Source organism: Diceros bicornis, chromosome 7, assembly GCF_020826845.1.
Source record: "Diceros bicornis minor isolate mBicDic1 chromosome 7, mDicBic1.mat.cur, whole genome shotgun sequence".
Taxonomy (NCBI): Eukaryota; Metazoa; Chordata; class Mammalia; order Perissodactyla; family Rhinocerotidae; genus Diceros; species Diceros bicornis.
In genome coordinates this window covers 62,411,266-62,472,269 of record NC_080746.1, presented here as the reverse complement: position 1 = coordinate 62,472,269, position 61,004 = coordinate 62,411,266, and the positions used below count along the sequence as shown (strand labels likewise).

The following is a 61,004-nucleotide window of genomic DNA, read 5'->3' as shown; positions in this document are numbered from 1 at the left end:
AGAAAAATGGACAATACCTGGTCTCGCACACATACCTTCTTACGACGTTAATCATATCGTGGGGAGAAGAGAAAAAACATGAGTCAAGGATAGAATTGCTAGATTTACAAAAAAAAAAAATGCTAGTTAAATTTTTAATTTTGGATAAATAACAAATATTTTTTTTAGTGTAAGCACGACCCCTGCAATATTTAACATACGCTTCTACTAAAAAATGGTGTGTGGTGTATCTAAAATTCAAATTTAAGTACACATCCCATATTTTTTCTGACAATCGTTGAAGGAGTGATAAGGTCTCCTACCTTACAAAGTTTTACCCACCTTCCTCCTCACATACCTAGTGCTCTTTGATATGGTGTGAATAAATAGATGGTCAGAATATTGAGGAAAAAATGTAGAGATGAGACCCTGACCAACCATCTTTGAGGACTCATTTGTGGAGGTTAGAAAGATACTTCACGTGTCTGGAGATGGTACACATTTTAAAGGACAAGAAGAGGCCTACTATTGTTTTAAGTACATTTATGAGAAGGCATAATTAATTCATTATGCTTTTATTTAGTCCAGAGACAAACAAAGGTGAAATCTACTATTTGCCAGACATTATTCCAGGCTCTGAGGAATCAAAGATGAATAATGCATAATAGTCCTCAAGAAGTGTACGTGCTTTTGCTGCAGGTACAAGCAAGCAAACACTTCGAGTAAATGTTTCTCTGGCTTCCCTCTACTTACTCTATACACCACCTACACACTACCTATAGGTGATCTCATCAATTTTTAAGTATGAAATAAGCAACAGGAACCAGCACCAAAGAAAGTCTAAAATGTAACACAACTATTTCCCAACTATTCACATGCTGTTGTCCAGAATGTTACTATTAGCCCCCCATCACTGCCTTAGAAATTATACTATCTTACCCTGAATTTCAGTATTGTATTAAGCAGTCCAGTCCATATCCTCAACTAATTTAGATCTTTTCCCCATTATGTCCATTATTTGCTTTATTTTTTTCAACAGAATTATACCAATATATTTATCTTATTTTATTTATTTATTTTTTTGTGAGGAAGATCAGCCCTGAGCTAACATCCATGCTAATCCTCCTGTTTTTTTTTGCCGAGGAAGACCAGCTCTGAGCTAACACTTATTGCCAATCCTCCTCCTTTTTTTTCCCCAAAGCCCCAGTAGATAGTTGTATGTCATAGTCGCACATCCTTCTATTCACTGTATGTGGGACGCGGCCTCAGCGTGGCCAGAGAAGCAGCGCGTCGGTGCACGCCCAGGATCCGAACCTGGGCTGCCAGTAGCGGAGCGCGCGCACTTAACCGCTAAGCCACGGGGTCGGCCCTGTACCAACGTATTTAGCTTCCCACTCTCCAGCCTAAGGTGTTTTATAGCAAAGACTTGACCACAAGTTGGTTCTACCTCTTCAGGAAAAGTCTTACTTTATATAATAGACTTTTTTGTTTTTATTGTGTATGACAAAAACCCAACTAAAACTGACTTAAATTTAAAAGAAAGAAGAAGAAATTAATGAGGCAGGTAGAACTTTGGTCACAACTATGTTTTTAAGTAAAAATCTTGTCATCAGCATCTGTTCTTTCTTCTCAAAATTTTATTTTCTACCTGCTATGTTGACTTTCTTTTCAGACTCTATATGGCGTCAACTTGAATGTCTTGGTTTAATTGAAAATCTCTGATATATTACCTCGTTGAAAAGAGAATTTCTCTTTCTAGTCATGACAGTAAAATTCTAAAGCATAGAAATCATTGACCTGAATTGAGTCAATGATTAAAATAATTACTGCATCATTGGTAAATATATAGGAACCAGATATGCTTATTTATCTAGAATTGAGAGACAAATACATCCTAGATGCTACTGATTTTATCAACCCTAACCAACTACATGAACTAAGAGTAGAGAGGGCTCCACAAAGGGTAATCCAAGAGGTTGTTACAAAAAAAAAAGGTATTTGATTTCAGGTTGGACAGACAAACAAGGGTCCCATGCAGTTCATCCCACAGGTGAATTCCACCTCCACACCATTTTCACCAAGTCATTTCCAAAATATGGCTAAATATATTACAATAGTTACAAGAATATTAAAAATGGGTGACATATCATATATAAATTATTATTTAAAATAAGTAAAAGATCTAAACTTAAGATCTAAACCTGTAAAAGTGTTAGAAGAGAATATAGTAAAAACTCTTCATGAAATTTGATTTGTTAATAATTTCTTGGATATGACGCAAAAAGCACAGGCAATAAAAAAATAGATAAATAGACTTCACAAATGTAAAAACTTGTGTGCATCAAAGGACACTCTGAAGAGAGTGAAGAGACAGTGCACAGAAAGGGAGAAAATATTTGCAAATCATATAACCGGGAAGGTATTAATGCACAGAATATACAAAGAACTCCTCCAACTCAACAACAAAAAAAACCCACTCAATTCAAAACATGGGGAAAATATTTAAATAGACATTTCTCAAAAAGATATACAAATGGCCAATAAACACATGAAAAGATGCTCAACATTATTGAGCATTAGGGAAACGCAAATCAAAATCACAATTAGATACTACTTGACACTCTTTAGGATGGCAAAAAATTCATAAAAATTAATAGATATTGGTGAGGATATGCAGAAACTGGAATTCTTGTACATAGCTAGTATGAATGTAAAATGATGCAGCCACTATGGAAAAAAGTTTGGTGGTTCCTCAGAAAGCTAAACGCTTACTATTATGATTCATCAATTCCATTTTGAAGTATATACACAAAGGAATTGAAAGCAAGGACTCAAACAGATATTTTTAGGCCAATGTTCACTGCAGCATTATTCACAAAAGCCAAAAGGCAGAAACAACACACGTCCATCAACAGATGAAGAGAGAAACAAAATGTGGTGTATACACACAATAACATATTATTCAGCCATAAAAAGGAATGAAGCTCTGCTGCGTGGTACAACATGGATGAAGCTTAAAAATATTGTGCTAAATGAAAAAGACCAGACACAAAAGGATCAATATTGTGTGATTCCACTTATAGAAGTACCTAGAATACAGAAATTCATATAGGCAGAAAGATTAGCGGTTATTAGGGACTAGGGTGAGGGGGAATGGAGAATGGGGAGTTACTACGTACTGGTTACAGAGTTTCTGTTTGGGTTGATGAAAAATTTTAGAAATAAGTAGTGGTGATTTTTGCACAACACTGTAAATGTAATTAATGTCCCTGAAGTATATACTTTAAAATAGTGAAAATGACAAATTTTAAGCAATATGTTTACCACAATTGTTTTAAAAATTTAGTAATGTAATATACCAAATACTATTGAATTTTATCCTTTAAATGAATTAATTCTATAATATGTGAATTATATCCCAATAGAGCTGCTAAAAGAAATGAATGACAGCTACTTTCTAGAGTAGAAGATCTAAACTCTCATCTACTATTCAAATTTACTTTCAAGGCCACAATTTCTGTCATTTTCACCCTTATCAGTCTAACAATAGCTTCTCATGGTCTAGCAACCAATGTATATATGATAAAATGATCCATTCCAGACATTGCCAAAAAATAATCCAGATAACATAGAAATTGTTATCTGAACTCCTGGTTGGCAAAGTTGTGGAGGGTAAGCACCACGAGGCTGTCATACATTACAACAATTTGAAGAACAGCCAAAACTCAAAAAGTTTCTTGATTGGCCCACCTGGCTGCCCCAGATCTATTCTTGTCAGTAGTGGTGCATGGCCTCATGCAAGAGGAATTCGTAGAAAATGTCCAATGTGTGACTGTAGTTTTCCAGTACGTACAGTCTTGCAGGTTGCATGTTAAAGTCTGTTATTGCCTTAGGAATGGAACAATCACGAGAATCATTTCCCAGGATTGTGATTTATCTTTCCCAACTACTTCCTAAAATGTTGTGTCATTTTGCTTTATTTTTATGGCCAATTACATGACCTAGTAACAAAAACTGGAGATCTCTTCCAGTCTAACAGATTCGTTTAGCTTATTTGTTGGCATGTGGACATTATCCTAGAGTGAATCCAAAAGAGGATATCAGCCCATTTCCCTAATCTGCATTCCAGTGAACAGACTTTAATAGTGATGTCCTTGTGCCCTATCTCAGGCAGGAAATTTACCACCTGACCTTTCTCTGACTGCTGTCTCAGTCTCTGGCTCTTCACTAGTCCCAGCCATAACTCATGCTGTGCTTTCATCCTCTCTGACTTTGCTGGCACTAACTTGACCTGAGAACAGAGAAGCTATACTTGGTTCCAAAATGAAAGAGCCTGTCTTAGCAACTTGAACTGAAATTTCTCAGCCCTATGATAGGTCATTTCTAAAGGCCAAACAAGATAGTCACATACAAAGTCAATAGTCGCACTATACAATAAGTGGTTGTGTAAGAGCTGCCTCACTTCCATCTTCCATTTGCAGCCCAACAAATACAGGGAATCATTTAAAAATTACTCAGCATTGTGTTTATTTCAATTGACAATATACAAAATCAAACAGGCTTGATTAGAAAAAGATAGAATTAGATTGTGCCAAAACAAATAAATGAAATATCCAGTAATCTATCTGGCTTCAGAAATAACTGATCTGATGAACTCAAATGATCACATTGGTGCTCTGTTTCTGGGCTTATACTTTTTCTGAGTTAGTGTCATTACCAAGTTTCACCTGGTTATCCCTGGACAACTGAGTATTACCTCTGGCTATCTTGTTTTGAATGGGAAAAACATCATATTCATAAACATGAAATAGAGAAAGATGAAAAGCATAAAATAAGAAGAATTTATTAGATCAGATAAGAAAAAAACTGAAAGAGAAAAGAAAAAAATGTGGCAAATAAAAGAAATTAAAATGTCCACATTGGAAAATAAGTAAAACTGGATTTATTTACAGATGACATGATTCAGTACGTAGAAAATCTCAAGGAATACACACACACACACACACACACACACACACACACACACACAAACTCCTAAAACCAGCAAAAGAGTTCAGGAATATTGTGAGATACAAGATCAACATAAAAATCTACTGTATTTTTGATTATGAGTAATGAAAAATCCAATAAGAAATTAAGACATTTATTTACAATAGAAACAAAATGAATCAACTCAAAAATTGAAGAAAATAAGTAAAAGACTTCTGTGCTGGAATCTACAAAATACTGCTGATGGAGTTTAAAGAAAATCTAAATAAATGGAGAGATTTTATATTGTTAAGATGGCAATACTCCTCAAATTGTTCTTTAAATTCCATACAATGCCTATCAAAATCCCAGCAAGCTTTTTAATAAAAAATAACAAGATATCTCAAAATTTTCATGGAAAATTCAGAGGACGCAGGGTGGAGTTTCCCAATTTTGGCACTTCTGGTATTCTGACCCGGATAATTCTTTGTCATGGAGTCAGCCCTGTGCATTGTAGGAGAATTGGCAGCATCTCTGGCTTCTACCCACTAGATGCTAGTAGCATCCTCCAAATGTTCCCTGGGGCAGGAGTGGTTAAAATTGTCCCCATAGAGAACAACTGACTTAGAATAGAATTGTTTTGAAATAGAATTGAATAGAATTGCTTCAAATTTTTTTCAAATAATTTTGCAAAAGAAGAACAAAATTGGAAGACTTAGGCCACCCAACTTCAAAGTTTTTTATGAAGCCACGGTAATCAAAAGCTCAGAGTATTAGTGCAAGAATAGATATATACATGCATGTAACAGATTGATAATCCAGAAATAATTCCTTACATTTAGAGCAAACTGATTTTTGACAAAGGTGCCAAAATAATTCAGTGGAGGAAGGGAGAGTCTTTTCAGCAAATGTGGAACTGAATTTGTTCATATTTTAACAGCTCAATATATTTACTAAAAATCCTTGATCCACTTAACATGGATTCATTTTATGATATGTAAATTATACCTCAAGAAATATGTTTTTTTTAAGGCAGAGGTAAATACCCAGCAGATGAAAATTATTACCCAGTATTGCAACAAAAGTTAAGTAAAAGAGATTCTTGTTCAGCTAGTAAAGGAGAATGGCAAGAAGTCAAGCAGAGAAAATTTGAAATTTCCTGAATTTCCCAACACACTTCACAGCTTAAGATCACAGTCACACTGCTAATACCACAGGAAAATAATTTAACATTCATACTAGGTACAATTCCTCCATCAAGTCTCTATAGATTTGTCCCCACATCCTTCCCCAGGTAACACAAACACACACACACACACACACACACACACACATACACACAGAAACACACACATGTAATCATACATGCAAACCCCTCACTCAGTTGTAGTGTTACATTTGTCACTCCTCAACAACAAAAAAATCAAACAAAAACATAGATTTGTGTTGTTTGCTTGTAACTAAGCTTAGTGAAGAGAGGCCTTACAAATGCTAGCTAATGGGAGACTATAAACAATCTTCTCTCCAAATTTTTCCATTGCCTTTTATAAATTAATAATAATGGGAATTTCCTTATCATTTGTACATTGAATTTTTCCTATGACTCTTGAAACGAATGACAGAGAGGGGCACTGAAGGGCGAAAGGAACTTTTTAATATCACCAAGAGGAAGAAAGTGCAGGGACACAGAAGGGAAAAAAAGTTAGTCTCCATGTTTTTCCCCAAATCTCATGTGTAGGAGTTCCATCCCAAGTCTTACCTCCTGTGTCTATTGATGATCCCCACATCTGATGTTCGAGATCTGAGATGATCTCTCTCACTTACTGACTCTGCTGGACCAGCTGGTCTTTAGCCACTACCAAGTCATCTAGCACATTCACCTTGTCTTCCTCCAGCTTTTGCAGCTCCTTAGAGTCCAGGGTTTAATCTGCCCCACAATAATGACCCTCTTCCCAAGCACTCTAGCTCCCTGCATTAGTTTCAAAGAAGTCATTTGGTAACAGAGGCCATCTTCGTAAAGCTACCCCTAGTCTCATCTCTTTTTCTCACAGTCAGTTTGTCTGAAAATCCTATAGCATTCTCCTCAAATTAGGTTCCATCCAATGGAGTCTTTCACCTAGATTCCAGGAATAGTTTCCCCAGTGGTCCCTGATACTTTCATTGGTCTCACACAGTCTGCTCTCATCACTGTTCACGCCAACAGCCAGAATGATTTTTAGAAGTATACATCAATCTTGTCACTATTCTGCTCAAATGCGTGTCATTCAGCCTGAGTCCATCTTTATCGTGGTCTAATCAGGATCACATTACACATCACCTCCTATGGCCTCATTCCTCTCAGCCCATCTCCTACTCTTCCCCAACCCACCCTGGTTGCTGTTATGTTCCTTAACCACTCTGGACAAAAATCCATCTTAAACACATCATTTCCTAGAAGACTCTGCTCAAAATCACCTTCCCACACTGACACCTAACCTGAAATCTATTTAAAATTGCGAAGCGCTTTCCCAGGGCACATAGATCTGGTGCCCCATTACAGCCCTTTTGGTTTATTGTTTCTGTTCTTTATTTGTTGTCCATTTCTACTGGAGTGAGTTTCATCTTTTTATGTACTACATTACTCTCTTATTCTTTGCTTACTTTCTCTCCTCTGACCCAGAATATAATCTTTTGTTGGTACTTAGTATTTATTGTATGTTCGGTTGATGTTAACACACTTTTTTTTGTACCACAACTGTTTGCTTTTGTTCTTGTGAATTTAATCCAAAATATTAAAAAATTTTAAAATTTGTTTCCTCCTGTTTATTGGGCCTTTTGTAGCCACTGAGAAGATAATTAATGTATACCATCTATGGATCTTGTCCAGGTGTAAGGCACAGACTCATGACCTCTGAAAAGTGGGAGGAAAAGAAAGTACACATCAAAATATTTGTAACATAGAGATCTAGGAACAAAGTATTCACAGGGGAGATTAAGAGGGAGTTCTTTCTGAGAAATGCTCAACACCTTGTGTTAGCTCTCTGCAAGGGAAATTTGAGTAAGGAGTTGAGGTAATAAGCAACGGAAAGGTGAGTCTAAGATAATGAAGAACAAGTTCTAAAGTAAGATCTCTCCCCAGAAGGTCATGGAACACTACTGAAGTACGAGTAAGCCCTGACACTCAGTAGAGAAAAAAGTTCCTGTGTCTGGAACTCCAGAGACAAGTGACCACACAGGAGCTGCAGACACTGGAAGCATCTGATCGTTTAGTCCCTCTCATCAGGCTGTCCAAAGCGCTGGTAATTTATCAGGAAGGTTGTGGACAGCTTCATAGAAGTTATCAGGACTAGAGGAAGAATATGCGCTTCAAGAGGATCATATGCTTGGCAGAGCCCCTAATATCCTTTTCCCTCCAACATGAGTCCAGATAAGGGCTTTCATCTCTGCTGGCTCTCACCAGGAGCTTGAGCTTTTATGAAGAAGGAAAACAGGGCTCCATCTCAGAGGCTTTTCTAGAGGAAAGGAGGAGGGAATTTTCTGCTTCTGAGATAAAGAGTATTCCGGTTCACCTTTGTGGGGTAGAAAGTCAAAACTACAGAATAGAAAGAAGATGAGGGTAACAGCCTGGAGAAATAATGGTCCCTCCAAGAAACAAACTTTGCTTTTATAAACCTCTCTTTTTTAAAGTTCGCTCATCTCCCAGACTCTATGTCCCCTCTTCTGCTACCTTAGCAGCAAACCTACAAGACGAATCCTGTTGTTGTTTCAGAGCAACTTCAGAACCACAATTAAACTCACTCAGACACATTCAATCTGATCCTCCCAAAGACTGCTGCCCTTTGCCCTCACAAAGTACCTTACACACCTTCAGGAGAAGTGCAGGAGTCTTGACTTGGTGGAGATCAGGTGCAGATGTGGTCAGATTCACACAACAAACCACAGGACTGCTCTCCACAGAGGAGTTCCCCCACAGGAGCTGGGTGAGAAATGAAAGTTAAATTCTTAGAAGCAGAAATGAAACAAAGGAAGCAGAATAGAAACTGAGAAACAATAACAATGGGAGGCCACCAGGTAGGATACCAGAGGAGGGTGATGCTTCAGTATGTTCTAGGGTTTGCCCCAGCTAGTCACCCAATCTCTATATTCTTATTCCTCTCCCAGTTTACTCCAGGAATAATATTTGAATAAGAAGAATGTGAATTACAATGATACATTCTACAGCTTGCCTGAATACTCAGAATTTCAATTCAATCATATAATTATTAATTAAGCTTATCCTATATTCAGATCCTAAGTAAGTCACTAGGGATAAAATAATGATCCAGAAAGTCTTGGCACCTGACCTCTTGTAACACAGTGTGTGTTGGGGAAGATAATCCGTTATTAAGCCCTGCAATTTTGAGCTGGCACAGTGAGTATTAGTGGCTGTCATTGTGAATAGTAAAAATAAAATGAATAAAAGATTCTTTAGTGTGAACCTGTTGAGAAAATATTTCCACAATGTTACTGAATCTTATAAGTCCATCAGTTAATTATGATTTTCTGCTCCTTATCCAGACAGGCCAGAATGGAAGGTTTCCAGAGACTAATTGTGGTAAGATTGTATCTGTGCCATGTTACCCAGCAACTAATAGGCAGATGAGAATATGGAGGTTAATAGATGGTGCTGTTCCAGTATAATCTTTCACTGAGTACTCACACCTCCAAAATTTGTCAACTTTTCCCCGCATCCTTTGGGAAACATTTGGTCCTTTCTACACCATCAATCAAAAGCAGAACTGAAACATTTTATATTTCCTACACATGCTTTCATGCCCTATTATCTCCTGTGTTCTTGTTCTGACTACGTGTTCCAAATATTGCAGCCACATAATGGTGGAAGCTCCATAACATGGGTCCCTGACAGACAGGACTGAAGAGCACACCAATCCTCACATATTAACTGAAGTGAGACATGTAGGGAACTAAGAAGTTGATGTTTTTCCAGTTAAAGCACAGATATTTTGATATTGTTTGTAACCCACAGAAGCGTAAGCTAATCTTGGCTTGTAAACTCTTTCTGACTCACTTACATCTATGATGCCGGAAGTGAAAATTATATAGACGTAATTCCTGATCCATATTTACAGTTTCAGTTTCTTGAGTAGGAATAAAATTTGTTTTAATGACCAATAAAGTCATGATGCTTTTCAAGTGCAATGAAATCCTCCACATTTTATAAAAATTGCATTTTTTTCCTTTATCATCTTTGTTATCACATAATACTGTCATTGAATATCGCTCCTTATCCGTACCTGCACCCAACAACAGTAAGTTGTCTGAAGGCAGAACAGGACCTTTTCTATGTTGTTGCTTCTTGTCTTAGATCTATTACAAAGTGTTGTATATAGGCAGTGATGTCTAAATAGAAAGACATGGAATTGTATAGCTATAGATATCATTTTAGTTACACTGAATATACTGATGATAATCATGATTATGTTCTATTGTTGTTACAGTCAACATATTTGCTGTGATACATAAGGAAATTCTTGTATTAATATTAACATTTATATGAACTCTCTTTACAAATTTTAACCAACAATTTTTCATATCTTCTCTGGTTTTTTCCTAAGATTGACTCAGATACTTACCTCAATGCTTGTTGTTTCATCTATCTCCACTACCACACTGTAAGCACATTACTTCCTGTGCCCTGTGGTTTTTATAGATTATAAACAGTTAAAAATCGTGTGTCCAAAGGGGAAGATCTTTCATGAGACTCCTCTCCAACAGGAGATGTAGGGACTGGAGGGAAACACAGGCCCTAAAGAGGATTTATTATTTCCTGAGCCCTAGAAACATAATAAGCTAGAATGTGGACCATAGCAATGTGGTTAGCTCTGGAGATGGACTTTGGGTGGTGGAAGAAGGAGCATATTTCCTTCCGGTTTTCTTTTGGCACACGTTTTCTTGTACCCTAACAAGCTCTTATTTCTTCCCTGGTTTGTCTCCACCTTAAATCTAATGTCTCAGAGGAGGTTCACGGGACATCAGTGGCACTCTCCCTGCCCTCTCATCCCCTCTTGGGCCTCTGATTCCCTCCTACATTTTCCAGATAAATTTTTTATACTCTCTTCCCAGAAAAGCGCAAAAACATCAAGTCCTCTATAGTTGCAATATTCAAATTATAGATTGATCCAAGGCTTTACAGCCCAATGTTGCCCTATCTCAACCTACTCAGAAGTGCACAGTGTGTACAGGGGTTTGGCTTTTGGAAGAAGGAGTTCTTGGGGGCTAAAGATAAGGAATCTAGATAAAAAGCCAGCTTTTACACCCCCTACTGCCAAATAGATCTCTTTCTTCACATTTCAGAAGCACTTGGACCTCATACAAACATCTCACCGAGTCTAGAGGAAACCCTTTAGTTCTCTTGGGCCCAGAACAGGAGGACAGATCAGAGAGTCAAAGGGAGAAAAAGGTACAGGCATAGCTTGCTTTATTGTGCTTCACAGTTATTTTATTTTTGACAAATTGAGGTTTCTGGGAACCTCACATCTAGCAAGTCTATTAGCACAATTTGTCCAATAGCATTTGCTCACTTTGTGTCGCTGTGTCACATTTTGTTAATTCTTGTAATATTTTAAACTTTTTCATTACTGTTATATGTTTTATGGTGATCTGCGATCAGTGATCTTTTATAATACTATTGTAATTGTTCTGGGGCACAATGAACTGTGCTCAAATAAGACAGTGAACTTAATCGATAAATGTTGTCTATGTTCTGGCTGCTCCACCGATTGGCCATTCCTCCAACTCTCTCCCTCTCCTTGGGCCTCCCTATTACCTGAGACACAACAATATTGCAATTAGGCCAATTAATATCCCTAACATGACCTCTAGGTGTTCAAGTGAAAGGAAGAGTTGCACATCTCTCACTTTAAATCAAAAGCTAGAAATGGTTAAACTTAGTAAGGAAGGCATGTCAAAAGCCAAGATATGCTGAAACCGGGGCCACTTGCAGCAAACAATTAGCCAGCTTGTAAATGCAAAGGAAAAGTTCTTGAACGAAATTAAATGTGCTATTCCATGAACATATGTATTATAAGAAAGTGAAACAGATTTATTGCTGATATGGAGAAAGTTTTAGTGGTCTCGGTAGAAGATCAAACCAGCCACAACATTTCCCTAAGCAAAGCCTAATCCAGAGCAAGGTCCTAACTCTCTTCAATTCTGTGAAGGCTAAGAGAGGTGAGGAAGCTACACAAGACAAGTCTGAAGCTAGCAGAGGTTGATTCATGAGTTTGAAAGAAAGAAGCCATCTCCATAACATAAAAGCGCAAAGTGAAGCAGGAAGTGCTGATGTAGAAGCTGCAGCAAGTTATCCAGAAGATCTAGTTAAAATAATTAATGAAAGTAGCTACCCTAACAACAGATTTTAAATGTAGACAAAACAGCCTTATAGTGAAAGAAGATGCCAACAAGGACTTTCATAGCTAGAGAGGAGAAGTCAATGCCTGGCTTCAAAGCTTCAAAGAACAGATTGACTCTCTTGTTAGGGCCTAATGCAGCTGGTGACTTTAAGTTGAAGCCAATGCCCATTTACCATTTTGAAAATCCTAGATCCCTTAAGAATAATGCTAAATATACTCTGCCTATGAAAAACAAAGCCTGGATGACAGCACATCTTTTTACATCATGGTTTACTAAATATTTTAAGCCCACCATTGAGAACTACTCCTCAGAAAAAATGATTCCTTTCAAAATATTACTTATCATTGACAATGCACCTGATTACCCGAAAGCTCTGAGAGATGCACAATGAGATTAATGTTTTTTTGCCTCCTAACATAATGTCCATTCTGCAGCCCACAGATCAAGAGGTAATTTCAACTATCTAGCCTTATTATTTAAGAAATACATTTTGTAAGATTCTAGCTGCCGTAGATAGAAACCCTCAGATGGATGTGGGCAACGTAAATTGAAAACCTTCTGGAAAAGATTCAACATTCTAGATGCCATTAAGAACATTTGTGATTCATGGGAAGACATCAAAAAATCAACATTAACAGGAGTTTGGGAAACGTTGATTCCAACACTCATGGATGACTTTGAGGGGTTCAAGACTTCAGTGGAAGAAGTAACTGCAGACATGGTGGAAATAGCAAGAGAACTCAAATGAGAAATGGAGACTGAAGATGCAACAGAATTCCTGCAATCTCCTGATGAAACTTTAATGGATGAGGAGCTGCTTCTTAGGGATGAGCAAAGAAAGTGGCTCTTGAAATGGAATTCTCTTTAGGTGTAGATGCTGTGAAGATTGTTGAAATGACAACAAAATATTTAAAATATTACATAAACTGAGTTGATAAAGCAGCAGTAGTGTTCGAGAGGATTAACACCAAATTTTGAAAGAAGTTCTACTGGTGGGTAAAATGTTATCAAACAGCATCAGGTGTTACAGAGAAATTGTTCATGAGAGGAAGAGTAACAGATTTGGCAAATTTCATTATTGTCTCGTTTTAAGAAATTGCCACAGCCACCCCAACCTTCAGCTACCACCATCCTGATTAGTCAGCAGCCATCAACATCGAGAAAAGACCCTCCATCAACAAAACTATTATGACATGCTGAAGGCTCAGATGCTGGTTAGAATTTTTTAGCAAAAAAAGTATTTTTTAATTAAGATATCTACATTATTTTTTTAGACATAGTGCTACTGCACACTTAATATACTAAAGCATAGTGTAAACATAACTTTTATATGCATCGGGAAACCAAAAAATTTGTGTCACTTGCTTTATTGTGATATTCATTTTATTGTAGTGGTCTGGAACCTATCCTGCAGTATCTCTGAAGTATGCCTATAAAAGGGTGGCTATGGGATTCATGGGAGGCATGGAAGGGACGAAGTATTAGAGAGAAGAGTGGGCCTTGCACAAGGGAGCTCATTTCCTTTGGTCTTCACAATCATTTCCCCTACCGCACCCTGAGATTGCCACATAAACACACTCATACACACGGCGCCCTCCACTCCCCTCCAGTTGTCAACAAGATTTATGGATAAAAAATAGACTGTACCAAATGTCGTGTCTACTGTATAGCTCTCCATTAACCACCATACTCCATACCATCTGCTTCTTCTTTCTGAAATGTAAGAATGAAAAATGGGACAATCACTTTGAAAGAAATCTGGAAGTTTATAATGACATAAAATACTCATTGACTCTAAAACCCAGTAAATCACCTTATAGTATTTACTCAAGAAAAATGATCTGTCTGTATTTCTAGAGGGCTGGATATGGGGATCCCACCAAGCCCTGCATGAACAAACACTGCAGAAACAATTCCCCTCCCTTCTCACTGGGGGAGGACAACAGGATTTCTTTCATTCCTGAGGACTGCCCTAGTCTGTCAGCTCAGTGGAAAGGGTGAGGCTGACCAAGACAAACAAAAGTTTGGCCTACAATATTGTTGAGAAATCCCACAAAATACTCTTGACTCTTCCTGTATTTCCATGAATAATAATTTTTTGAAGCTAGGCAAAGAAAAGGATTTGCAATGAAATAGAAATACTGCAAAAATAAAAAAGAATATTAAATCAACTTTTAATTAGTATATTCAGTGAAATAAGCTATTATAATAATAAGATAAGACAAGGCAGCTATGGAGACGATAAGAAAAAATGTTTTACAATGCTAAAATATTTATTTTAAAATTAGATAAAATTTTCTAAAATATCTTTGATTACTTAAATACTTTATTCTATCTCTTTTTTTTCTCTTTTTTTCCCTCTTTTTTTCCTCTTTTTTTTTTCTCTCTCTCTTTTTTTTTTTTGTGAGGAAGATCAGCCCTGAGCTAACATCTGCCAATCCTCCTCTTTTTTTGCTGAGGAAGACTGGCCCTGGGCTAACATCCATGCCCATCTTCCTCTACTATATGTGGGATGCCACCCAAGCATGGCTTGCCGAGCGGTGGGTCAGTGCACGCTTGGGATCTGAACCAGCGATCCCCGGGCTGCCGGAGCGGAGTGCGTGCACTTAACTGCTTGCGCGCCACAGTGCCGGCCCCATTGTTCTATTTCTTAAAACAAAGCAAAGGTAATAATTTTGAAAGTAAACTAATATGTATTTTTTAAATAATTTATTTCAAGTTGCAGGTGAAGGAAACCAGAAAAACAATTAATAGACACTATTCTGGATCACTGCTGATGTGTTAAAAAATAGCAGCAGTAATTAAAAATATCCTATTGTTTAATTTTCACAATAACTCATCAGGTAATTTTCATTATGTGTTTTTTGCAAATGAGGAAGTGTATCTCATAGAACTGAATTTACTTGATAAGGGCCAGTATGTGACACCACCAGAATTATAATAAAAAGCTCCTTATGATACAGAAAGAGAAATACTGCATGATCTCACTTATATGTAGAATCTAAAATAGTCAAACTATGGAAGTAGAGAGTAGGATGATTGTTGCCAGAGGCTGGGGGAGGAGGAAGTGAAGAGATGTTGGTCAAAAAGTACAAAATTTCAGTGATGCAAGGTGAATAAATTCTGGAGGTCTAACGTACAGCATAGTGCTAAGGTCTGAAGGCTTGTGTCCCTCCCCCTTCAAATTCATATCTTGAAAAGCTAATACCCAGTATGATGGTATTAGAAGGCGGAGACCTTTGGGAAGTGATATGTCATGATGGCAGAGTCCTCATGAATGGGATGCATGCCTTGATAAAAGAGACCCTAAGATATCCCTAGCTCCCTACACCATGTGAGGACACAGCGAGAAGTTGGGAGTCTACAATAGGGAAGATGGTCTTCAGCAGACTGGCACAATGATCTTAGACTTCCCAGCCTCCAGAATTGTGAGAAATACATTTCTGTTATTTATAAGCCACTTCTTCTGTGGTAGGTTGTTACAGTAGCCTGAACAGACAAAAATAGATGATGACTATAGTTAACAATTATGTATTCTATATCTGAAATTTGCTAAGAGGATACACCTAAGAATAAATCTTCTCACCACACACACACACACACACATATACACTCATGAACATGTACACACACATACACACAAAGGAACTATGTAGAGGTGATGGGTATGTTAATTAGCTTGATTGTGGTGATCATTTTACAATGTATACATATATTTAAATATCAAGTTGTACACCTTAAATATTTACAATTTCTATATTTTTATATGTGAATGGTATCTCAAAGCTGTTAAGAAAACTAAAAACAAAAATATGGCTGTGAGATATATATGAGTATATATGTCTGTGTTTATTTATGTGTGTGTGTATCAAAAGGAGAGCTGTAGTAGTCTTGACAGTGGTGTCAAGGACCTGAAAAATTGGAGAAATTGAGAAAATTGTACAAAGCATGTCTTTGTATTATTTCTTACAACTGTTTGTGAATCTACAGTTATCTCATTTTTTTTGTTAAAAAGTTGCCAATTTTATAAAGCTTTCTTTAGGGTACAAATGTTCCTTTGACTGTGCATCCTCCGTTAAGCTCTTATTCTAGGCGGCAGACACGACCCAGGAGAAGCATGAGGGAGTTTGGTATATTCAGATATCTGTTAGGGTTTCCGGAGGACTGGGCATGGAGCTCAAGGGAGATGAGTGAAGAGAGGAGAGATTGCAGAACTGGGCAGGAGTCCTATCCACTTTATATAGACAAAGAGGGCATAGAAATTTCTCTAGAGAATCACAAACACCACTATGTATTTACACGTACAAGAAGCAAATGTTATCAGCTTTCCCGGATCCCTCTAGCTTGAAGATCATCAAGTCTCCTCATTTCCTTCTCTCTCTTGAAGGAGAGCTGGTACTGATGTCCTCTGCTGTCCCTGATTACAGATGTGAGCCAGAGGCTGGCCTGTCAAAAGGAGTATTGGAAACATAATTTCATAATTTTGCACATCCTATTATTGTTTTGTTCCCATGAAGTTTTCTGCTTCTTCCTGAGAGCGAGTCATTTTTATAATATCCTAATTAGTAACATAGATTCTAAAAATTATTAGCTAGAATTCTATAGCAATTTTTAAGTTGTTTAGTTGTCAGTAATAGAACACTTATGATCCATTGGCCTTGTTTAGATTTGTGTAAAATAATCACGTTCTCCTTTTCCTGTCATTTATTTTAGTATTTTTATTTGTTCTTTCATTATTTCAAAGAATAAGTCTCCCCTGCCTGAAAGGAGACAGCAGTTTGGAGGCAGGGAGAGGCTGGGATTGTTCCCCAAATCTGATATCTTTGGCTGGGCTTTACCGAAGACCACACGCTGCTGCAGTTGCCTCTACCTGTGATACCAGCTAGTGGTCCTTTGAGAGTTAATGACTCAGAAGGGAAGGAGCAGGCTCAAGGCAGGGGTGAAACTGCAAATACACAACACTGCAGCTGCAACAAACACAACACAGCCGTGACATTTTCAGATTTCAAGCCCCATAGCTATAGTACCACCCCATCAAACAGTGACGGAGACTGAGATATCTCTGTTGTCATCAGAGCAAAGTGGCATGAGTCACTTAATGAACAGGAAGGTCTGAGGTCTTTGAGAACACCTGTGAAGGCAAAGATGCCACTTTTAACACATCAGTTTACTTTAGCTTTCCTACAATACATTAAACATCAAAAATAAACTCACGACCCACATTAAATATACACTAAAATTTATGATTTTTTTAAAGAGGACCACTTGGCATAATAGCATGTTTAGGAGAAATATAATTACCATTTATTCATCTATTAGGGAATCTTTACCCCATAACATGAAAATAATAAGAGCTATGTTATTAAGTCTCCAATATTCTCAGTATTAACTGAAAACACTTAGTATCTATGATGATTAATTTTATGCGTAAAATTGGCTAGGCTCCAGTACCTAGATATTTGGCCAAACACTAGTATAAATGTTGTTGTAAAGGTATTTTCTAGATGAGATTAAATATTTAAACCAGTAGTCTGAATAAAGCAGATTGTCCAGTCAATTGAAGGCCTTAAAAGAAACAAGACAGTAGACCTCCCCCCTAAAAAAGAAATTCTGTCTCCTGACGGCTTTAGAACTTGGGCTGCAACATCAACTGTTCTCTGGGTCTCCAGCCTGCTAAACTGCCCTGCAGATTTTGGACTTGTCACTCTCCACAACTTCGTGAGTGAATTCCTTAAGATCTATCTATCTATCACCCTATGTCTCTATCTACACATATATCCTATTCGTTCTGTTTATCTAGACAACTCTGACTATTACGTGGTCTAGGAATGTACCTGTACTGTCTTCGTGGCAAAGCAACATTGAGGTGAAAAACAATTGCCTCACTTCCCACGTGAAGGAGACAAATGAGAGTTAGTTGAGCTGGAAAAGTACTTAGCACAGCAGAAGGGAGTATGAGCCATGGGTGCAGCTGTTAAGAACAGACCCAGGTTTGGACAGTATGGAGAGATTACGAGTCAGGATGAAGAGCTTGCACAGCATCATCGTCATGTAAAATGGAAGGTCATTGGAATCCCATATTAATGATCACAGGTTATGTGTTTATTCCAACAAAGAACTCAGGTCCCCAAATGGGGAAACTTCTGATCACCACCTGGTGATGGATCTAGATACCTCTACCTGCACATTGTCCATTCATGATCCTGCAGGTTGAAGGTTCCTTATTCCCTGAGATTCTCCTGAGCCCACTCAAACTTTCCACTGTGGATGCACATCTGCCTCATTAATGACCCAGCACAGTCCTGAGGACCCAGAAATACAAGACAAAGTGATTGCTACTCAGAGGTTCAGAGGTTACAGGGAGTGAAAAGACCTGGAACTGATTTTCAGAAAGCAAATCCACGCTTAGCGCTCACCAGACTTTTTGAGTCCAGGATACCTTCTCTTGTTGTTTACTGAGAAGAGAGAGTGTAGTCTTCGCAAAGGGCTTCATTTTTGGGCCACAGCATCTGTTAAAATGTAGGTGCCCCTCAGTGTGCAGATGGTTTCTGTTTTATATAAAAATTCAGGACTTTATGCCTTGTAACTAGGTACCTCATCCTGAACTGGAGGACTGGGCATCCCAGTGAAGGTCCCTGGAGAGTCATTATTTTAATTATTCAAAACTACAAATTTTTCTCAAGCGAGTCAGATCCTAAGTCATCATAGCAATGGGGCGACAGGAAGGCAGAGGTCAAAGGAAAAATTTAGAAGATCAATTTCCTCTAGTTCCCACAGATGAACACTAAGATCTGGATGTGTACATACATACACACAGACACTGGAAATACCCACCATGGAATCCTTTGTCTCATCAAAGGTCATCTAAAGATGAGGAAGTTGGGAATTCCTGGGGACAAGCAGGGATAAAAGCAGATACTTCTTAACCAAACAGCCACCTTTTTTTTTTTTTATTTTAACTGCAAAGTTGGTTGAGGGAAGAGTTAGGAATAAAAATTCCAAAAGACTTAGGTTTCCCATCAAGTCCTGAATGAACATCCACTGCAGAAATAATTCCCCTTCTATCTCAGTGAAGGAGAATAGGCTTTCTTCTTCATTACTGAGAACTTTCACCTCCCTGGAAAAGTAACACTGAGCAGGGCAAACAAAACACTTCCCTATACCATTGCTAAGAAATCCCACAATTATACTTCTGACTCTTACTATATCACTGTGAATAATCACTTTTTAAAGCTGGGTAAACAGAGCCCAAGTTGAAACTTAATTTCAGTGACATAGAATTACTGCAGAAAATGAAAAAAACAAAACTGGGTGGCTATACAAGAACATTTATTTTAATTAGCTAAAACTTAAAGAAAATTGTAATTCTTTAATTAAGTTATTGTATTTCTTAAAACAAAGTAAGAGTAATAGTGTTGAAAGTAAACTAATATGTATTCTTAAAACCATTTATATCAGTCACAGTGAGAAGGAAACAAAAAATAAATAGACGGAATGCTGGATTACTGCTTATGTGCTAGAAATGACAGAATTTATTGAAAACATTCTTTTGTTTAATTTTCACAATACTACATCAGGTAAATTTCACAATTTTTTTTTACAAATGAGAAACTGAATCCCATAGTATTTAGCTTACTTGATAAAAGGCCAGTATGGAGCAACACCATTTATTATGAATTATAATAAAATCATAACTGTGACACACACACACACACACAGAATTATCTATCACAGGCAGAGCTGAAGTAGTCTTGACAGCAGTACAGTGGTATCTGGGATCTGAAAAATGAGACTTCAGTAAAAACAACCCTAGTGCCCCTGAAGACGCAAATCTGTTACACAAGACACTCACATAGCTTATATTTTTCAGTAATTAGTAGAGAAAATATTCATTATTAAGTTGAGACACCTAGATGCTTTAACTTAATGGCATTTGTCTAATCACAAGGATCCTAAGTGTGGTGTAGTTCTTATACCAAGATTATTCTAAGGAAATAAACACAGCACTTAAGTATGTCACTCAAGTTTACACTGCTAGAATATGGAGAGACAGGACTTGAACTCAGACACTGGACCCAAAACTTCCACTCTTAGTACATATGATTTATGATATTTTCTCCTTAACCCCTTGATGAATAAGGGACACCATGGGTGAACCAACACACCACTAAGGACTCATTCTTTCATGGATAACTTCTATACAAGGTCTTTGATAATATATAAAAGTTGTTGAAAAGCTTTCCTTCATCTTCTCCATCAGTGGCAGAGGAAATGGGGTTGTAAAAATTTGGCAGAGGTGTTACCTCAATACTGATCTTTCTTCATGAGGCATCAGTAATTTTTCCTTGAGAGTATGAAACATGATGAATAAAGATTCTCTCCTAATACAAACATGATATTGGGAAAAATATGACACAAGGCAAGTTGTACAACCTATTGGTGAATGAAGAATGTTCAACTGGAAAAAAGGGAGGCAGTGAGGAAAAGATGGTGAGAATGGTGCAAATAAACTGTGTCAGATGCACCCAAGGTAAAAGGCACTCAAAAGTGAATGAGGGTATAAGAATGTTCAAGAACTTGGAGAGCACAGAGTTATGGGGGCAGAACATTTCATAGGATTGAAATATGGAAAAATATCCCGAGAAAAGTGACATGAAGAGAATTTATAGATGAGAAACCCATGGTATGTGACATTGAAAAATGAGACAGTGCCAGCCTCATAGTCTAGGAAAATCCCAATACGAAGGGGACGAACAGTCAGGTAAAGGGTTAAGATCAAGGGATCTGAGGAGGAAGACTTCTCAAAAGCATTATATTCAAAGTGATTCTGTAACCCTATCACCCAGTAGCCATTTCTAGGTTGATATCTAGAGTAAACATGTTGATAATTTTCACCTTGTCTAAAAAAAGCCTTCATGTTGATTTCAGGGCACTTTCCACTATATACCCCCAGGATCCAGGTATGTTTCCCTGACACATCTACCTCCCAGTAATGTTTCCCTGATCTGATAACCGGGGACCCCAGGACACCATAATCATCATAATCCCCATTGCGATATATATTTGCATTGAATTTCCGAGAGAACTCATATCTCACTTGTCTCCGATCTGCAGAAATGAAAACATCTGATTTATCCTTGGGAGGATCCAGTGTCATGTGAACTGTAGAAAAATTATAGGGTTTGGTGAGGCATATGATGTAGCTTTATTTGGCACATTGTGAGAGGGATCTTGAGAATAACCTGAGTGGGTACTGGGAAGAAATTTGTTCTGTTCTTGGGGAGAGGTATAACACTGTACAAACATAATATGTATCTGTGTGTTTGAAAGGGACACATGGGTCTTAAAACATGAGACCTACTGGAAAATGCATAATTCTGGAAGATGATAAGGACAAAGTGGCTTGATAGTACTGTGATTTCTCCTTACCCCAGTATCGTTGCACATCTGTGAACTCTGAAATGACAAAAATCCGTGACGTTAATCCAATATTAAATATAAGGAAAGGAGTCAGCACTGAAATCTATTTCCTCTCCAGATTAGGGGAAGGATTGGGGACTACAGTGAGATAGTGAACTCGTGAATGAGAGGAAGAACTAGACACGTGGCCACTCCCCATTAAATACGACCATATAATCAGCAGATATAGCCCCCCTTTTTTGTCTCCTCTATCCACACCAGAAATTGTACCCTCTTCCCCATTCAGCCCCTTCTTTCACAAGAATCCCACAGCCACCCACTTGCTCTAGCATTCCTTACCAGTAAACATTCGCAATATCCCTCTCAGATCAGGAGCTCTGAACACTCTCCTTTGTTCCATGGGAATAGTTTTTGGCTTCTTCAGAGTCAAGGTCTCACTCCTAGGGATGACAAAATCAGACCTGCACACTTCTGACTTTTTGTCCCCCCAAAACCACTGACTTCCTATCTTTTCATCACATTGATGCACTTGAACCCTCTTCTCTGAAGACTCTAAGAAAGGAGCTAGTAGACTTTGCCCTTGGAGCCAGAAATGTGCTCATGTCCACCTTCCCAATTACCCTCTGTGTGACCTTTGGAAGATCTTGACCTCTCAGGAGCACATTTCTTCATTTGCTCAAATTTCCTCACATTTCTCCCTTCCAAAATGAAATCATTAACCTCTCCCTCTTGACCTCCTAGAAATCATATGAAATTATATGAAATAATGGATTTAACAAACAAAACAAAATATTGGTTCCTTAAAAATAATAATGTGTGGAAAAGTCACTGTATGAATGTGGGTTCCCAGGGAAATGATCAGAAGATGAGGTTGCAGAACCTGGCTCCTGGGTGTTTGAGTCATATCAAGTGTGGGAATACTGTCTGGAGAGACCAAGACCTTAAAGTCTGCTACCCAGTAGGGAGGCCCTCAGAATAACGTCTGAGATTTCAGGTTCTCTGACAACAATTACAAACCTTAGGAAAAGAAGATATTATGAACATCAAACTAATAGTGGTCTGAATTTCATGTGTTTGAAAGAGCTTGATTCTGCCAGGTAGATGTGTAAATTTAGACACAAAGATGTGGCCTTTCCATTCTGGCTTCTAAAGTATGTGAGCAAGATGGATCGATTGTTTGCATCTGGGCCAAAATATTCCTTGAGATTCAAGTCTGTTTTTGGGTATCGAAACAGAACCATATAGAAGGTGCTGGTCTCGTCAATTCCTGAGGCAGAAATTTAAATATAAAATAGTTGTCTCCAATTTTAAGTCCTTCGCAGGTAAAGAAGTCAGGACCTTCTCAGCAGATGTCAAGCGCTTTATGAAATACGGGAACCTTAGATACATAAAAGCATGCAGGGTGAATAAAATTTACGAAGTCACAAGGCTCTGATACTGCAATGCCTTATCCCTAACACTGCCATTGACCCAAACCTTTCAACTTCCCCTTACAAATTCCCTACCATAGAATCTGGTCCATTCTCAATTATCATAGAACACTCGAACTATGATTAGTGAACAGAAATTTAAGATAAAGCTACACCCAACATTTCCTGCCCTGAGTGATGTTTTATTCTAATTGACCACCAGATAACTTTAATGGCTTTAAACCTATCTTCACAGCACAGAAGGACCATAGTTGGTCTCCCTCATATACCTTTCCATGATGCCATTCACATCCTAGGGAAAAAAGAGAAAACGTGAGTCGAGAAATGATACATCCTCACCACTTAGAAAGCTTCATCACATCCCCCCGACCCCCTGATGTGGTGAGAATAAAGATGATCCCAATGTGAGAGCCAAGAAGTAAAGAAAAGATCCAGGCTATTCATTCTGGAAGACTCATGAAATGTTGTCACGTTTCCTAAAAGGTAGAAACAGCTTTGAGCCTAGTGGAAGTACAGAATGAGGTTTCTGACATCTGGAGATGAGAAATATTTATGAGGAAAACAGGAAGTTCATAATTTTTTCCACAAATGCAGAATGCTCCCCATGAGTTGATTTGAATAATTCAGGGTTCTTTCATTTATTCAACAGAAATGTAAAGTGATAGACTGTTATTTGTCAAGCAATATGCCAGGCTTTGGAGAATCAAAGATGAGTAAATAATCATAATATTCCTCAAGAAGTTTATGTCGTTTTTGCTGAGGGTATAAGCAAATATATGTATTAATGTAGGCATTTCTCAAATCTCTCTCTTCTCATTTTATACACTATCTATAAATAACCTCATCTATGCCCTTAAATATGACATACACATATGTGCAGCTAATTCCCAACTCTTTATTTTTACTCGATTTTTCATCTTAAATGCAGGTTAATATATATAGTAATAAGAAGCTACAGGAACCAGTAACTTATGATGTCTAATATGTAACCCACTGTTCACAAACCAAATTGTCTCCTCTCTTATACTCCACTGTCCATAATGTTATCAATATCCACTTGGTCAGGGTCCTGAAAAACACAATATTTACCCTCCTCTTCAGTGTCTACCAGGCCAGTTTAGTCCACATTCTTCACAGTTTTTAGCCATCTGATCTTATTTATCATCACAGATATTATTTTATTTGTTTGAACAGATATGTACAAATACATTTAGTCTCTTTTACCTTGGACTTACTTCCTCCATGTCATCAAAACCTAAGCCAACAGCTAGGTATACAAACACCAAAAAAAATGGTTTTGCTCTCTATTAGGCCTCGTTTTTTGTATAAAGCAAAAACTAAAAAAAATAACAAAAAAACTGTATTAAGTAGAAAAAATGATTTTCAGGGGCAGTTATTATTTTAGTCAAAGTTTAATTTTGAAGCTCAAACCTAGTCATAAATATCTGGTCTACGTCCTTCTTCAAATTATATTTATCTCTCTGTATTGACCCCTCCATATTGACCTTATTCTCAGTTCATGAAGAGAACATGAATCTCTGGATATAAACTCCAAAACAAAAGAGAATATTTCTTCCCAGTTATTGCAAAAAAATTCTGAGGCCTGCATGGAACTCGCCTGCACTGGATCAGATGCCTATATTGAAACCATCACTGTTGTTGCTGGAAGGAAATGAAGCACTGTTGGAGGCTAATTTCTATATTTTACTGGAATTAAGTTTGTTTTAATCTGAAGTAGATCGTGATGGATAGGATACACTACAGCAACCACTAGGAAAAAAACTTAAAAAAAATACAGTTAGAAAATAGGAAAACCTAAAATTGCATATTATAAATGTTTGTTTAACACAAAAGAAGCTTGTTAAAGAGAAAGAGGAGAATAAAAACTACAGGAGACAAATAAAAAGCAATTAGCAAACTGGAAAATTTAAATACAACATATCAATAATTGCATTAAATGTCATTGTCTTAATATCTCAACTAGAAGACAGAGATTTTTGAACTAGATAAAAAGCAAGAATCAATTATTGCTATTTATAAGAGATACATTTTAGATTCAAAGACAAATAAGGGAAAAGGTAAAAATGTAAAAAATATATACCATAAAAGCAGTAATCATAAAATTGCTCAAGTATCTGTAGTAATATTAGACAAAACAGACTTTAAGGCAATAAATATTATGACAGAATGAGTGGGAAATTTCACAATGATAAAAGGCTCAGTACGTCAAGAAGATATAACAATTATAAATGTGTATGCATTTAACAACAGAGCTTCAAAATATGCAAAATGAGATTAATAGGAAAAATAGACAATTCTATAATAATAGTTTGAGATTTCAATAACTCTTTGAATAATTGAGAGAATAGCTTGTGTGAAAACTGTAAAGGATATAGAAGACATGAACAATACTATCAACCAAGTTGACCTAACTGACATCTGTAGACCATTTCACCCAATGAATCCTGAGTAAACATTCAAATTCAAAGAAAAATTTTCTTGACATAAAGTATTTTAGGTTATAAACAAGTGTCAATACATTTAAAAGATTGAAATAATAAAATACATGTTCTCTGATTACAGAGGAATGAAATTTGAAATTCACAGCATAAGGAAAAGTAACAAATCACTGAATATTTTTTAATTCAACTTCACACTTTCAAGTATGCAAAGAGTCAATGAAAAATTACAAAGGAAATTTGAAAGTAAGTTGAACTGAGTGAAAATAAAAACTAAATAATCAAAATGTGTGGCATTCAGCTAAGGTAATGAATTTATCATTAAGCACAATATCAGAAAAATGGTCTCAAATTAGTGACCTAAGTTTCCACTTAAAAAAAAAATACCTAGAAAATGAAGAGCAAATAAACCCAACACACACGTGTGCACCTGCATATGCACACACACTCACACATAAAGAAAACATTAACTGTGAGAGCAGAAATAAATGATACAGAAAAGTTTAAAAAAATAGATAAAATTAATGAAACAATAAAGATTGTTCTTGAAAAAATCAATAAAATTGGCCAAACATATCTAAACTGACCAAGAAAAATACTGAGAAAGCAAATCAACAAAATCAGGAATGAAAGAAGGGACATTACTGTCAGTGCTATAGAAAGTAAAGGGTTTATAAAGGATTATTATGATTAACTTTACGACTACAACTTAGAGAAAAGGACAAATTGCTATAAAGACTAGAATACCAAAAACTGACTCAAGAACGGTAAAAAATTGAAATAGAGCTAATACAAGTCAAAAAAAATTATTTTAAACATTTCCCAAAAGAAAAGCCCAGAGTGAGATGGCTTCATGGGTGAATTCTATTGAATATTTAAAGAATAAATAATAACAGTCTTTTACAACTTTTATTCCAAAAATAGAGAAAGAAGGGGAAAATCTCAACTCAATCACAAGAGAAAAAAAAACAAACTTAGAATCCGAAGTGCATTTGTTTGTCTGTGACTAAGCTGGATCTTGAAGGGGCACCTGGTAAATGCTTAACATAGACCACAGATAACAGGGGCCTATAGAATATCACTGGACACAACAGATCTTCTCTCTAAGACCAAATTTTTGCAAGGCACTTCATAAATTAATAAAAATGAGATTTTCCCTTGCTATCCATACATTCAATTATTCCTATAACCTCTGAAATTGATGCAGGGAAGCGGTACTTCAGGCAAAAGGAACCTTAATGTCACCACCAGAAAGAGCACAACAATACAGAGGAGAAGGAAACTAGTCTTCATTTTTCTCAGATCTCAGAGGCTGAGACTTCTTCCCAAGTCTTACCTGCAGCATCTCCATTGTTGACACCTGCAACCGATGCTCCACATCTGAGAGGACAGCTCTCACCAACTGGCTCTGCTGGACCAACTCATTCTCTGACTCGGCCAGGTTGTGTAGAATATCTCCCTCCTCCTTCTTCAGCTTTAGCAGCTCCTCATGCTCCTCACAGTCCAGCATACTTCTCATTTGATTGAACTCCGCCTGGACACGTTTGGTCTCATTTTGTATTTGATTCTTCAGGAATGAGAAAGAGAGAAAGGCACTCAGGCTCTCTGGCAGAGATTGGGAGCAAGAAAAAGAACTAGTCTCTTTGGAAAGTTCTCACAGGGAAGTGAGATAGAAGCAAGGCAACAATTCTTGGAGATCCTGATTTTTCCTATTATTTTTACTTCATAATATTCCAAATTTATGGCCTTAAATCTGCACTGTTGAGACCAACTCTGAACCAAACTGGATTCCTGGGTGTGGCTCAGGTTTCACACAGCTGTCCAGGACAGTCAAGCCTCCCTGCATCACTTCAGACCTCCACACTCTGCCAAAGATTGAACACCGAGGACAGAACCATGAGCCATTGCCAAATGTCTTCCCCTAGAAGAGTCGAAGACTCAAAACCATGACAGGAAAGGAACACAGAATGCACTAGCCATTCTCACCAGAGAGTCTATCTATATGAACACCTCCCTCCAACTGTCTGTGTTCATTTGTGACATGTTCACTTTTCAGCCCCCACCCCTATCAGGGAAAGGATAAAGAAGAGGACTAATCAAATGACTTTTGGATGTATCAACTTTCAGGAAACAAAGAGGAAGGACACTTCTTGTGACTAACACCCAAGTTTTTCCCAGATTTCCGTCAAACTCCCTCAGGAAGTGTCTCCTTCCACCTTCCAGGAAGTTATCTCTTCTCTGATGTCAGCTTCCAACTCCTCAGCTTCCTGCTGGTCCTTCCTCAGCCTCTCTAGAGTTGCCTGGAGCTTTTCCTGTGAGAAAGGAAGGAAACCAGAGTCAAGCAGTGGGCTTTCTCAGCATCAGAATGGAGGATAAATGGGGAAGAAATCAGGCTGATCTCTGGAGAGACTAGAGTTTACAGAAACTATGAGAACAGCAATTAGAATCTTTCACTTGGAAGAAAATCGGAGATGGTAAATGACTCAGGTGGTTGAACTCAGCATCCCCTCACCAAGAGAAAACTGATTCTGTTTGGCCTAGAACAAGAAACCAGACCTTGCGGCAAAGAAAGAACTTACATCTCAGTATATCCAGGTCTTGAGTTAACCCTCCTGTTCAAAGGGGTAATGAGAGCTTTGCTTGGGCACCAAATCTCCACCTACTAGCACAAGGTACAAAATGTCTACTTCCGGCTAAGTGTCTGCATTGTAGGCTTATTCTTTTGTAACTGGATGGAATGCAGAGAAATGTCCTTCAGGGCTCAGAAGGTGAGCATAGTAAGAAATAAGATCACAGGCCTCAGGGCTTTGGTGACAATGTAATTAAAGTCAATTGAAAGTTGAGATTTCTCATCAAGTACCATTTTCTGCTGTGTCTCCATCTTAGTCTCTTACCTGATATTCCTGGGCAACCTCCTTCATGAGCAATGTGTGGTGACCACGGTGCTCCTGAGCCCGCTCACACAGCCAGCAAATGACCTTCCCATCCTCCTTACAGAAGAGCAGGAGTTTCTCTTCATGGCGCACACAGAGATCTCTCTTCTGATCCTCCTCTTGGCTCAACTTGACCTCCCTGAGCCTCTTCACTATGTTGGCCACGTGACGATTAGGTTGCAGGTTCCTAGGCTGGTAAGTGATTCGGCACACAGGACAGCTGCTCTCTCCTTCTTGGCTGATCATGGACTCCTTGTTGTTTGTCGTGATGCAGACCTGGCAGAAGCTGTGGCCACAGTCTAGACTCAGGGGTTCTGTCAGGAGCTCCAGGCAGATGGGGCATGTCACCTCCTCCTTTATGTCCACCAGGATTCCTGAAGCCATCGCAGCTGCTCCTGTATCCTACCTGTCTTGACTTCTGAAGCTCCTCTTGTTCACAGATCCCTGCATGATTGGGAAAGTAAAAGGGGACAGAGTAAGAAAGGTAGGAATCAAATGATATTACTTGTGTACAAATCAAGGCTGAGACAAAATATCGAGGGACAAAAAAGTAAAGGTGGTGAAACAAGGAAAGGAGCCTGGTGACCTGGTAAAAAAGACTTTTTATAATACTTTTAGACACTTTACTCCCAGTTCATGTCACACGACAAACCCCATCCTCATCTGTGCAATGATTGATATTTTCCTTTACTTTTACTGAACAAAAGGATGATCTGAAAACTGTCCTCCCAAGATCCTTGTGTGACCCATTGTCTATCCTGCTTTTTCTTTCCCACACCGAAAACTCATGCTCAATGTTACAAGCACCAAACCACTTATACCTCTGGGCTTTTATACCTGCTCTTCTCTCAGCTGCCCTGATATTTGTATGACTCACTCTTATGCTTCAGTGAACTCTAATCAGCAAGACCTGCTTTGACTAATTTATTTACAGTGTAACCATTGCCATCACTTGTTGCACATTTGTGATAATTTCTCTTATTATCATAACATAATATACGACATTGTGTGTGTGTACATCGTAAGAGCAAACCCTTTATCAGGTGGATAAATAGAGATCGTAAGAGACGAAGATCATTTATCTTCAATACACAGAGTTAGGAGGAACCTAATGTTTGGGGTCCTCCCTCAGAGGTCTGTTTCCTCCTACCCCACGGAGTTACTCAAAGACAAACAGAGGAAACTTGATGAACACAATTAATACTGAAAGTAATAGGACGTGTGGAATTGAAGAGATCCAGACCAGCTGTGAAGTTCTGGGGAGTCTTGTGTTTGTAAATGGTGAGATTTCACCTTGGCCTGGAAATATGTCAAGGACATTAATAGGAGCCTAAGGATGTGTATGTATGTGGGTAGTGGAGAGGGAGATGGTATGGATATACTCAGAGGATCACACATTTCAGATATCTGGAAATTGAAACACAGATGAAATGAATGTTAATATTGTGAAAGAAGTCTCAAAATATTAGGCAAGATTATTCAACAAATTATCATTAACTATGACATATGCTAGCAAGTAGACAAATATCCAAAAACACAAAGATGAGTCTAAACAGAAAATTTAAACCTCCAAGCACTTGACATTGACTTGGTAAGTAATAGTAAGTTAAATATTCAGCCGTATATGTACAGAAGAGCAGCTGTGAAAAACACGCTAGAGAGACCTACAAGTTGTTGGGAAATCAAATAATGGAGGCAAAAGGAGGGTTATCTAAGAATTCCAACTTGAAAACACAAGGGTTGAACTGAAAGCTGAAGAAACTGAAGGAAATACGGGATGAGAGAGAGGACAAAATATATCAGGTGGAAGAAATGACCTCTTCATGGGACACATGTCATCTTGTATGAATTTAAAATGCCAGTGTGGCTGGTGTACAGAAAACTATTAGGTCTTTGGTATCACACGAGCCTGCAGTGACCATAAGATGTGAAACTTCCCAAAGTATGTAACATTGATGCGCTCGTTTCCAAGAGCAAGGAAAAATTATCAATGTTTTCCCATTAGAGAAGAGTGGGGGCATATTTAGCTCTGCACTTCAGCTGTGACATGTTAGATGGATCCAAAGTGGAATTGAGAAGATAAGTTAGGATGTAGGTACAGTTGCTCAGGAGAGAGATGATGATAGCTTGAGGGACAAGGTGACGAAGGAAATGGAGAGTAGTAGATGATAATGAGAGACAAGACGAGGTGGAAGGATAGGACTGGAAGTTACATTGGCTATGTGGGAACAAAGGGTTAACATCAGGCCTGAGGTCTTTCTTCCTGTAAAGATGATATTGGCTTATTCTTCTCCTAGTAAGTTGTTCTTTTTTTTTTCCCTGAAACCCTACTGGGTTATAATAACATGCAAGTTCAGCTGCCTTGATAGTAAAAATGGCCTGATGTGTAAAGTGTACTCAGTCTAGGAAGACTTTATATAGACCTTAAATGCCAGTTGGTAATCATAGACCTAATTTTTCACAAGGTCATATGACTTTTATAAACAAATATGTCTCTTTTAGGCCCCTAGAAGCTCTGCTCACAGACTTTCACAAGGTAATCAGTTCTTTGTAGCACTAGGCTTATCTAACCTATGGCAGTTTCACACACATCCACCTGGCCTGGCATCTTACAAAGCTGAGATGACAGGGATAAAGCATTTCCTGCACCACTGTAAGGTCCATCACTGAGAACCCACCCGAGGCAGCCAGGCTGGCATGCTGTGTCTGCTGTCGTTTAGCCCCCAGCTAAACTAAGAGAACCTGGTAGTTTGTGTCTTATTAGGTTCACCTGGACAGAGATGGCCATCCAGACTGCAAACTGCTGCTGGTGGTCAGTCAGAGGGGGTATCACAGAGTGGTAATACAGTGATGCTTATTTCCCAACCTGGGCTCAATATGACCCTGTGGCCACCGTCTACATTCAGGAGTTCTATCAGCAGCTCCAGGCAAATGGAGCTATGCAGCAATAAACAAAGAAAGAGAGGGTCTCAGTAGTTATTAATGTCTTGACAGTTGCTAAAGTTTGATGATAAGAGAAGGGTCACTATGAGACAACCAGTAAGTTTTCCCTTTGTCCAGAAAAAGGGAGGGAAAAGCTATAAAGACTGCATGGAGAAAAATTTAGACCCACTAAAAGTGTCTACTTGTGTCATGCTCATCATACCTGAAGGAAACCTGATAAATAACAAGGCTGAAGGTGAACCGAAAGTATAATCCAGCTAATAGTACAGATACTAAAAAAAGCCCAGAGGTCATATGCAGTTGGCATCTGGCCGCAGAGACTATGGCCCAGATCAGGCCATTATGAATAGCAAGATCAAAGGTGGATATTATACCAAATGTAGACATTATATGATAACGTCTACCCATGTTTCTGACTCAAGCTATCCAAACATGGGCGTGGGGCCTCCAATTATTTCTCATCCCATTCAAGATCCAACCAAAGCTGAGATGCCTCAAGAACCCATAGAGGAGGGAGGAGCAGAGCATGGTTTATGCCAAGGTGTTATGGAATTTATTTTCACAGTGGGGCTACAAGGAGCTAATGTCAAAGCACCTGCTGCCACAATCGACACAGAATGGCAATATACAGAGGAGCTAGAATCCTCGCCCATGGAGGATGATCTCACCTCTACCTAAGCAGTGACCCAAGGGCTCCACAGCAATGAGGGAGATAGATATGGGAACATGAGCTGTGAGTCTGATAGAACTCCCAGGTCAGTTGGCTGCCATAGGTGTCAGGTGATTGCACCTTACACATTTGTCTTCTGACATCTGAGCTCATGAGAATAAAAATCCGAAACATCCCAGAGGTGACAGCTAAAGACAAGCAAAAAACACATTAAAAGACAATAGCTATGTAAACGGTCTAACGATAAGGATATAGCATAACTTTCTTCTTTTGTGATTGGAATAAAACTATTTCTCTAAACATGATGAAGCCCTAATTTACCAATGTTATATGGGAAAGAGTCACTTTTCCTAAATAGAATGGAAAAAAGAAATTCGGCTATGTTTTTATTGCAGGTAACCATCTAATACTATTTAATATAAACTCTTTATAATACTACCAAAATAAAAACTGAAGCATAAAAGTAACAAATCAATTCTAAATCCCTGCAATAACTGGCATGACAGAGGTGTACTGTATGAGTTCAGAAGACAGGTGCCTAACACTGACTTATGCCTGAGAGGAAGACAAGAATATGTAGCAGAGGTGACAGTCTCCAAAGCCAACTCTGATAAAGTACGAGTATTTCACGTGAGGGGAAGTCAGGGTGAGAAAAGAGATTTGACTGGTGTCTTCCACATGCCTGAGCAAGGTGAGTGCAGCTGTACGTTCTTTAGGAAGGGGCAGTAAGCACAGAGACTCACTTTTACTTCCTTCCTTCCTGTTTCTCAGGATCCTGTTATCATGCTACTTTTTGTGACATCTTTTTATATCATTAACAATAATCAAGTAACTCATTTTGTTTATCGAAGTGAGCAAAGATAGCACATTTGCAAATTCTTCCTACATGTTCCTCTTGCTCCTGATCTCTCAAGCTGAGCTCTGTTTCTGGGTGGCAGATACAGCCCAAGGTGATGGATGAGCAAGGTTAGTGATTTTAAGGAATTGTAGCAATTTCCTGTGTCTGGACAAGTGAAATACAGGCTGCAGAGCTTGGCAGCTGTCACCCCATCAAGTCTCCTGAGCACAGACAGGCCAAGGGATGAGAATTTATCTACAGAGTCATACAGAAATAGTAGATTGTTACACTTAAGGCATTAAACTATTACGATTTAAAGATCCCTTTGCCTTTGCTCCTGTTGTTGGGGAAAGGGACTTTCTACCTCTGAAAACTCTAGGAGTCTGCCTGTTCAACAAGGTACAATTCAAAATTATAGACTCTGTAGATGTGGGTAAATTCAGATTGGAGAAACAATTGTCCCTCCATGAAACAAATAAAGCCTTTTACTTCATCAACTCTCTCTTCTTTAGAGACCAGCCCTCCCCCAGACTGCACTTCAGTCAGCACTCTCAGTGGGAAGCCTGCAAATTGGGCCTTTTTCCGCCTTCAGAACAGCTTCCTGAAGACAAATTAAACTCACTCAAGCAAATTCAATTTTTTCCTCTGAAGTCTCCCAATCCCTACCATCTACAAACTACTCAACTGACCTTCAGACAGCAATGTAGTAGTTGTGCCACTTTTCAGAAGAGGAAGCCAGGCCAGGTACAGAGGTGGTCAGGATTTACTTACCAAACCAGGGGCCTGAGCTGCACGAAGAAGATGGAGAGGAGCCAAGTGAAAATGAAAGTTAAATTCTTGGGGGACGGCAGAAAAGAAGAAGAGAATCTATGGACCAATGGGAGGCTTCTACCTCAAGCCCCTGGGAAATGACAAGACTTTTGTGCCTGGGCCAGATGGGCCAGTGACTACATTTTTATCCGTACGTCAGTTCTGGTCCTGGAAGCTGTTTCATGGCTTTTAAGGTAATTCATCTTTTGGAGCACAAGGCTTACCTAGGCAATGGAATTATACACACATCCACCTTGTCTTGTTTACTTGCAAATGAGTTGTCACAAGGAGAGAATGAAGTAACCCCCTTACATCAGTGAGAACCCATCTGAAAGCTCACCTGAAACAGCCATACCTGCATACTCTCCTGTCCTGCATCCACCAGCTATTGGACCTATCAGGTCATGTGAGAGGGAATGGCTATCCAAATCTGAAATTATCTCAGGTGGTCACTCAGACAGGCTATCCCAGTGGAAACACAGTGATACTGACTTTTAGAATCTGGATTCAGTATGGCCAAAATGAGACTTTTCCTAAATAGACTGGGAAGATGAAACTGTATGAAGTGTCATTTGTTGGGTAATGTAATCTAATACTATTTAAAATATAATGTCTATATGTTAGCATAATAAAAATAATGCAGGAAAATAATTGTGATGACGAATTTTACATGACAACTTGAGTGTTCAGAAGGTGCCCAGATCAAACATTACCTCTGGATGTGTCTAAGAGGGTGTTATTTCCAGGTTAGCATTTAAATCTGTGTACTCAGTAAACTATATTGTTCTCCCCAATGTGGGTGGTCATCCTCCAACCCCTTGTGGGCCTGGATAAAAAAAAAGGGGGAGGAAGAGTGAATCTGCCCCTTTTGCTTCCTGCTTGCCTCTTTGAGCTGAGGCATAGGTCTTCTCCTGCTCTTGGACTAGGACTAGCATCATTGGATGCCCTGGTTCTCAAGCCTTCATATCAGTCCCTACTGATTACAGTCCCCACTGATTAAACCATTTGCTCTTCTGGGTCTCCAGCTTGCAGATGGCAGATCCTGGAAGTTCTCAGCCTCCATAGTCACTTGAGCCTATACATATATATATATCATATTGGTTCTGTTTCTCTCAAGAATCCTGATTAATATAGTAATGAAACAATTCTAAAACCCTGTGTTAAGTGGCACAGATGAACTCTGATAGTGGTAATGATAATGACACAGACGAACTGCACTATTTCAAAAGATGTATGCCTAAAAAAGACTTGGGGGAGTTAAGGGTACAAGGAGGATGTTATAGGAGTGGTAATGCTCAAAGTCAACCTTATGCCAGTAAGATCTGGTCATATAAGAGGAAGTCAGGGGGAAAAATGATAGAGCTTTGACTGGGATCTGCCATCTGAGTGAGTCAGTCTGGGGTGCAGTGTGATTTTCACAGGAAGACAGGAGGTCAAATAAAGAGACATTCCTACTTTAACCCCCTTTTCTCATCGGTCACAGGGTCTGGTTATCATGCCACTTCTTCTGATATATTTTCACATTATTAATACCAATCAAGCATCTCGTTTTGTTTTATTAAAAGTTGTCAAGATGCCCCTTTGTGGAAAATCCTCCTACATATTCCTCTTCCTCATAATCTTTCAGCAGAGCTCTGTTTCTGGGTGGCAGATATGGCCTAAGGAGAAGGAGGGGCAAGGTTACTGGTTTTTCAGGAACCGAATTGATCCCTGAGTTTGAACTTGGAAATCTGGTAGGACTAGTAAACAGAAAAGAGGCTGGGGAGCAGGGCAGCTGTCACACCATTAAGGCTGCCAAATCCACTGGCAGATGTTACATTATTCAGCTTCCAAGAACTCTCTGACTTTCCCCTATTTCTTCCTCAGAGGATCTTTTTCACCCCTGAGCAGGCCAGGCACAGCCCTCTTCTCTGCTGCTCTCTGTCCGGAAGTGGTCCGGAAGCCTGAGCTGGGGCCATGGAGACTCCATAGGCTCTTTCTCTAGGGCATCCTTTGCTAGGATTTCTCAGGAAGTTCTTTCTGGAACTAGGATTTATCCTAGAAGAGCGGTCACAGGGAGAGGAGTAAAAGCATGGATATTGATCTGTGGAAAGAATGGGAAGGGAATAAGTATTGGACAGGGAAGAGGTCTTTGGAGAAGGAAGCTCATTTCTTTTGAACATTGCAATCAATACTGCTAGTGCTGTGCTTGTCCCACAACGCAGTTACTCTCTGAGCTCTCCCATCCCCTCCAGTTTCAAGCATATACTATAACTAAAAAGACATCTATTCTTAATATCTCTGCATTAACCACTGTACTCCATACCATCATTGCTGAATATGCAAAGCAAGCAAACTGAGGTTCCATTTCCACTAATGGAGGTATTCGTTCTAACAAAATAGCACCCATAAATCAGGATTACAAACCTTGGACAAAGGTAAAAAAGTAAATAAATAAAAGGAAACTAAATGAGAGTGACAAAAGAGTTAGAATCTGCAGTACAATGGACACTTGGAAGAAGGGAACAGTATTGAGTGAGTTTCCTGGTTTTATGGCTTTTCATTTGAAAGCAGACCTCAATCAGTTGTGGGTGGGACAGTTAAAACTCAGTTAGCAACATAGAGACTTATTAGCTTGAAGAACAAGAAGCATATGGGGATAGCACAGAGCTGGAAAGTGGTAGAGAATGTCTATAAAAGAGACATCCAAAAGAAGAGATCCCAAATTGCAAATATGGACTCTGACCAAATCTCAGAACTGTACATGTGTGAGATAGATGACAAGCAGCCCCACTAGGGCTAACAGAACTGAACAGAGACTTCAGCTGCTGTAAAATGCAGGGGAGAAATTAAGTATTTGTGTTCAATGAAGTTACTGCCTGAAAAAAAAAAAGTATTCTTCAGAGAAATAAACAGAATCCAGACTCTGTACAGCTCATTCACAATTCCCCTGGGATATTTTTAGATACAATCTAAAATCATTCATCATAAAAAGAAACCAGAAAACATGGCTTATACTCAAGAGGCAATCAATGCAGACCTACTTCAAATAATCAAGATGATGTATTTAATAGAGAAGAACTTCACAGCAGCTATTATATCTACGGTGAAGGATGTAAAACAGAATATGCTTACAAGAATGAGAAAACAAGAAACATCAATAAGAAATATCAAATATCAAAATAAGAAATATCAAAAATAAGAAAATATAAATAATCTTTTTTAATTGAAATACTAAAACTAGAAACTACAATCATTCAAAAAACCAATCCAGGGTTGGCTTAGGGGAAATTCAGGATCGCATAAGAAAGCCTGAGTGAACTTAAAAGTAAATTAATAAAAATGATCCAATATGAAAATAATGAACAGAGCCATAATAATCAAAAAAAAAATTAAAGTAATAACATAAGCTTAAACCACAGAACAGCTACTAAAATACAATACAAAAACTATACAAGTAGATGAATTAAATGAGAAACAAAGGGGTAAAAATCACATGTTCACTTAAATACGTGCAGAAAATCATCATGCAAAATCCAATATCCATTGATGATAATGATAAATTAGGAGTATTAATCTGATAAAAGGAAATGAGAAAAAGCCTACCACTAACAGCATACTCTTGGTCAAATATTGAATGCATTCTCTGTATGATTGGAAATATGTAAGAAACATGTCAACACACACCATTCATATTCATCATTGAACTATATATATCCTAGCCCCCAAAATAAGGCAAGAAAAACAATAAAAGCATAAATATCAGAGTGGAAGAAATAAAAGTCTCCATTTTCAGATGACATAACAGTCTATGTAGAAAATCAAAATAAATCAAGAGAAACCTACTAGAATTAGTAACTGATTTAAGCAAAATCATAGGACTCAAGACCCACGTTGAAAAGCAATTTATTTTATAATCTAGCAGTGAATAATTGGAAAATTAAATTTAAACATCCTTTTACAATAATGTCCCAAAATAAACTACCTTGAGGAGATAAACAATGCCTCACTTGCCACTCTGAGTGATTAGATGAGTCACCTGGTCTAGGAGGGTTCATAGTACTGGGAGGCATGGTGGAGTTGCTATAGGTATGAGATAAAAAAGCAGACCTGGAATTGGACAATATGGAAGATTAGGAGTCAGAATCAATAGATCCCCCATCATCATCCTTGGGAAAAATGGATAATTACTAGAATCCCATATCACTGAGTGCAGATCAAGTCTCTCTATTCCAATAAGAATCTCAGGTCCTCAGTGTTTAGAAACATCTGGTCTCCAACTAGTGATGGCTGTAGATATTACTGCCTGCTCATTGTTCATAATGACCCTGCAGGATGAAGCCTGCTTCTTCCCTGAGATTTCTTCCCATGAATCCTTTCCCCCAAATTTCCACTGTGGACACCCGTCTCCCAAATTCACACCCTAGTACAATCCTAAGGTCCCAGAAGGACAAGATGGAGTAACTGCCACTCAGAGAACTTGCATCATGAGAGAATCCACACTTGATACCCACTGAACTTTTTATTTTGAGTCCAGAATTCCCTCTCGGGACATTTTCTAAAGAGAAGCTACTTATAGGCTTCATACTCTTGTGAGGAAAGAGCTTCGTTTGAGGACAGGAGACGCTGTCAAAAAAAAGATGTCTTGAATTTTTCCTTTGTGTTTGCTAACTCAGGTACCTTCCCCTTTAACTTGTTTTACATCTTGAACTGGTTTTCTTAATGAGTTATGGCCTCAGTCATTGTAGCAATAGGCTGACAGGGAAGCAGAGGCGAAAGGGAATATGGATAAGACGCAATTTCCCCCAGCGCCCATGGATGAGAGTTTGAAGTGTGTGTGTATGTGGAGAGAGACTGGATGTATCTAACCTGGAATAGAGAATTGAAGAGTTTCCCGTGAAACAGGGACCAGAGCAGAGACTGGCCAAGTAACCCATTATTTCTATTTCTCTCATCTCATCAGTAGGTTGGGAAAGAGTTAGAAATGAAAATGCCAAAAGACACTGGGACATCATCATGGGCTGGATGAAAACACTGGAGCAGCATTTGCCCTTCTGTCTCACCGGAGGAGGGGAATAGGCTTTACTTCATTCCTGAGGACTGCTGTAGCCTTTCAGCTCACTGCAAAGAGTGAGGCTGACAAGGAAACGGAAATGTTGACCTACACCATTGCTGAGGGAGCTCATGACTGAACTCCTGAACCTTCCTCTATCACTGTAAGTCATTATGGGAAACAGCAATCTGAAGAATAGAGATTGATCTGAGCAAACAGAGAAAAAGTGTTCCATTGAGAGAGAATTACTATGGAAATAGAAAAGAATGTCAAATCGGTTGCCAGCCCAGTGGTGTACTGGTTAACGTCATGCGTTCTGCTTTGGCGGCCTGGGTTCGCCGGTTCAGATCCTGGGCAAGGATCTACTCACTGCTCATCAAGCCATGCTGAAGTGGCATCCCACATAGAAGAACTAGAAGGACCTACAACTAGGATATACAACTATGTAATGGGGCTTTGGAGAGGAAAAAAGAAGAGAAAGATTGGCAACAGATGTTAGCTCAGGGCCAATCTTCCTAAAAAAAGAAAAGAATGTCAAATCAACTTATTCCTAATATATTCATTTAGATTAAAGAGGCCCTTCCAGTAATTAAAATAAAAACAGACTAAGTAGCTTTGAAGAAGGTAAAACTTTCTTTTATAATGAAGAAATATTTTTTATGTGCACAATACAGCATTATTATTTACAGTCATGCACTGCATAATGACATTTCAGTCAATGATGAACCGCATATACAACAGTTGTCCCATAAGATTAGTACCATATAGCCTAGGTGTGCAGTAGGCAATACCATCTAGGTTTGTGTAAGTACACTCTATGATGTTTGCACAAAGATGAAATCGCTTAACGACCCGTTGATCAGAAAATATACGCCTCCTTAAGCAACGCATATCTGTATAGGCAGAATGTTATACAGTAGACATCTAGAACTTATTTACATTGCATAACTGAAACGTTATATCTGTTGAATAGCAACTCCTTAAAAATTTGTTAAGACATTAGATCTCATGTTAAGTGTCCTTACCACAATTTAAAGAAGACTGATCGATATCAGACTATTAAATAGCAAAGTCAAAAAGAATGTTTGTAGAAAAAAATGTCATTTTGTACTTAGATAATTATCTGTAAGTTGAAATAAATATATTCAAAGATTTTTAAAAAAGAAATATTTATTATGCAAAAAGATGACATTAAGAAATGATCCGTGATTCTTTAATCATGTTTTTCTATTTCAAAGGCAAGCAAAGGTACTAATATTTAAAGAAGATGAATATTAATTCTTAACATTAATTGTTTCAAAAAACAGAGAAAATTAATCAACACCAATCTGGATCAGTGCTTATATGCTAGGAAATGAGGAAGCTATATAAGCATTTTATTATTTAATTCCCACAATATCTCTATCACATGAGTCTTAGTATATTTATTTCTGATGATAAACTGAATCCAATTAAATTTTATTTAGTAAAGGCCAGTAATTAGCAACATCACTATGATAATGAAATTCTATCTGATTCCAAAGTCCAGGCTATCAACTGTCCACAGTGTACACCCTCTACATCATGTCACCTGCAGGAGCACCCTGGTCATGAAGTAGCTCAACTTAGTTTTAGCCATTACCATGACCTGCTGCTGCTTCATTAATGGCTACATAGATTGAGCATATCAAGCTCTATTTCCTGAAACCCAAGATTTTCCCATGATGCTCCCAGGTCCTTCTGTAGATCAGCATCCTGTGGGTTCTCTCTCCTACCCCACATCCTAGGGAATCTGGCTTCTACCTTTTCTTGGGGTTATACTGCAGAGAGAACACCTGTATGGGAGAAACCCAGACCTAGCTCTAATCCTGCCACCTCCTTTCATTAGCCATGGGACATTGGGGAATATCTCATAAGTTTATACATTCTTTTAAATATCTGATAGGAATTCCTTCTTCATATGTTTAAAGATTAACTGGGATAAAGATACTCTATGTATATATATTTACACACATAATTATATATATGTGTGTGTGTGTGCTTAAGTATGAGTGTGTATATATATACAATTCTCAGGCCAAGTACTTTCTTTTTTCATTTCCCTGGGACAAGTTATTACCTCGCTATATCTTGATGTGGGCTTTGGGAAACAGTTTGCCTAGTTTGCCCTAGTTTACTCCTCTAAGAAAGTTTGTACCTTTGCTATCCTGGGTAAGTCTATTCGTCATCCTGCATATGAAACTCATTAAAAAAGAAAAGAGAAGCTCATAATATTTTATATGCGGTGTATACTCAAGTGTTTTACCACAAAGAAAAGGCCTGAACACCAAAAGCCAGTCTCCTATAAGAGTAGCTGTCCCTAGATATAGCTTCCTCTGCTGGACAGATTTTGGAAACTCACACTTCTGCAGTTTTCTGACCCACTTCCAATAAAGGGCCTTAAGCTTTAGGATAAAAAGTTCTAGAGAACAAGACTGGAACTGGAGTGGTCTTGACAGTGGAGTCTGGGAACTTGAGAAATGAGACTTCAGTAGAATCAATTATTCCTCCTCTAACAGCACAAATCTGTTGCACAGGACACTGACACAGCTTATACTTTTCAGTAATCATGAGGGAAAATATTTATTATATTGTGCAGGACACTTAAATAGCTGTTTTACATTGAATGACACTTAGTTCTACACAACAATCTAAGAGTTAGGTGGAGTTTTAAATCCTAACTTGTATTTTATAAAAAAGAAACCCAGAATTTATTTATTATTACAGGTCTTGTAAAAGAAGAGACAAGATTTGAAATCAAACACTCTGAACATAAAATCTTCACTGTGGGTACATGTATGGCTTATGTTTTCCTTTCATTGACTCTCTGATGGAACTGCTGTATCATAGGCAACAAACAAACATACACTCAAAGACTCCTTAGTCGTTGTTGGTGGGTGGGAGGTGATTATGGACTGTCCTAGATAACGTGGAGGGTGGCAGAGAGGCTTTCCAGTGTCTCCTCAGATCAGAAATAAAGGAAAATATGGAGATATGGGAGGGAAAACATGTTGTATCAATACTGCTCTGTCTTTAGGAGGGATTGAGAACACAAAAAAAGGGTAAGTGGTAAATAAGCATCTCTCCTAACTCTAACTAGATACACTGTACATCCCAAGGATGAGTAAAAGTTCTAAAGTTAAAAAGGAAACAACAAGGAAAAGATGGTGCAGATGAGCTAAATTATAGACACGAAACCAAGGACAAGGGGCACTACAAGAAGTGGGTGAGGAAAACAGAAGGTTCAGAAGCTCGGTGGGCACAGTGTCAGGGGAGCTGGACAGTTCCAAGGATTGAAATATGGATAAGCTATCTGAGAAAAGTGACATTTAGAGAACTTGTAGATAAGTGACCCATGGTTTGTGACATTGAAAAATGAGACAGTGCCTGCTTCATAGTCTAGGAAAACTCCAACACGATGGGGAGGAACAGCCATGGAAAGAGTCAACACCTTGGGATCAGAGGTGGTAGAGTCTTCAAAGGCATTGTACTCCGATTCATTCTGTAATCCTATAACCCAGTAGCCATATTGAGGTCTGTATCTGGAGTAAACATTTTGATGATTTGTGGCTCGCCTAACATCAAACTTTGTATTACGGTAACATGTTCTACAGTATACCCCTAGGATCCAGGCAGTCTTCTTGGACACATCTATTTCCCAGTAATGTTTCCCTGAGGAGAAATATCGGGAGCCCAAGACACCATAATTATAATACTCAACAGGCCAAATTGGCACAGACATAACTTGTCTCTGATCTTCTGAAAGTACAAGATTCAAATTTAGGTTGACTGGACTCAGTATGATATCCACTGCAGGAAAAGAAAAAAATTATAAGTTCAGGTGACAAATATGCAGTAGGTTTATCTGGTGACATTGTGAAGAGGACACTTGGGAATTGACTAGGAAAAACATGTATTGATTGGTTGGGGAAGAGGGTAAATATATACATATATACATATATATACACACACATATATACATATATATGGAGGTGATGAGATGAGAACACATGGGAGTAATACTATGGGATCTAATTGAAACCACAAACTTCTGAAAAGATATCAGAACAGAGTGATTTGAAGACCCAATAACTTCTTCTTACCCCAGTGGCACTGGACATGTGTTAGCTCTGAAATGATAAAACATTCAGTGATATTGATTAGAAGAACATGATTAAGCACTGATACCTATCTCTTCTCCAGAGTAGAAGCAGGGGAGGGGAGTACTGTGAGGCTATGAACTGATGAATGAAAGGACAAATCAGATACCTAGCCAACTCTCCTAGATATAACCATATCTTCTTCAATGATATCCCTTCTTCTCTGAACACCCTCCTCCTTCCTATCCTCTCTTTGAAACTATACCAGCTCCCTAATTTAGTCCCTGACACCACAAAAATTCCACATCCACAATCCCGCCCCGGCTCTCCTCACCTCTAAACATGTGCAGCATTCCCCTCAGATCTGGAGCACGGAACACACTCTTCAGTTTCTTGGAAGTAGTTTTTGGCTTCTTCAGCTTCCAGATCTCACTCCTAGAAATGACAAAAAAGGTTGACCCTACATCTCTTCCCTTGTGTCACTCCAATACCACTGCTTTCCTCTCCTTCTGTTGATGCACTTGAACCCTCTTCCCTGAGAAGCCTGAGGAGGGGAGAAGGGAGAGTCCTGACGCTGGAGCCAGAAGAAATGTGCTCATGTCTACCTTCCCACTTAACCTCTGTGTGACACTGGGAAGGTCTTCACCTCAAAGAAACAATTTCTTCTTCTAAAAATGGAATAATTAGCCCTTCCTTTGATACCTCGTGGAAATAATACAAAATTAGATGAAATAATGTATAGGAAAAGCCTTTGCGACCTCTAAAAAATGTATGTAATATGTGGAAAAGCCATCACAGTGGATCTCCCAGGGAGGGGCCATAGACGTGTGTTCCCAGGCAGATCGTAGTCAAGCCACAGATCCTGCCTGTCATGTGGGTCTCCTTTTAGAGAGCCTATGATCTTGTGCCCTAGTCAAAAGCCTGAACTCCAGTGGTGTGGCCTACAAATAAAATCTGAGATTTCAGATGTTCTGGAAAAAAGTGAAAAACACTTGACAAAGGAAAAGATATGACCACTGAAATAAAAAATGGTTAGAATTTCATATGTTTGCAAGGAACTTGATGCTGCCAGATGGGTTGGCAACTTTACACACAAGTACTATACTTTCCCATATATGCTTCTAAAGTGTGAGAACAGGAAGAGATTAATTATTGACACTAGGGTCAAAACCACTAACCCTGGGGCTCGGGTCTATTTTTGGATATCTAAAGAGAACCTCATAGAATGACCTGGTCTCTTCTATTTCCATGTGAGCAAAGAAAATATAAAAGAGTTGCCCCATAACTTATTTTAGGGCTTGATGAAGCCTTCCATGTGATAAGGCAAGTACTTATGAAATACAGGAACAAGATCAAGGACAAATGGTGAATAAAATGAGTGAAGTCATAGGAGTCTGATGGTGAATTTCTTCACCCTTGTTATCTGTACTGGCCCTATAACTCTGTGAGCTCCAACTACCAAATTCACTATCATAGAATGTGGTCCAATCTCAAAAGACATGGAACACTTAAATCCTCCTCTATGACCAGCAATTTAAAATGATACTACATCCAAATTTCCTGCTTTGGGAGATTTTTCATTCTGATTGGCTACCAGATAACTTCCATGGCTACAAACCTTTCTTCATCACAAAAAAAAGCACCACTCCAGGTCACCCATACGCACCATTTCATGATTCCACTCATGTCCTAGGAAGAAGAGAGAAAACATGAGTCAAGGAGTATAAAGATTAGGGCAGGATTAATGAAAGATAGACTAGAAAATCAATAGAGAAAATCAGAGAAATCAAAAGTGAACTATTTGAAAATATCAACAAAATTGACAAACCTTTAGCTAGACTTATCATGAAAAAAGATAGAGGAGGCAAATTACTGAAATCAGGAGTGACAGAGAAGACATGACTACCGACTTTTACAAAAATTAAAAGGATTATAAAGGCTATGAACAATGGTATGCCAACAAATTAAATAATCTAGATAAAATGGACAAATTCTTAGAAACACAGAAACTATCAATATTGATTCAAGAAGAAATAGAAAATTTCAATAGACCTAAAACATGTAGTGATTGGACTGGAAATCAAAAACTTCCTGCAAAGAAAAGTTCAGGCCCAGATGACTTCACTGGTGAATTCTGCAAAAAGTTCAAAGAACAAATAATACAAATACTTCACAAATTCTTCCAAAAAATAGTAGAGGAGGGAACACTTCCCAACTTCTTCTATGAGGCCAGTACTCCTCTAAAACTAAAGCTAGACAAAGACATCACAAGAAAAGTACACTACAGGTCAAGATCCCTTATGAATATAGATATAAATTTCCTCAACAAAATACTAGAAAATTGAATCCAACAAAATGTAAAAGATGATACACCGTGGTCAAGTGGGATTTATCACAGAAATGTAAGTTTGGTAACAATCAATATACTACATCATATGAATAGAATAAAAGATAAAACCCACATGATGATTCCAATAGAGACAGAAAAAAAGTCTTTGACAAAATTCAACATCCTTTCATGATAAAAACAAAAAAAGGAATAATAACAACAAACTGGGAACAGAGAGAAGCTTCCTCAGCCTGATATAAAGCATCTATGAAAAACCCCTAGCTAACATCATACTTAATGGTGAAAAACTGAGCGCTTTTTCCCTAAGATCTCTAAGATCAGGAACAAGGCAAGAATGTCTTCTCTCACTACTTCTATTAAAAACAGCATTAGAGGTTTTAGTCAGGGCAGTTAGGTAAGGAAAAGAAATAAAAAGCATTTATATTGCAAAGAAAAACTATCTCTATTTGCAGAATACATGATCTTATACATAGAAAAGCTCTGCTCTATACATTGGCTATAGGTGACCCCTTCCAGTTTTTAAATTTTACCTCACATGCAGGTGCTGCTGATTCCAGCCTTTACGTAATCTAATCATTGTCTATTGTCTCTAGTTATGTATCCAGGATGACACATTACAGAATGAAGAATAAACAGGTAGCAGCAACTCATAATATCTAAAATATAAACTACTATTCACCAACCATATTGTTCCCTCTCCTATGCCCACTTGCCAAGAATGGTACTGATATTCACTCAGTCCCTGTTCCAAACACTAAAACATCTTACCAAGCCAGTACCTTCCACACCTTTAACTTCTTTTGGCCATGTGCATTTTCACATCATCACTGCTATGGACTTATTTGTTTTGAACAATATGTACCAATACATTTGGTCTTACTCTTAAATGCCCCCAGCTGGATTTACAACTAAAGGAATGGTTTCGCTCTCTAAATTAGTATAGATTGGTTGTACATGACAAAGAAGCCAACTAAAAATGCCTTAACTAAAAAAAAAATAAATAAATAAAAAGAGGATTGTGGCCAGAGAGATATTATTTTAGTCAAAGATGGATCTGGAAGCTCAAATCCTGTCACAGATCTGGTCTTTCTGTGTCTCATAATTCTCTTTTCTTCCTTACCTGTTGACAGTATTCCCAGATTTTAATTGATAGCAACTTGAATCTTCTGGTTTAAATTATCTTCCCTGATATAATTTCCATGAGAAGGACAACTTTTTCTTCACTATAGTGACAATACAATTCTGAGGCCTTAAGCCATTGACCAGAATTGGGTCATATGTTCAACTTAAAATAATCACTGTGTGGTTGGTGGGAATACAGGAATTACATATACTGATTTACATAGGATTAACTCATCCATCCTTGAAAATGCTGATTTTCTCAGTTCCAAACAAGTACGTGGCTTGAAATACACATTCTGGGGTTTCCTTAAAAAGAAATCCAGGTGTTTTTACCAGGAAAATAAGGGAATGGATATTGAACAGATAAAAATAATAGGTGTTATCATCATTTAGCTGCCTACTGTCATTCACATGTCTGTCATGCCATAAAATTTCAAAAATAAAAATGGTCCCATATAATAATACTATTACAGGAACACTAAAAGTAGAAGTGCCTCCTTTCCTAAGGGAAACAACCTAAAATCTCATTCAATTTTTGCATCAGTTTTCGAGTTCAGCATTTCTTGTCAGCTCATTCTTCCCAGTCAGTGTTAAACATAGCCCCCAAACAAACAACAGCCCCTCCAGCAAACAACAATGATCCAATGATCAATGATCCATCCCAATGATGATCCTGATAAAAGGAAAGCTGTTATAAGAACTCTCAAGAAACAGGATTGTGAAGGGGCAGCACCACAATCAACAGCATATGTCTTAACATGTTGGAAAGGAACACCCAAACTCTCTAATCTGGTAAAAGAATAAGTTCCTTGGTTGGCCCATTTGCCATTCTTTGAAGTTGTTATCTAAATGTGGGATACTAATCCCACAAAATTTATAACTTTTATCTTTTAAGCGTTGTTTTTATTGCAAGTGACCAAATACCAACTTAAACTGGCTTAAACGGAACAGATGCCTGGACAAGTGACATAAACACAATAGTCTTTTCAAGAAGTTGGCAATTGAAAGAGTTGTGAAGAGCTTGTGGATGAGCTATAAACAAGGGAAAAGGAGTGAACCTATAAAACCTTTTTGTTTTTACTGAGATATTATTAAGATACTATAAAATTCATCTTTTATAGTACATAATTTAGTAGGTTTTAATATGTTTACAATGCTGTGCACCATCACCGCTATTTAATTCCAGAACATTTTCATTACTGCAAAAAGTAACCATATACTCATTAGCAATCATTTCCTATTTCCCCCTCCCCAGAGCCCCTGGCAACTACTAATCCAATTTCTGTCTCTATGGATTTGGCAATTATAGACTTCATATAAACAGAATCATACAAAAGGGGTCTTTTTGTGTCTGCCTTCTTTCACTTATCAGATGTTTTCAAGGTTCATTCATTTTGTAACGTGTATTAGGACTTGATTTCTTTTTATAGCTAAATAATATTTCATTGTTTGGATATAACACATTTTGCTTATGTTTTCATCAGTTAATGGACATTTAGGTTGTTTCCATTTTTGAGCTATTATGAACAATGCTGCTATGAACTTTTGTATACAAGTTTTTGTGTGAATGTATGTTTTCAAATTTCTTAGGTATGTACATAGCAATGGAATTGCTGGGCCATATGATAACTCTAAGTTTTTGAGGAACTTCCAAGTAGTTTTCCAAAGTAGCTTCACCATTTTTCATCTTCACTAGCAATGTATGAGAGTTCCAATTTCTCCCCATCTTTGTCAACACTTGGTATTGTCCATTTTGAGGGATATAACCATCCTAATGAATGTAAAGTATATATCATTGTGGTTTTGATTTTGCATTTCCCTGATGGCTAAAGATGCCAATCATCTTTTTGTGTGCTTATTGGCTATTTATATATCCTCTTTGGAGAAATGTCTATTTAAGTCCTTTGCTCATTTTTAAATTGGATTGTCTTTTTATTGTTGAGTTGTAAGAGGTTTTAATATATTGTGAATACAAGATCTTATCAGATATTTGATTTGAAAACATATTCTCCCATTCTGTGGGATATTTTTTCACTTTCTTCATGGTATCCTTTGTAGCACAAAAGTTTTTAATTTTGATGAACTCCAATTTATTTTATCTTTGGTTGCTTCTGCTTTTGGTGCCATATCTATGAAGCTATTGCTTAATGCAAAGTCACAAAGATTTATACCTATGTTTTCTTCTAAGAGTTTCATAATTTCTGCTCTTACATTTAGATTTTTGATCCACTTTGAGTTAATTTTTGTAAGCATCAGAGACAAAGGAAACAATCCAAGAAATGAAAATCAATTATCATTCTGCTTGATATCAAGAATAAAAAAAAGGAAGTGTTTGGTAATCCAGCAAAGACAGGGAAGCAGACAGACAAGAAATCAAGCAAAAATTATGAAAAGTCTAGAATTCCCTGAATGTCCCCATACTTCATGGCTCAAGAAAATGGTCACTCTATTAATGATTTGAAGAAAAAACTGTTTAAATTTTAACATTAGTTTAAATTGTTCCATCAAGTATCTACAGATTTGTACCAGCATCCTTTCCTGGAGTGCATGCACACACACATACACATGCACAAACACACACTCACACCATTCAGGTGTGATACTTCCTATCCAAATATTTGCCCACCCCTCCTAAGAAAAGGCTCCATGTTCTATCACTCCATATTTTTTTTAAAAAAACAATCTAATAAGAGAAGTTTGTAATAGCAAATATGCATTTTTTAATTGAAAAAAAGAATACATTTCTGAAACCTGAAAATGTGTGTATTTGCCTGTGGCTAAGATGAGTGGAAAGAAGCTTGACAAATGTCCCACACTAGATTACAGGTAACAGGGGCCTAAAGAATATCACTGGATACCATGGGTCTTCTCTCCAAGGTCAAATGTATTCCCTTACTTCATAAAATAATAAAAATGGGACATTCCCCTGGAATGTTGACATCTGGAATGGATGGCAAAGAAGGGCTCTACAAGGCCAAAGGAAGCTCTTAGTGTCAACACCAGAATTAGAGCCCAAGGACACAGAAGAGAAAATAACTTAGATTGTGTTTCGAGAATCTCAGATTGGGTGATTCTTCTTACCTGCAGCATCTCCATTGTTGACCATTTACTGCGACGCTCCAGATCTGAGATGAGCTCTTTCACCAACTGGTTCTGCTGAACCAGCTCATCCTCAGCTTCAGCCAACTTATCCAGTGTCTTCTTTCCTTCTTCCTCCAATTTTTGCAGTTCTATCTTCTCCTCACTGTCCAGGATGCTTCTAAGCTGATTAAACTCTGTTTGTATCCTTTGTCTCTCAGTCTGTATATGATACTGCAAGGTTCAACAATAGAGAGAGTCTGTCAGCCTGACAGCCTACTGTGCAAGGGATTAGGATCCAGCAAAAAAAATATTTTTTCAGGGAGTTTGAACCAGGAGGAGAGTAGAGGCCGGAGGGCAATTTTTGGAAAAGCTGCTTTTCTCCTACTATTTACCTTTCATTATATTCCAAAACAGGCCTCAGATTCTCTTATCTAGGCCAACTCTGGGACAAAATATAAAACCTGAGTGAGGTTTACATTGTACACAGCTGTCCTGAACACTTGTGCCTCCATGCATTACTACAATCCCAAGTTTGAACCTTAAGGAAAATCTTGGTCCTTTGCCCAGTGTCTTCCACTGAAGGTATCTAAGCCTCATTGGAAAGAAAAATAAAAGACAGAATTCTCCAGCTTTCCTCATCATGGAGTCTGTCTTTATGCTCAATTCCAAATACCTGTGTTTACTTGTAACAAAACCACTCTCCAGCCCTCGTCCCCAACAGAGGCAGGACAAAGAAGTCAAATGGTTTCTGGTGTCATTCAATGTCAGAGGACAAAGAGGAAGCGGCTTCCTTGTGATTTGGACTGGAGGTCCTGCCAAGATTCCGGGCTCAGAAATCCCTCAGGAAGAGTCTCCTCCTACCTTCCAAGTAGTTCTCTCTTCTCTGATGTCAGCTTCCAACTTCTCGGCTTCCTGCTGCTCTTTCTTGAGCCTCTCCAGAGCCACTTGGAGCCTCTCCTAGGAGAAAGGAATCACACCAGAGTCAAGCTATGGGCTTTCTCAGTACCTGGATAGAGAATAAATGGGGAAGAAATCAGGCTGATCTCAGAAGAAACTAGTTTATAGAAACTGTGATTAGAATCTGGTGGTTAGAATATATAACATGGGAGAAAATCTCAGGAGGTGAATGTATTCTTTATTCCTGAGTGAAGTCACCATCCCCTCACCAAGAGCAGCCTTATTCTCTCTTTTCTTAGAGTAAGTATTAACTCTGCTGCAGAAAGGAAACTTCTATCCTCTTACTGAAACTCTTTCCACATCCAATCCATAATGTTGAACAGCAACCATCCTGCTGAGAGTAGCAGTGAAAGTTAACCTTTTGAAAGGAATTCCCCATCCATACAACCAATGGGAAAAAAGGCAAACCTCTCACTCTTGTCCCAGAGTCTAGGCTGTAAACTCTAGGCTTATCCTTTATGTAAATGGAAGGAATACCTAGAAGTGTCCTTCAGGTATTGGAAGCTGAGCATAGGGTAAGAGACATACATGGAGGGAGATTACAGGGTTCAGTACTATGGTGCCAAGGTGAGTAAAGAAGGATGGAAAGGTGAGATTTCTCACCAAGTACCATCATCTACCCTGTCTCCCTCCACCCTGGGCCCTACCTGACATTCCTTGACTGCCTCCTCCATGAGGAATGTGTGGTGACCACGGTGCTCCTGAGACCGTTCACAAAGCCAACAAATGACCTCTCTATCCTCCTTACAGAAGAGCAGGAGTTTCTCCTCGTGGCGCATGCAGAGATTTCTCTTCTCTTCCTCTGGGCTCAACGTGACCTCTCTGAGTCTCTCCACTATGTTGGCCAGATGTTGATTTGGCCATAGATTTCCAGGTGAGTATCTGATACCACACACAGGACAGCTGCTTTCCCCTCCTGGGCTGATTTCTGCCTCCTTGTTCTTTGCAGTGATGCAGGCTTGACAGAAGCTGTGGCCACAGCCTAGACTCAGGGATTCTGTCAGAAGCTCTAGGCAGATGGGGCAGGTCACCACTTCCTGCGTGTTCTTCAGAATTTTTAAAGCCATAGCACGTCTTCCCTGGCTTCTTCCTGTCCTAACTCCTGAGGTTCTTCTTGCTTAAAGATTTCTGGGTGGCTGGGTGGATTGAAAGGAGATGGTGTAAGAATGGCACAAACAAAAAGGACTCTAATTGTGCAGACATTAAGGACTGGCCAAGATGGAAATATTGAAGGGCAAAAAGGAAGAGCGAAAGAAACCAGAAATGGAATTCAGTGGCCTGGGCAAGCCACTAACGCATCAGGCTTCTACATTTGATTTTCTTTCAGCCTGGAATGATCCTTCCCTTCATATTTGCATGACTTCCTCTTACACTTCCGTCAGCTCTCTCCTTACGTGTCCTCTCACCAAAAAGGCCTAATACAACTAATTTACCAACAGCACAACCACCAATACATCATTCAATGTACATTTGCCATCTTTTTCTTATTATCACTATATAATTTATAATATCTTTCTTTAATTATTCTACTCCTAAAATGTAATCCACACATAGATCAGACACTTCGTTTTTATTCACTCCTGTATCCCTTGTGCCTAGAACCCACAGGAACACAACGTTTGATGAATATATAAAGAACCTCCTCACTTCTCCATAGGTGATTAGACTTTTTTTTAATCAGTATTTCATCTTTTTTTTCCCGTTGATTAGCTGTTCTCCAGTAGGTGAGCTTTGGGACCAGAAATATGATTTCCAGTGAAGTATTTACCTCCTAATATACCTGTCCCACACAGGGCTCTCCCATACCCTCATATTCACTCCCCAGATACACCCACAGAAACAGCAAGGACCACAATAAGGAAGTAATCTTATCACCAATAATTGTATAACCAGTTACAATTTATAAGTCACGTTGACCTATTTATTCCTCACACAAAAATCCTTAAGAAATAAGAATTTTCTCAGATGTGTAAATAGCATGAGGTGACTTACAAAGATTATTCAATTCAATAAGTTGAACTGAGGTGAATATAATGTTCTCAGGGTCCTCTTTCAGAGATCTGGCAGATGTGATAAACACTATCACACAGAGGTACACATTTTTGGGAAATCAAATAATTCGCCAAATAGGAGAATATAAAAGATATCCCCCTTGAATAAGTAAGGATTGACTGAAAGCTGAATGATGAAAAGGGAATATGGAATGAGAAAAAGAAAAAATATTTTAGGGAAAAGGAATCACATATATGCAGGCCCTATTGATGGAGAACACAGCATGTGCTACAAGTTTTAAAATGCCAGTGTGGCTAGTGTGCAGAGAGCTGCTAGGCCTTTGGCATTACATGAGCCTGCAAGGATCAGAAATGTGACACATCCAAAATGATCTAAAAGTGATAGTCTCTTCCAAAGAGCAGGGATCAGTGATGGGAGGTTGTAGGACCAGTTGATGGAGGAAATGGAGAGAAGCAGAGGAGAGTGAGAGATAAAGTGAGATAAAAGTGACAGGACTGGAATTTAGATTGGACATGTCGGAACAAAGGGTTATCATCAGGCTAAAGTCCTTTCTTGCTGTAAAAAGGACATTGGCATTACCTTCTCCTAGTACTTTTTTATTTTATTTTTATTATTTTTGGTAAGTACAGACCTCAGCTTCCGCAAGGGAGTTGTGACTCTTGTGATGAAATATTCTCCTGCAGTGTCCTCGAAGCTATGCTCCTGGTTCTTACAAGGAAATCAGTCTATTACAATAAGACTTACCTAAGCTATCTTAGTTTCACACATATCCACCTGGTCTTGTTCTCTTACAAATGACCGAGGGGGATAAAGTATCCCCTATGCTACTGTATAGACCCTCATTCAGAGCTCACCTGAGGCAGCTATGCCGACACGCTGTAGTCTCCTGTCCTGTATGCCCCCGCTAAGCTAAGTGAATCTGGCTGGTTTATGTCCTGTTGTCACATGAGTGGGAATGGCAAACCAAACCTGAAATTATTGCTGGTGGTCGGTCAAAGGGCATGTAACAGAGTGGTAGTATGGTGACGCTGACTTTCAGAACCTGGACACAATATGGACAAGGAACTGTGAGGCAAAAAAAAAAAGGAAGCTCTCAGAAGATATGAATGTCTTGATACTTGCTCTAATGGATTAAATTGTGTCTCCTACACAGATGTGTTCATCTGTGTGAATGTGACCTTATTTAGAAATAAAGTCTTTGCAGATGTAATCAAGTTAAGATGACGTCATACTGGAATAGAGTGGGCTGTAAACCAGTGACTAGTGTCCTTGTTAGAAAAGGAAAGGGCACAGAGACACATAGTGAAGAAGTCTATGTGACAATGGTGGCAGAAATTGAAGTAATAAAGCAACAAGGAAAGGAATGCCAAAAATTGCTGGCAACCACCAGAAACTAGGAGAAAGACATGGAACAGATTCTCCCCTAGAGCCTCCAGAAGAAACCAATTCTACCAGGACTTTGATTTTGGACTTCTGGCCTCCTGAACTGTGAGAAAATAAATTCCTATTGTTTTAAGCCATCAAATTTGTGGTAATTTGTTACACTAGCCCTCAGAAACTAATATAGTTGAAAAGATTTGATACTTAAAGAAAGATCTGAAGTATGCAACAAATTATAAATCTTCCCTTTTCTCTAAAAGGAAAGGGTGAGGGTGTGATGAAAGATGTATGAAGATACATTTAAGCCTAGAAACATGCCCACTTCTTCAATCATCCGTGGAGTTAACCTGATGAGGAATAAGGCTGAATGTGTAGGTGTAATCCAGATACTGATAATTGTCTAAAGGCTATATGCTGTTAGCCCTGGCTGTAGAGACAATTGGTTAGATCAGGCTCTGATAACTGTCAAGACCAGGGGTTTACATAATATGATAATGTCCACTTCCGCTTACAACTGAAGCTATGAGCCAATGATGGGCATGGGGTTCTCTGTGATTTTTTATTCTATTCAGTATCCAACCAATGCTATGAAACACCAACAGTTCCCAGAGGAAAAAGGGGTGGAACACGTTTTCTACTGTGGGGCTGTGGGCCTAGTGTTCATAGTGGGGCTGCAAAAAGTTGATGTCAAAACAGCTGTCACCATAATGGCCACAGAAGGAGGAAGGAGCAGAGAAGCCAGAGCCCCTACACATGGGCAGTGACCCCACCAATGCCCAAGAAAGACCCAAAAGGCCAACAGCAGTTATGGAAGTAGAGAAGGGAACACAAGTGGCATCAGCCTGACAGAACTTCCAGGTCAGCTGGCTGCCATAAGTGTCAGATGACTATATCCTACACTTGAGTCTTCTCCTAACATCTGGACTCACAATAATGCAAACTCTATGCCTCTCTGTGGGTTAGACAGTAAAATGAAAGTGTCTTCAGGAAGAAAAATGAAGGGAAGGATGTCCTTCAAAGTTTTCAGACAACATCCTAGACATTTCTCTTGGTTTCTGAGTCAGGAACTGCCAATGGGGAAAGTAGGACCATTTTTTGGCATCCAGAGACCTGTGGAACTCAGAAACATTGCCTCTCCCCTCCCCATTCCTCTATGCTCAGAACTCTTGCTTCAGCCACCCCTAGAATCCAGGGCTAAATCTGTCCCACACGAGTGCTCCTCTCCCCAAGAGCTCTAGCAAGGCTTTTCCAGGTCACTGCAGATCTCTCACTCTAATTCAACTTTTTAAAAATGCTACCTCATAATATTAGCCACCTTCTTATATACCATATCCATTATTTATTGTTTGTTTATGATCTCTCCTCAACTAGAATGTAAGCTCTTATGTGTATTCAACATTTATTTTATGTTGAATGGATAGTCATTGCACTTTTTCACACCAGCAGCCTGCTTAGGTCCTATGAATTAAATTTTTAAAAAATAAATAAATCCATTTCATCCTATGTGTTGGGCCTTGCCCTTGACCCTGGAGACAATCAATATCTGGGCAGAAATGGACTCTATCCAGGAGTAAGGCACAGACTCACAGGCAGGCAGTAACAGTGACTTCTGAAAAGTGGGAGTATAGGACACGATGGGCACGTGTTGGAATGTATGTAACATGTCAATCAATGTGCAAATTGCTCACTAGTGAGCTTAAGACAGGACATGGTGTCACTTGATGGGGCAAACTTCTTAGCAAGACAAGTGAATCTTTGGGCTCCTCTTGAGCAATAATCAACTTTTATTAAACAGCTCTGAAGAAAGAAATACAGAGAGAAATTGAGGTAACAGTCAACACAAAGGTGTGTCTAAGAGGAAGAATGATAAAGGAAAAACCCTAAGGCATCTGAGGACACCAGTGCCAATGGGCTACTGAAGTATGAGTCAGCAGGTCTATTCAAGGAAGGGCAAGTAGATACCTGAGACTGGAGCTCAGAAGGACCCAGGATAAAAGGCAGCCTCAGAGGCATCCACCCAGCTGTCTTCAGGCAGCCCAACAGCTAAAGATATGTCAGGAAGGCCACAGACAGCCCCTTGGTGGTTGCCAGGAGGGGAGTGAAAGAATCAGGTTCAATATTACCCCTGCCATGTCCCCAAGACTCCATTGTCTCTGATGCCTCATACTAGGAGCTTGGACTTTCACACGTTTGGAAAACAGGGACTTCTTTCACCAGATTCTCTTCTGAGGAGGTAGAGGTGGACAGAAGAGAAGAGACTTTCTGTTCATCTCTTTAAAAGAAAGAGAGAGAGAGAGAGAGAGAGAAGATTCCTGTTCAGCCTGGAGAAATAAGGGCCCCTCCAGGAAAAAAACAAGGCCCTCTGCCTCTTTAACATTTCTTTCTTTCAAGGCCGACCCTCTCCAGACTCAAGGCTGCCATCTGTCTGCACTCAGAGCAGGAAGACTGCAAGCTGGCTTTTCTTCCCTTCAGAACAAGTCTGGGCCACAAACTAAACTCACCAAGTTCGCCTAGTACTTTCGTCCCGGAGTCTCCCACCCTCTGCCTCCCATAAACCTCCCCACACATCGTTAGGTCCCAGCAGAGAAGTTTTGGCTCCTGGTTTAAGTGGTGAAGAAAAACCAGGGCAGGTATGGTCAGGATTTACTCACCAAACAGTGGCTCAGTCTTCGTGAAGTAGTTTCTCCCGAGGAGCTGGCTGAGAAGTGAAAGTGAAATTCTTGGGGTTAACAGGAAGAGACAGCGGAAGGAGCTTCTGGGCCAAATGAGTAGCAGTCCTTTAGGGCCACCAGAGAAAGAGTAATAGTTTAACCCAGTGGTTTTCATGGGGAGAAAGGAGGATTTGCCCCCGGGGGGGAAATTTGGCAGTCTGAGGATCAATTTGGTTGTCCTAACTAGGGGGATGCTACTGCCATCTAGTGGGTAGAGGCCAGGGATACTGCTAACCATTCTACAATGCAGGACAGCTCCCAAGACAAAGAATTATCCAGTCCAAAATGTCAATAGTGCTGAGGTTGAGAAACTCTTTTAACCCTTTCTGCTTCCTAGGCCAGCTGGGCACCGAATGTCTCCTACCACTTTCATGGCTGTGCACAGGCCCTCAATTTAGTCTGCCAACTTGAATCATCTCTTCAGGTCCGATGTTGCGTTTGCCCCCAAAAAGCACTACACCACCTCCTAGGAGATGGGAGTTGGATGGAGGAGGGATAGAGGGTACTGAGAAGAGTTGGCTACAAAGGACCTGGGGAACTTTTTAGAGTGTTGGAAATTTTCTAAATCCTGATTATGTGGTAGTTACACAGGTGTAGAACTTTGTCAAAACTCATGAAACTGCACACTCTAAAAGGGTGCATATTATTGCCCATAACATGTATCTCAATGGCATTGATTATTAAAGAAAATTAAGTTTTGCAAGTGATTCTTATATGAATCTGAGGTTGAGAACTACCAGCCTTAAGTGGTGAATTGGGACTTTTGGGCTCTGGACAGAAAGGGCTGCTTTGAAAGTGAGGTAACCTTGAAATCACACCTGATAGGGAGTAACCTTGAACAGGGGAGTCTCTGTCAGAAGTAACTACCCTTCTTGGGCACAGGATGATCCCAGCACATTGTGTCTCTGTGAAGAGCACCCTCTATATTCATGAGGAAAATAAATTGATGGATTAATTTTCTGTGCTGTATTTATCAAGGAAATCCTAGTCTCCTGTGCTCCTGTAGAACACGTTACGTAACAAAAAGTGCCACCTTTTAAAATTGCTTTCCAAGGTACAATTGTCCCTTCTGCCCACCTCCATCATCTGAGCCATGTTTGGGGACCAAGGACAAGTCCCAAGCAGATAGACAATTTAAAAATTGTTGAAATTTTACAACTTTCCCATAAAAACATCTGTACCCATCACATTTGGACATACGCTTTGGCTACTTTTAAGGAGTCAATTATTACTTTCCCATTTAGGTTTTCTTCTCCTTAGTTCAATATTGGTAATTTATATCATTCAGCTAGTGAGTCATTAGACAGATTTGTTCAATCATTAGTTTTAGTGTATATTACCTTAGCATTGTCCATCTGTTCTGTGTGTGTGACATCCAATTTTTCATCACAATTTTGTTCACTTTGTTTTTCTTCCTCTATTTTTCTTTTACCTCATTTCTCTATGAATTCAATGGGCTTGCAATCATGCTATGATTTTGCCAACTTTTTGTTATTTGCTTAACAACCTTCTATCAACATATACATGTTAAAAGCAGAAAAAAATTGCCACTTTTGGAAACTTGTCTTAGGGTATTAAGAGTTCCTCTGATGTATCACTCCCAGCTGAGCTGTGCTTCTGGGAGGCAGGAATGGCCTGGACGGAAGGGTAGGCAAGTTTGCTGTACTCAGGAATCTGAAAATAGTTCCATGGGATTATACTTGGAGCTCTAGGTAAACATAAGAGAGGTCACAGATGTGAGCAAGGGTCACATCATTAATACTTGTTTATATAAGCAGAGAAAGAGCTGGGGAATTATCTGGAGGATGGTGACAACTACTACATAGATACCAGTGCAGGAGTAAAGTATCATATTTCCCAGATTCCTCTGACTTTACTGCCATCATTGCCCCAGGGTACCCACCCTCTCTCAGAACAGGGCCCAGCAGGGCTGCCTTCTCTGTGATCCTCAACTTGCAGATATGATTCAGAAGCCTGGGTCTCCACACGTATCAATATGTATAAGGCCCTATGTACATGGAAGATAATTTTGTACTTGTTTTAATTTTTATTTTATTATGAAGCTTTTATGGTTGTTTTTTGAATATTAGGTATTTTTCACAGAATTACTTCACAGAGATCTAAAGCTTATTATTATAGAACTGGGTAATATTTTTTAATATTTTAATTATCTGTAATGAACTACTTTTCATTCATAGTTTTATTAGCTGTTTGTGCTACATTTGCCTTGTTTATTTGTGTAAAATGATCACTTACTCCTTCTACTGAAGTTTATTTTCATATATTTCATACACTATTTTATTCTTTCAAAAAACAAATCTTGGGACCAGCCCCATGGCATAGTGGTTAAGTTCAGCACACTTCACTTCAGCAGCCTGGGTTCACAGGTTCAGATCCCAGGCGCAGACCTACACCACTTGTCAGCCATGCTGTGACGGTGTCCCACATACAAAATAGAGGAAGACTGGCACAGATGTTAGCTCAGGGCTCATCTTCCTCAAGTGAAAAAAGAGGAAGGTTGATAACAGATGTTAGGTCAGGGGCAAATCTTCCTCAGCAAAAAAATATAAAAATAAAAGCAAATCTCTCTGTATGAGGGAAGACAGTAATTTGGAGGGAGGAAGGGCGTGGGTTAGCTCCCAACATCTGAAATCCTTGGCTGGGCTTTACAGAAGACCACATGTTGCTGCAGTCGCCTCTACCTGTGACACCAGCTAGTGGTAGTTGAGAGTTAATGACTCAGAAGGAAAGGGGCAGGAGGATACTGCTGCTAAGGCCAACTAGCACAGCACAGTGTAGCCTTTCAGGCCTCAAGCTCAAGCATACAGCTCCAGCCCAGCAGGCAGTGAAGGAGACCTTTTGAACCTTTTGTGCTCAGCAGTGCCGAGTGACACATTTACTGAATTAAGAGGAAAATCTGAGGCCTCTGAGATCATGTGAAGGTCACAGATGCCACCTGTGAAGCATCATCTGTTTACTTTAGCTTTCCTATACCACATTCAACAATAAAAATGCACTTATATCCCACATTAAGTATAAATATGCTAAAATTGTATGAGTTTGCTAAAAAATGACCACTTGGCATAAAGGTATGTTTGGTAGAAAGATAATTAATATTTAGTTATGTACTATGAGGTGTTTTTCTTTCCACAACTTGAAGACAATAGGATCTTTGTTATTAAGTCTCCAATATTCTCAAGAATAACTTAACACACTTAGCATATGGTACCTTACCTATAAGATCTCAGTGGTAAAAACCCTGAGAAGAAAAACAATTCCTCTTTTCCCCTCTAGGGAGACTAGATGAGAGTCGCCTGAACTGGGTAGGTGTATAGCTTGGGAGATGCACCAAGACGGGGAAGAGTTGAGGGTGCTGAGATTACAAAATGATAATAAAATAAAACATATTGGGGGGGTGGAGTCAGGATCAAGAGATTGCCCAGCACCATCCTCAGGCAAAACAGAAGATTGCTAGAATCTCATACAAATGAATGCAGATCCTATGTCTGTTCCAATGAGATTTCATGTCCCAGTGTTGAGAAACTTCTGATCACCATATGGTGATGGCTCTAGAGACTGCTTTTTGCTCATTGTCCATGGACGATTCTGCAGATTGAAGGCTCCTTTATGCCCTGAGATTCTCCTGAGCCCACCCAAACTTTCCACTGTGGACACCACATCCCTAATTATGACCCAACACAGTCCTAAGGCCCCAGAAACAAAAGATAGCATGATCGTCACATACACTTTCAGAGATGATAGGAAGGAGAAAGCCCTAGAACTGGTTCCTGGATGGTGAGAACCCCTACTTGGTACCCATTGGATTTTTCATTTTGAATTGAGATCCCTCCTTCAGTCTTTTCCTGAAAACAGAAAAATGTGAAGCAACTCACAGGCTTCATAGTCTTGCCAGCAGAGGGCACCATTTCTAGGGCCAGGAGGCTCTGTTAAAACGATGATGACCCTTAGTATGCAAATTCTTTTTGTTTGTTTGCTATCTCAAGTCTTTTTTCTCTGTAACCAGTTTCTTATCTTCAACTGGGAAACTGAGACTTTCAGAGAATGAAAGACCTAAACATCCCTGGAGAGTTACCTGTCAGTAATTCGAGAGAGTACAGGATGTTCCTAGAGAGCTAGAGCCTCAGTCATTATAGCAATGAGTTACCGGTATGCAGGGGTCAAAGGGAAATGGATAGAAATTGATCGTCTCCAGTGTTCATGGATGAGTGCTGGAGATAAGGGTGTGTGTCAAATCCTGTCTCCAGGATTTGGAATACTTTCCTTCACCAAAGGTCACCAGGAGATGGAGGACTGAAAAATTCCTGGCAAAGAAGGGACCAGAGCAGAAACTGCTTTGTCAAGCAGCCCATTAATTCTGTTTGTCTCAATTCAGAAGTA

The 61,004-nt window shown here is 38.8% G+C and overlaps 2 protein-coding genes across 3 annotated transcripts; both read right to left on the bottom strand.

Annotated features, from left to right (window-relative positions):
• Positions 1 to 20,209: 20,209 nt before the first annotated feature.
• LOC131408756 (tripartite motif-containing protein 5-like) lies at positions 20,210 to 34,055 on the bottom strand. The gene is made up of 8 exons (XM_058545802.1): positions 33,804 to 34,055; positions 28,543 to 29,025; positions 27,865 to 27,960; positions 26,985 to 27,215; positions 23,459 to 23,481; positions 22,099 to 22,199; positions 21,769 to 21,795; positions 20,210 to 21,501 (listed from the first exon to the last, which is right to left on the bottom strand). Exons 2-8 carry the CDS (start codon positions 28,963 to 28,965, stop codon positions 20,909 to 20,911), a joined length of 1,494 nt encoding a protein of 497 aa, XP_058401785.1. The 5' UTR covers positions 28,966 to 29,025; positions 33,804 to 34,055; the 3' UTR covers positions 20,210 to 20,908.
• Positions 34,056 to 39,435: 5,380 nt separating this feature from the next.
• TRIM34 (tripartite motif containing 34) lies at positions 39,436 to 56,731 on the bottom strand. Of its 2 annotated transcripts, XM_058545805.1 has the most exons (8): positions 56,547 to 56,731; positions 51,150 to 51,638; positions 50,407 to 50,502; positions 49,546 to 49,776; positions 44,659 to 44,681; positions 43,327 to 43,427; positions 42,996 to 43,022; positions 39,438 to 42,702 (listed from the first exon to the last, which is right to left on the bottom strand). In XM_058545805.1, the coding sequence occupies exons 2-8, from the start codon at positions 51,567 to 51,569 to the stop codon at positions 42,137 to 42,139; spliced, it is 1,464 nt and encodes a 487-aa protein (XP_058401788.1). In that variant the 5' UTR covers positions 51,570 to 51,638; positions 56,547 to 56,731; the 3' UTR covers positions 39,438 to 42,136. The 2 variants fall into 2 exon arrangements, with proteins under 2 accessions (XP_058401789.1, XP_058401788.1); XM_058545806.1 differs by lacking the exon at positions 51,150 to 51,638 and having other exon boundaries at positions 39,436 to 42,702; positions 56,547 to 56,597.
• Positions 56,732 to 61,004: the final 4,273 nt, after the last annotated feature.

Bases quoted from the DNA above. Each gene is read 5' to 3' on its own strand.
- LOC131408756 (XM_058545802.1), bottom strand. From the start codon at position 28,965: ATGGCTTCAGGAATCCTGGTGGACATAAAGGAGGAGGTGACATGCCCC. The intron at 23,482-26,984 runs GTAAGACTTGGG...TTTTTTCCCTAG, and splicing joins CAACAATGGAGATGCTGCAG to GATGTGAATGGCATCATGGA. The intron at 22,200-23,458 runs GTATATGAGGGA...TGTCATCCCTAG, and splicing joins GTGAATGGCATCATGGAAAG to GAGTGAGACCTTGACTCTGA.
- TRIM34 (XM_058545805.1), bottom strand. From the start codon at position 51,569: ATGGCTTTAAAAATTCTGAAGAACACGCAGGAAGTGGTGACCTGCCCC. The intron at 49,777-50,406 runs GTAGGAGGAGAC...TGAACCTTGCAG, and splicing joins AAGAGAGAACTACTTGGAAG to TATCATATACAGACTGAGAG. The intron at 42,703-42,995 runs GTAAGAAGAAGT...CTTTTCCTGCAG, and splicing joins ACATGTCCAGTGCCACTGGG to TGGATATCATACTGAGTCCA.